Source organism: Trachurus trachurus, assembly GCF_905171665.1.
Source record: "Trachurus trachurus genome assembly, chromosome: 2".
Taxonomy (NCBI): domain Eukaryota; kingdom Metazoa; phylum Chordata; class Actinopteri; order Carangiformes; family Carangidae; genus Trachurus; species Trachurus trachurus.
Window position 1 is genome coordinate 4,326,148 of NC_139914.1, and position 72,089 is coordinate 4,398,236.

Sequence of the window (72,089 nt, forward strand, 5' to 3'; positions counted from 1 at the left end):
TAGGTTCGTTACCTTTAATTGTCGGTGCAAGCTATTTTTAGAACTGTGGAGCAGAGCCACGAGCTGCTCAGAGCTACGCTACGGAGGCTAATGGGATTTCTTGGTTTCCCTTCATCAAACTCATCAAATACACAATCCAACAACTCCAAAACGCTCTGGTGGACAAGTTGTGACCTGCACATTCACCACGCTATGAGATAATAACAGTTATTATATAACGTTACCAGATAGAGTTGTTTTAGAGGTAAATTCATGCAAAACCGCTGATGCTCGTTCTCGTCGGGGACAGTTTTTCATCAAGCAGTCTCTGCATTTACCTCTAAAACAACTCTGTCTGGTAATGTTCTGTTATTATCTCATAGCGTGGTGAATGTGCAGGTCACAACTTGTTCACCAGAGCATTTTGGAGTTGTTGGATTGTGCAGGTCGCGGCTCTGCTCCGCCGTTCTAAAAATAGCTTGCACCGACAATTAAAGGTAACGAACCTACTCCTAAAACTATAGGGATTATGGCAATGGGTCAATTTACCAAAATGTTAAACTATCCCTTTAAACAAGACGCTGGTCATTAACACAAACACTGACCTGTGTCTGAAGTTTTCTGTGCAGCTCTGAGAACAGGGCAGCATCAGCTTCTCTCCTCTGCTTCAGCACTGCAACAGTATCAAGACAGACGGTCAGTCAGTCAGCTGGGATCAAACCCCTGACTACCAGATGTGTTTGTGTGTGTGTGTGTGTGTGTGTGTGTGTGTGTGTGTGTGTGTGTGTGTGTGTGTGTGTGGTCACAGCTGCATGACAAATGGCCTTTCCATGGGCTGTTTTCTGGATTAAATCCACTCACATGAGCAAAACTCACGTGATTTAAGTTAAAACCCCCCAACTACATCTGATTTAATCACATCGGGAATCAATACATTTACTCAGTCAGCAGCTGGATTACTGTAACTCAGTAAATACTTAATCAAACTTCCAATAAGTAGGGATAAATAAAACATCGCCTCTGTACAGTAAGTGCCGCGCTATTTGTGTTTCTAGCTCAGATCAATGTTTTCCCACTAATGGTGCCACCTTGGCCACTATCAAAGTCCACTGGGATTCGCTATTATGGTGCAATAAAGATTTTTGACTTTTAAAGCGCACAAAAGGACACAACACATTTACCTTTGATGCAGTGGAATCGCCACAAAGACTAAACTAAGTGTTATACTGCAGGTTAATGATGGATAATGAGTTGTAGCAGATCTGCTTCAGTGCGACTGTGTCACATGTCACTTACATTCCTTCTTGATCTTCTCCGACACCAGGAACTCGTCCCGTTCAATAGTGGGGGCGTAGTTGCTGCCGATGACTCGCACTGCGTACTGGAACTGGTGAGCAACTTCAGCTGCAGAAACAGACCATAATAACAATCACTAAAGGTCTACAAGGCAATCAGTTATGGATCAGGGAGATTTTGCTGCTATTACTCCACATTTATTCCAGTTTCAAACTGCTGGAGATGCACAGCTTAAATCTTATTAAAACGTATTATGGTGTAAATGGGTTATTGCTTTGGGAATGATGGGAGATCATTAGTGAGGCTATAACACTCACTCGCAAAATTACAGCTATTTTTCCTGTCAACACTGCAAGATGGTTGTTGGTGCGTAGTGCCTATGTGTGTGATTTATTTTCTTTATTTATTTAGAGTTTTTAATCTATTATGAATTCTTTGTTGTGTTATTTCTGCACCAATGGGATTGCAACCAATTTCTTTGTACTTGTGCAATGACAAGTTTAAAAAGTGCAAAGTTTTGTTGTCTGGTGATGTGTGACTGATATGCATTGGCTCGTATTGATATGTGACTGATCAACCATTGCTATCTCATCCTTTTGAGATGCCTGCATCCATGCATCCAGCCCGCAGGCCTGCAGCTAGCAGGACACGAGTCAGTGCATCCACGCAACAGCAGCCACGCAAACAGTGCACTGATGAGCATCACAGCTCACTGGGCTGGCATGTTTGTGAGGAGCTCCCATGCGGATCAAAACAAAGCTAAAGGTGCATTACAACAGCAACAGCTGGTGGAGTCGCATGTAGCTGCATAGCATGCTAAGCCAAGCCCATTGGCTGACAGCTGCGCACACCTAGCATCACTCCTTCCCACTACACTACACTAAACGATAAAATAATTATTAATCAATATCAGCCTGATATGAGGCTGCCATAACAATAATATGCCCTTCTTAACATCGGGATATGTCCACCGTAACTTCAGTTTTCTGCTACATCTCTTAGCAGGATATAGCAGGTAAAGCTAGCGCCAGATGTGCCATTAAAATTTACATTATCAATAAATGTATCGATGCCCGCTCAGAGGATTATACACCGAATTGTTCAATAAATGATAAAGATTCAGTTTATGTTTCTACCTCTAGGGGTAAAAACATGTATGATTAGCAAAGTGGAGAGAAACGTCAAAGTGCCGGTTTTTATGAATGAGGTTTTAGCTTTGACGTTTCAGCTAACGTTAACGTTCACCGATGATGACGTCGGTACCTTCGCTTTTCCCCGTGACTCTGCAGCAGAGGCTCTGGAGCAGCACGTTGGGAGATTTCTGGTCCAGGGTCGCCATGACTTGATTGTTGCCCCCCGTAGATGATTAAAACACCTCAAAATAGGTAATGCGAACTATTAACTCCAGTCTCCCGCTATGAGCGACGCCATTTTGACAAGTTGGGTCAAGCTGGCGCGAGGCAGGAAGAACATGAACGCAGATGACGCCACGTTCCCTTCAAAGTAAAAGCACCGACTTTCCCACTTTTGATTAAAAAAAAAAAAAAACTTGCAAGAGGATTTCAATAGCAAATGGAAGTTATTAAATAGTTGCAAGTAATTTTATGCAAAAAGCTTCATAATGTCAGAAATAAAAGAGAAACCGTGGATGACCTTTTCAACTTCTCTTACAGATATGTCTGCCATAATACTATCAGGGGACGATAAATACTTTGACATTGATATTTAATTATTAATGTCCATAGCCAACTATGAATGGATATTAGGCCAGCGAAATAAGACAAAGTTGATTATGTATAAAAAACAAAGCCCATTTACAGTGCAATTCAAAAAGCTGAATGGCACAGAAATTGCTCTCAGAGTTCATCTTTTTTTTTTTTTTTTTGGCAATGAAATCTGTACCACTGACTTGTGCCACAAAAACGTGTGTAAAGAGGTCCTACTGGTCTGAATAATATACAAGCATCAAAATTATTCCAGAAAGCAGGACACCAAGACTTTGTCAATTTAAAAATATTATTGGTTTAAAAACAAAATACCTGAATGCCTATTATAACATTAAGTAGTGTATATAAGAGTAAAGCTTCAAAATAAAACATATTCAAATTCCTTCATGTTACTTGATATGCTTTTTGGTTAGGCTTTACTGTGAAAACCTTGACCGGATATGGTCGTTGTTAATGTTGCGACTTTGACGCGTGTGTTTCAACTGAACCCGCCGAAAAGCGTCTCCAGGAAACAGTCGTTGGACAAATGAATGAAAACATGTCCCTCCGGAAACAAAGCACCGAGGACCGTGGTTCTGACCTGAATCTGACCTCACTCAACATTTACAGGGATTGGTGCGATAATTCACTAGGCTATTATTTATTTATAAACTCTAGTCTAGACTAGATAGGCCCAAACAAAAATAATTTAAACTCTAATTTAACTTTTTTTTTCCAGAAGAGAAAAGCTATTTATTTTATTTTTTGTTTTGATTTTCTAAATCTGTTTATATAGGCTACTAGTTGCACATAATCAGATTTTAAAATAAATGTAAAACAAATATGTTTGAAATGGCATTTCCATGACTGTTATAGCTGTTGGTGTTTCTGGAATAAATTCATTCACATGAGCAAAACTCACGTGATTTGAATTAAACCCAACTACATCTGATTTAATCTCACTGGGAATCAATAAATTTAGATTTACTCAGTCAGCAGCTCTATTATTGTGAATCAGTTAGCCTAATACTTTATCAAATTTCACAGCTATTTTGTTTTCTATTTTATTTAATTTTTTGACTTTTGAATCTTTTTATATAGTTGCACACAATAATCAGACTTTACAATAAATAGGCTATAAAAATATGTTTGTAAATACAGTATGTGTGTTTCTGACAAAAGCTGTCAAAAATAAAACATGTTGGATGGTAATAATGGTAGGCCTACATTTGTGGACACACTGTTGATTTTCTCTTTGGGACACTGTGACATTCCCGCCCTGAGCAAACAAATCACTCTCCTAATTAACTGAAACATCTAATCAATTACAACCCCCCCCATTCTCCCCCTCAAATAGGCCTAAATAAATAAATAAATAAAACAGAGCACCACAACGCGCATGCGCTCCCCTCCCAGTCCCACCACCACCACCTGGCTCCTGTGACGTAGCTCAGTTGAAAGTAAAGCTCCTTTGGCTGCGGCGCGAGGCAAGGAGATTATTGGTAGGCTCCGCGCGCGAGGAGGAGGAGGAGGGGGGAGCGCGAGCGAGGCGGACAGACTAGAGAAATGAGTTTGATGTCAGTGGTGGAGGAGGAGCAGCACCTGTCCGTACCTGCAGGGACTGTCCCGAAACTGTAGTAAAAGACACGGAGACTGAGACACAGAGACTCCTCCTGTCCCCAAAGTCTCCCTGCGCATTGTTTAGTTTACCTACACGGACCAAGACGAGGCTTTTTCTTTTTCTTTTTTTTAGTTTAGTTTTGTTTTCAAATCCAGGAAGAAGAGAAGACAAGACAAGACAGGAGGAGAGAAAAGTCATGGACAGAGGAGGAGATTTAAAAAGAAGCTAGCGTCCACAGTGAACAAGAAACCCGGAGAAACACGAGTCGGAGCGAAGGAGGCAGCCGAGAAGGAGGAACAGGATGGGGATGGATTTCAGCACTCTTCGGAACCTCATCAGCAGATATGTAAGTTTGTATTATTATTATTTACATCGAGCTACTTTTCGACACCGAGAAGTCAGCTTTTTTTTGTTTTGTTTCATCCTCACTGATGGTCTCAAATTCCGCCGAAGCAGCTACTCATCCGGATTAAGTTTCACTCAGGAGAGGAAACTCACTGGGAAAGGAATTTATGACATTCAATGACAATGACTTTTAATTTGATAGGAAGTTACAGTTTAGTCTTAAAAAGTGTTATTTCTGTGAATAAATATAGGTAGTGCATACTGTAAATCAATGAAACCACACCCAACTCTGACTTTATCCACACATTTACCACTTTTTTAGTGAATTGTCCATTAATTAACTATCTTTTAGTATTTGTTTTAGTAAAAACTACTATTTTTGACTCAGTACAAATGTAGTATGGTCAAGTGGTTCTTGTAGTTGAAGTAAGTAAGCAGTGACTTTTAGATGGGCGGACAAGTTCTGTGTTAGAATATAGTTTGTTTTTAGTTTTTTAGTAAGATTTTTTTGCACATATTAATTCTCCTATGGCAACCATCTGAAGATATTATTGCTAAATGAATAAAAGTGTGTGTATTGCACATAGATGTCTAACACGGCAGCCGTCACCTTCAGTCAACAAACCACTTTGGGCGCTGTAATAGTGAAAGGTGGAGTCTCTAAAGGTTATTACCAGGCTGTATAAGTTCATGACCAAACATGCTGAGATAGAAACGTTGGATGGCAAAGTTTAAAAACAAAACAGAGCAGATGAAGTCGGTGCACTTCCTGGTTCCCAGCTCTGATCAGAATAAGAATATACAATTAAACGCTGCTGAGCTCATTGATTTCAAATGAAGCAGCTTCACTCTCATCCATTACGCTGCCTCTTCCAGTTGAACACCACTACAAATGCAGCAGCCAGTCACATGAATTATGTAATCCAGTTGTTTTCTCCTCTGCTAAGTCCGATCGATGGGATGGGCAGCAGTGGAGCAGCCGGCCTTGTATCCTATATGGCTGTGTGGCTTGCATTAGGCTCCACGGTAATGTGTTTGACAATAATCCAGCCCGGCTCACACACACGAGACCAGAGAGAGAGAGAGACGGTGGCGAGGTTTATACTCGGGCTATACACGCTCAGCTGAGGCTTAGATATGGCCTCCCAACTGTTGCAAATGGCTGATTAAATAAAATCCCTGCTGCGTGGAGGCTGAAATGGAGCCTTAAAAGTGAGGAGCCTGCAGAGACGAGCCGAGGATGTGGGATGCTGATGAGGTCTGCTGCTGTAATTGATCTGGATAACTGCTTTAGACAAATGGGTTAGGGTTAAATTGATTGTATTGCCATTGCAAGGAGAAGAAAAAAAAGAAAAAGAAGAAGAGACTGCTGAATACTTGAGATTAGGGCGAGGAGCATTTATCTGTTTGTCAATACCAGGCTTTTTCTTTTTCTTTCTGAGCCGTGTGGGACAGTCTGATGAAGGATTCGTCTTCTGACCGCGTCCGTAAAATGAAACTAATCATCAGATTTAAAAGCCTAATATATCAATTTGCTGAGCTCTAAAGAATTTCCACCATCACGTGAAATGTCAGTGATGGCTGGGTCGTCGTTAAGGAAAGGAAAGGAAATACGCCTCCCAGTCCCCGCATCTCGCAGGAGGAAGCCATCAATACAGCATCACTGTCAGTCTCCAAAGCATTTCTGTACAATGTTACATATGCAACACACTCTTTGTTGCATGATTCAATTTCCACTTTACAGCATATTTGTTTTGTGTTGCAAATCCCTTACAATGCAACGTAGTTCTCCTCTTGCAGAAGATTTCTAATGATCAGTCCTTGAGTTTTTATTAGTGTCTGTTTCCCAGGAAGCACTAGTGCGCTGCGTGGGCTGACAGTCGTGGTGCTTCAGGCGTGTTGAGATCCGTAAACTCTCCATGAGATAACGAGGTGTGATCCAAAACACAAACAGATCTTTATGGCGTGAGAAATATCCAGGTAATTTCATCACAATCCAAGAATAAACAAAACTGAATTCACACCGTTTAATCTCAAAACGCTCATTTGTAGCCTACGTCTCCACCAGACACTATATTCTCCTTTCCATTGCATTCCAGGATAATGTGTTTTCTTATCTGATTTACTAGCGTTTAAAAAAGAGACTATACAGTTCCAGTATTGAGGGCGATGTGTGGATGTTAAGCTAAATTGCCAGGTTGAAGATAGCTGAGGTCACGTTGGACACCAGTTCTTCTCTCTGTGGTCTTTGAAATCCAAGTCTCTCCAGTCGCTGCCATCCCTGATCAAGTAAAAAGGCAGAAGATGTTATATAAGCCCTATCGCTCTCTTTTTGAAAGCATAACATGAAGAGTTGTAATCTTTGCGGCTGTCACTCTCGTCCAGGCTGAATGAGAACAAAATGTAATCACAGTGACGTGCAGGGGCGCCCAGACCTAGTGTACTGGTACTGTATATATATGCAGCACTCGCCTCCCTTCCCCTCCACTTTAAAAGAACCAGTTATGGCTGTTTGAATTGTGTCGAGCTTATTAATAGCTCTGTGTAGCCAGAAGAAACAGTTTTTTTCCCCCATCTCAGCTCGTTTTTAAGAATTAATCTACCTGTATCTGTTTGATGGTGTCAGATTCACATAATCTGGTTAATAAAAATTAAAAAAAAGACTGGTTTCCTGATGGTTAGCCCACAGTTTAGTGCCTGTATCTGTGTCACAGCCATAAACATCCGTTTTTAATATAAAAAGAAGGTCGTTTAAGAACGCGTTCTGTTCTGAAGTTATTTCCAGAACCATAAAAGACTCTTTCTCTCTGCGCTGCTTGATTATTTTTAACCTGTTTCTCGAGCTGCGACTGTTGTTCGCAATCCAGGTCAGAACTGACGCATCTCTGAGCTGTTTTTTTTTTTTTTGCTGAAAACACAAAAACAGAAAATGCACTGTTTGCAATATTAGAATTAAAACAGTGGACCCTGACAATGACATATTAAAGCACGGATTAACCTTTGTGCATTGTTTGAAAAAGTGACGTTTCTATTGTAAAGTTCTTCTATCTTGAACATATAGTATATGAGCTAATTAAAAGCTGCAGCACCAGTTTGTGAACTTGAAGATTGTGTGTGTGTGTGTGTTGAGGTCTGTTGAAGAAGCCGGGCAGCATTCCTGTGCTGTGCTGACTAATCTGTGTATTCCCGGACAGGAAGTGCCTCCTCTCTCCCTCCGTCTGGCTTCCTGCCTTCCCACATAGTGGATTAAAGGGTTACTGGTGTTCACTATATGGCTTCTCCCGCTTAATCCAGTTTACTGCAATACTTTCAAATCTAAGCCAATCACTGATCCCCTTACTGCTTATGTCCCTTCTAATTGGTGCATACTGTAGGTCTGGTGCAGAGTGAGTCTGTGTAGTGTGTTACAGTGTGTAGCTGGTTCTCGCTGCAGGCTGGTGAGGTGAAGTGAGGCGGTGGAACAGAGTAGTAGCCGGGTGACGCAGGGGGCAGAGGATCACATGAACTCCTCGGCGCTGCCTGGTTGTCAATAATTCATCAGCACACACACAGGCTGACAATGTGGGCTGACGTTTATGTAGCTGCTTATGGAGCCACAGGCAACCCAAAGTACAGTGCATGCAGGATGGAGAATTACTACTACTTTAAAGGGACAGTTCAACATTTTGGCAAATTGGCCCATTGCTATAATCCCTATAGTTTTAGGAGTAGGCTTGTTACCTTTAATTGTCGGTGCAAGCTATTTTTAGAGCGGCGGAGCAGAGCCGTGAGCTGCTCAGAGCTACGCTACGGAGGCTAATGGGATTTTTTTGCTTTCCATCATCAAACTCATCAAATACACAATCCAACAACTCAAAAACGCTCTGGTGGACAAGTTGTGACCTGCACATTCACCACACTATGAGATAATAACAGAACGTTACCAGACAGAGTTGTTTTAGAGGCAAATGCAGAGACTGCTTGATGAAAAACTGCCCCCGACGGGAACGTGCATCAGTGGTTTTGCATGAATTCACCTCTAAAACAACTCTGTCTGGTAACGTTGTGTTATTATCTCATAGCGTGGTGAATGTGCAGGTCACAACTTGTCCACCAGAGCGTTTTGGAGTTGTTGGATTGTGTATTTGATGAGTTTGATGTGGGAAACCAAGAAATACCATGAGCCTCCGTAGCGTAGTGTAGCGTAGCGTTCTACAAATAGCTTGCACCGACAATTAAAGGTGACGAACCTACTGCTAAAACTATAGGGATGAAGATATTGGTCTTTGATTGTACATCGTGTGTGTATCTGCACAATGAAACATGCCCAGTGTGTGTGTGTGTGTATGTGTGTGTGTGTGTGTGTGTGCAAACAGCAGCAGGTTTCCTCATGCTAATCATTTAACACCTGCCCGTCCATTCTGTCCACAGGGTTAACCTCTTTACCTGGAGGGATTTACAGTCCTGGCTCTCTCTCTAATCCACCCAGTGTTGGGTTTGTCTGCTGTTGCTTTTAAGAAAAAAAACTAATTTAACAATATCAGTCACATTTCAGCTTCACATTTAAAAAGAACTAAACTCAAATCGAATAAATCAGATCGTTTTACTTCACTGTGACTTGATTGAGTCTTAGTTCATTTAAAAATGCGATGGAGCCGTCGTGGGCACAACAACCTTCACGGAAACGTATAAAATAACCAATTATAATGCATAAGTGGAAATAATATCATAAAAAAATCCCCCCCGTCATTGCTTTTTTTTTTTGAAACAGTCAGCTGCTGAAGAGTGCGAGCTCCATCAAGGGACGGTATCAGTGTTGTAGCGGCAGTGGCGTAGCTGGGCTGTATTCCACATGGGTTTTGAGGTCAAAGGGGCCCGCGCGACATTGCACACTCAAATAGAGGACAGAAAAAAAGCCAAAAAAGTGCATCAAGAATGAACCATGACAGTGATTAGAATTGCAATAGCCGCTTTTATTGCCAACCATTCCCCAAACCCTATATAAACAGGCAAATGAAATAAATAAATAAATGACACACATGACCACCATAACATAAATAACAACACATTTCCTAACACAATCCCAATACAAATAAATACACAAAATAAAATTACAATAAAATAACTTAAGGTGCCATTACACTCCCGTCAGGGGCATATTAACACTTTCCAGAAATACACAAAATAAAATTTGGCTCCAATAAAACAACTTAAGGTGCCATTGCACTACCAGGCATAGGAATCTTTTCAATAAGAATAACTTTGATAAACATTGGTATGTATATTTATGTACATATACGTACACTTTAAAGGGAAATATTTGATCTTATTTTAACTGTATTAATACGCCACACAGCACTTTGTTAATCTCTATCTCAGTAAGTTTGTACTACTTTAAAAATTTTCAAAATTCATGTGAAAGGCAAAATAAAATCAGGTAGTATTAGCACATTGTAAACAAGGTGGATGAAAACACCAGTCAGTTCAATTCATGTGGGAATATATTGTAAATATCAGGTCAGAATTGACCGAAATTGCCGAAATCTGTTGCATAAAGTGTTTTGCTCGACTTGATCTGATAGGTTTAGACATAAAAGTGCAGCTACATGAGAGCAAAAAGGGCTATTGAAAAAATACAAAATAAATGAGTTCACAACTTTGCATTACTGCCACTATTTGAGCTAGAATTGTGTTTTTCTGTTCTTCATTCTGGCAAATGTCTCAACAACATTGTTAAAGTTAGCCTTCTCAGAAATATCTCTCTCAATGAAAAGTAATGCCAGGTTTGAGAGACGAGACTCACTCATTGTTGAGCGCAAGTATGACTTAATTAGTTTAAGGCGACTGAAAGTGCGCTCTGCCTGTGCACTGCTTATTGGAACAGTGAGATAGATCCTATATAATTTTTCGAGGTTAGGATAAGCTCGGTGCAAGTCATTTGCGATTAGAAAGGGCAGAATCTCTGCAGTAAAAAGCCCTGCTCCATCGGGGAACATGCCTTTGAAAACGTCTCTGAAAGCACAATATTCATCAACAAGACTTTCTGCATCATTCAGATCCTCTGAATAAAACTGTCCCAATTCATTTATCCTCTCAATTGACTTTGGGTCAAAAAAGTGCTTTTCGTTAAGGACTTGAAATTTAGCAGCTGTGTTGCGAAGGTCTGCAAAACGTGTCACAAACTGTTGGTCAAATACATCTAAAATGTAATAAAATGTCTCCACTTTAAAACGTCTTCTACTGTCAGATATAGGCTCATCTGTGGCCAGTTCGCCTGCAAAACGTTTTCTCATTCGAACTCTAACCTCCTGGAACTCGGTGGATGTGTCACATTCTTTTGCTTGTTCTTTTGCAGATGCCTCAATATTATTAAAGCCCTCTTCAGATCTTAAACCTTTCAAAGCATTAGCACAGCTGTCAATTTGCTCAACTGCAGAGTTTAAATCGATTGATTCTTTCTGAAGGTAGTTTGATAGAGAATATGTTTTTCCTAAAACAATGTTCCAGAAATTGAGCATGAACATAAACTCAAATGTGTCAAGTGTGGCTAGCAGACCTTTTGCATCTGCTACAGCTTTTGGTTCTGAGCGTGTATCATCAATAATTATTTCAAGTGCCGCTATGATTGCTGGCATACTCTTAATTACGGCTTCAGTGGCTCGCTTTCGTGATGCCCACCTTGTATCACTGAGACGTTTCAATGTTAAAGCTGTATCCTGTATCATTTTGTCCTGTTGTTCTGTCAGTATTCTGTAACGAGGTAAACTCAATGTTAAAAAGCAATACAACTGTTCAAGGGTACCAAAGAAGAGTTTCCCAGCTGTGCATGATGTCGCAGAATCAAGAAGAATGAGGTTTAGATTATGGGCACAACAGTGCACATACAGAGCCTTAGAGCTACATGAGTCTTTCACTCTCTTTTGAAGGCCTGATATGTGACCAGACATAGTTTTGGCACCATCATAAGCCTGTCCTCGCATATTGGTAACGTTAAGTCCGAGTTCTTGGAGCGCTTTCATCAGTGAGTCATGAAATGATTCAGCCCTGCCGCTAGACAGCTCATCGAACTTAATGAATCGCTCAACACTTTTACCACTCTTATTGACATACCTTATTGACAATGAAAACTGATCCACTCTAGAAATATCAATTGTTGAATCAACAATGACAGAGTAAAAAACAGCATCCTTAATTTCTTTTACTATCATTTGCAGTGTCTCATTACCAAGGCATGTGATAAGCTCATTTTGAGATTCTGGACTTATGTATTTATAGCCCCTGTTGACTTCGCTGATGTGGTTATCGATGATAGTGTCATATTTTGCCAATAGCTTTAACAGTTCGAGAAAGTTGCCTTCGTTAACAGTTGGTGCTCCTAGGCCAGCATACTCTCTATGTCCCCTGAAGGGAAGGCCTTGCTTAGCTAAGAACAGAGTAACATCCACCAGCCTTTTAAGGACTCTCCTATTTTTCTCAATGGCCAGTCTTTCTGCCCGCACAAGTCCTGCGATGACAGTTTTATCCTCAGTAATGCGATATTTAGTAAGGAATAAAGTCTTCTCCGCCTTGCGGTGCGCTGCTAACGCTTCATGGTGCTTTATCCTATCCATTCCTTTGTGGAAAGCATCAAAGCCCTTGTTGGGGTCAGACCAAATGGTTTCTTCACCCTTTTCGGCAAAAAGCCAACAACAAAAACAAAACATCTTGCCAGAAAGAGGAGAATACACCAGCCAGTGTCTATCTATACTGACTTTGCCACTTGTCTTTTTGTACCAGTGTATTTTAAACTTGTCGTCACGTGAATTTGTTACAAAATCTGAAAAGTTATCTTTTAACCCAGGCTGGCATGGACCATGTTGGACAAGGGCTCTGACTTTTGCTGTGCTGAGAGTTTCATTTTTAAAAAGAAATGGATCTGAAGGATATGCTTCGGTGTTGTCCAGTACTGGCTTGCCTTGTCCATCCGTTGCCTCATCCTCACTTGCCATATCCTGTGCAAAAATATGAGGAAAAAAATGTTTTTCAATTGTTTGTTTTCGAGGTACTGTTTCAACATGTTTTTGACCCAGCAACAAAGTTAAAAAAAAAGACTTACCTCATCCTGGTGCTCGTATTGGGCATCATCCTCCTCATCCTGGTGCTCGTCTTGGGCATCATCCTCCTCATCCTGGTGCTCGTCTTGGGCATCATCCTCCTCAGAGTTATCATTGGTGGTGGTATCAGATTCGTGCTGCTCTTCCTCAATATATCCTTAATAATAATAATAATAATAATAACAAAGCCTATGAATTTTATTTTTAATTGACAAAGAAAATTAATGATTTATAATGTATGTAACTTTGCTGATAGGCTATCTTTAATGTTCTGTCTGTGCCCTGAACACACCCCAAAACACAAACACTATATGCCAAGTCTCTGGACTACACGTGTATGTGGATATTTTTTTAAGCGGATATTTTTGTCTTAGTTTTAAACAAAAACTCTGTCCACACCACAGAAATAGTGAAGTAGTTGGTGCCCGTCCGTCGGCGGAACAGCGTGTATTAAAAAAACAGCCTATTTTTTAGGCCTTTTCTCGAAAATTGCATATCCATAATAAAATGAGTATATCTCTGCAACCACAAGGTCTATTTGAATACTTTTGGTGTCATAGTAAAGGGAAAAAATGAGGAATTGCTGAGATGTGTAAATTTCAGTATATCTGTTACTGGTGAAGAGTAAATGAAGATGACACACAGAAGAAAATTAATAAAATTAATATTCGCCTAAAAAATATCATATTTTTGATGAGTGCCCTTTAGAATAATGCTGATGAAGCTCAAACTCTCTATAAAATCATTGTACAACATATGAACATTGTCTCTGCAGTGGTTGATTCTGATTAATTGAAGCAGGACAAAATTATTGAGATTTTACTACAAAATATTCAGGCGAACTTTCCAAAATGTCCATTTTTGGCACAGCTTGGAACCACCTGCTACTATAAACTATTGTTTAATCTTTATTTTCACACAATTTGGATAAACTAACTGAAAATAAATCTACTGGAACCGATTGTAAATAACTAACATAGTGGATTCAAGTGTCTCTGTGTCCTGCTGCTGCTCTGCAACTTATTTGGGTGGGTTGGGCTTTCAGCCTCTATCTCTGCAGCGCATTGGTCGATTCGAGTGATTGACGGCTCATTCTAACCATTAGAGAGAGAGAGGAATGACGCTAGACCCAGGTCGATGTGATTGGCCGCACTGGCCATGTGACAGCCATGAACCAATCAGATCAGCAGATCCACGTGCATCCACGGCCAGACTGATTCAGATGTAAACACTAGCAAAGTCTCATATTAGAACGTCTCTGACACTAGGCAGAGTTCAACTGGAAATATTGTGGATTTACCCATAACACAACCTTTTCACGGCAAAACAGCAAAGGTAAGAGCAAATGTACGACCATGTTTTGGCCACGCAGCGTCTGTTTTTGCTCGACTTTGCTCGTTGTTGGCTTGTGCTGCTGTGTTAGCCGTGGTTGCTACGTAACGCCCCAATGTTTGTAGCAGGCTCGTTCCTGATGAGCGGTGGCTGATGTGTTTTGCATAATGTACAGTAGTATTACGAGCCAGAAATGTGGCGACTGGGTCCACACAGAGGTGCTTCATGAAGTTTGATGTCTAGTTGTTTGTTTGAGTAGTGTTTGGGCTGTATTTGGGTCATATAAACATGGTTTTTACACGTTGTAGCCCAGCTTCTGCTGTTTAATTTGACATAATATGACCATATTCTTTCATAATCAGTGCAGTGGGGGCTCTGTTATTGTTCTGCATGTCTTCAAGTCCCCCAATTGGGGCACAGGAGCAAAGCACAGATGTGGACCATTGTTGTTGACAACTTTTATTTTTTTTTATATCTCCGTTTTTTTTATCCGTTTAAAAATATCTCCGTTTATGTGGGTGAAATCGGTGTGTTCGTGTGGTTGAGAGGCCACCTTGGACAGAAAAATGTGCGTTTAGGAATATATCGTATTAGTGTAGTCCAGTCTGAGATGATAGCGCCGTGTACAGTAGGCAGTGTTAACGTTAACTTACCTGCTGTGGCCGTGGCCGCACTGGCCGCCGTGCTGTTCAGACCTGTGTTGTGGCTGGCCTGGCTCCCACCACGACGGAACAGATCAGTCAATTTTGCGCATTTAGCTGCATCTTCAATTAATTTCTTTTTCTTTTTTGCCCGACGCTTTTCCGCTCCAGACAATTCTTTTTCTTTTATTTTCACCATCTTTGCTTCTTCCTTGCTTGCTTTTTTTCTTTTTTTTCCAGAAAAATAACGGTCTGACTGAGCGGCTGAGCCAATCACATTTCAATACACGCATGGATCAGCTCAAATTGGGAGGGGCCACTCGTATCCCCCCTTAATATGCAACATAATGCAGTGACCCAGTCTGATGTTGCTACCTGCCGCTGCGAGGGAAAGCAGCCGCGGTCAACCGCGTCCCGAACCTCCCTCCTCGGCAGTGTGGTGGTGCCGCAGGATTTCACCACAAGAGGGCCCCTTTTTTTTGTCACAAGAGGGCCCATGGGTTTACAAAACCCACCAACCCTACGTCATCTACGCCGCTGTGTAGCGGTAACATTGACAGTGTATTACAGCCCATTGAACAAGGAGACAGATGATGGATTGCCCCGGGTTAATGGTGCGTAGAGGCCTCTATCCAAAGAGAGAGAGAGACGTTGTTTGAACTTGGGCCATCATAATAACATTGCTCCGGGTTGCCGGTGAAAGTGCTGAGGGGGGCAGCCAGGTACACCTTAATGTTCTCCCTGTCTGAGGGAATGATCGCTGCTCGACTCGGGGCAGGAACACACCATTCCCCATGGTCCTCATGTCAGAGACTCGCACTCGCTGATGGTGCACTCTGCAGGAAGCCCCTCCCTCCCTTTCTCTCTCTCTCTCTCTGCATTATTTGCCTGAAACGTAAGTTATTGATTATTTGGATTATCGGCTACGACCTCTAACTAAATCTTCACACAGGAAGTGAAGGTACATTTCTTGCAGACTTGGCAAAAGACCGATCACTTCTGCACGATTGTTTCCTATTAAGTCCCATTAAGGTGGAAAGTTTTACTGTTAGGCTACTGCGCATCAATCCATAATAAAGCAGCTGCTTATCTTCTTCTGTCAGCAGGTTATGATGAGTTGACAGTAGTTCTTCCAGGAGCTTGTGTGGTGAATCAGCATTTTTTTTTGCGTTTTTGTTTGAATATATCCAAAGTTAATGTTAATGAGCGAGGGTTTAACTCTGTGTTTCCACTGCTTCTCTGTTGTTGTTCACTCTGGTTACGTTTACACTACGATATATCAGATAAAATCACAATATTGAAATGCTGAGGCGACAGGATAGACGTAATGTAGTCATAAACTTCTTTTGTCATTTGGTATAGATGACAATTAATGACTTAGATATTTCAAACATTTAATAATTGGTCCTACAAAATACTTCAATATTTTATATAATAAGTAATATAATTATATTTTGAAATATTTGATTATACACATTCATTGTGTTGTGAAATAGCAGATTATTTTTCTGACAATAATCATACCAAGAACATTTATAATTGTGACATTCCTAGCTACATCAGAATAGAAAATAGGTGGGATCTTCCTTTAGGCTTTTATCTCAAACGCTGACATTTGAGTGTGTTTTCCTTCCTCAATGGCTGCTTTATACTACACAATGTGGAGCTCCAGCAGAGGCGGAGTTAAAAGCTTTTCAATGACACCCAAAGGGAGCACTTTGCGAAGCCACTTGTGCAACTTCTAAAAGGTCCTGATATAAACCTTTAATCGTCATTGCCTGGAAGCACAGGCGATATCCGGCAGCGAGGTTGGTTGCACGTGAAGTTTCGGTATGAAGTCGAAACTGCTGAGCTTTTACATAGTTGAACAACTGTGCGTGCACATGAAACAACATTGATTATACTGTAACATTATCAATGCACTCCGGCAGCCACCACAACAGCGATCTCCTCTAACCGCTCTCAGGCTGTCAGTCTGCCAGAGCAGCACAGTGATATAATACCGAGCCTATACAAAGTCTCTGATGGAGCTGAGGTGGCACGCTGTCACATCCCAGCCCCGAACACACGTATTCATCTTTGAGTTGCAATGACGACAGGTTTACATGTGACTCTCTGAGGATTTGGTGGATGATGATGATGACACACAGACTGGAAACAGTAGAACAATATAAATAATGGAGCTTCGGTCACATTAAATAAATTCCTCTGAGTGCAGCATTACTCAGGGCAGAGCCCGAGTGACAGCAGCTAAACATTTAAAGGTGCCACGTGTAGCATTTTAACATGAATAAATAATAATCAGCGCATAAATATTTTAGTGTAATTGCCGCAAACAAAAGAGGCCACCGCTAAATCTGCACTTTTATTTTCATTGTGTGCAACAAGCTAGAATGTGACTTTAAACCTGCTGCCTTGATTTACAGAAACCATATATCACACACTTTACTGTACGTGGCCTCTCTTGGTTTGTTTTGTATAAGCATCAAACCAGGAGGATGTTCTGACAGAATTCAGTGCATTTTAAAGGGATAGTTCAACATTTTTTTAGAACGGCGGAGCAGAGCCGCAAGCTGCTCAGAGCTACGCTACGGAGGCTCATGGGATTTCTTGGTTTCCCTTCATCAAACTCATCAAATACACAATCCAACAACTCCAAAACGCTCTGGTGGACAAGTTGTGACCTGCACATTCACCACGCTATGAGATAATAACACAACGTTACCAGACAGAGTTGTTTTAGAGGTAAATTCATGCAAAACCGCTGATGCTCGTTCCCGTCGGGGGCAGTTTTTCATCAAGCAGACTCTGTATTTACCTCTAAAACAATTCTGAACTATTCTATTGAACTATCCCTTTAACTGCTTTCTACTCACTGAGTAATTTGACTTTGTTTCATAATCAATTCTCCACTGTGTGCATTTTTTACCAACAGTTGTTGTGTGTCTGTGTGAGGAAGCGCTGCCTGTGTTTCCTCTAGCTTCACCAGCTTCTTGGATCTCAGAAAAGAGCTCTTAATTTGTAGGAATCCACTTCCTCCATGGTTGCTCGACGCGCTGCGCTGCCTGTCAGGTGACTGGTCTCATGGGGGCCACATGATGCCATTAGACTCCCCCGCTCCACTTCCACCCCCACCCCCACCCCTCTGACTCGTCCTGTGACTTTTTACTGCCAATGAGATGTGATCATCACCACGCAAATTGCAAAAGCAGTCTCAGGAGCACGTCACGGTGCAGTAAATACGCAAACAAATGATTTAGTTGATGTTACGTCATCCCACTACAGCAAAGCTCTGAGTGTGAGACAGAAAGACAGAGAGATAACAGAGTCAGTGCAAGAAGTGAGAGCATGGAAATGGTTAATCTCATGGTTGTGGAGGAGATAATGAAGAACAAACTGAGCATATAGTCGTTTTCTCCGCCCTTGCACCTCTCACATTTGCACCGAGTGTGTTTGTCTTGATAGGAGATAGGAGAAGGGCAGCAGGATTCATGAGGACGGTCGACGGTGCAACACCATGAACAGGACAGGACGGAGAGCAGTGGAGCTCAACAGACCTGAACTCTACGACTGTGGAGTGAAGTCAAGTAGAAACAGCATCAAATCACAAGAAGACAAGATAGAGTAGAAGATGAAGAAGATAATCTACTTCTACACATATACCAGTACATTTATATAAATATTTACATACAGTACAGTACTGTATATAAACCACTAAATTGCTATCGAAGAAGACAGTCCGCTTGTAATAGACAGATATGAACCAAACCTACAAAACTAAATGGATTATTTTGGAAGTTAGAATCAGAGCTTTCAAAATAAAATGCAAGGCTTATAGATGATGATAAAGAAGATGATAATGAGATGTGGATTGGTCGTTTTTGTTGTGCGCGTGTGGTGGAGGTTTTGTTAGGAGACACTTGGTTGATCATGACTAAACTGTGTTTCAAGTTCCTTCAGACCGGGAATCTGGATGGATGGAAAGTGAAACTGAGGGAGGCTGGAATTAGGACTCGACTGCACTGCATTTCTTGATCAGTTGATCATCATGTGATCGATTTTAAATCCCTGGAGCCCCGGACCAGCTAGAGCGACCAGGAGGGTGGACGGGGGAGTCAGAGAGGCAGACTGGGGAGGAATGGAGGAGAGCGGGTAGACAGACAGACAGACGGAGCGAGGCCTCGTTAACATTAATGCAACATGGCTTCAGTGTTATGTGTGTGTGTCTGACCGGGGTTTGAATGGACTGCTGCTCAGTCAGTGAGAATGAAGAAGAGGCTGATTCAGGTAAAGCTGTTTTCATTTCCTCACATATTTCACTTCCTCCTCACTTTGTGACACTTTGTTTTTTTTTATTTGGCCTCGCTCCATTCATTGTGGCATAGTTTCACTTTGACGCAGCAGTTACCTAGACTAGAGAGCGACATGATGACACACTGTGAAAATACCTTTGTCACTGATGGCGTGAGCTGAACTTTCATACTGTCATAGAATTTATACCTTAAGTTAACCAATAAGACATTTTGCAGACAACTATTTTAACAATTTAAAGCACAAATGCCTTAAAATTCTCCAGTTTCCTCTTCTCTAATCCACATGTGATGCTTTTCTCTTTGCCACATACTGTAGATGAGCTGAATAACATGTGGTGTTGATTTGGGAGGTTTAATTAAAAAAAAAAACTTTATTTGATGGTTTTCTATTATTTTATTAACTGAGCGATAAATCATCTAATTGAATAAACCCAAAATAACTGGCATATTAATTGTGAATTTTATCCCCGAGTAGTCCCGAAGCAGTGGACACAGCTATTGAGTGTGTGTGTGTGTGTGTTTGTGTGAGTGTTTGTGTGTGTGTGTGTGTGTGTCTGTACCATTTCTTGGAATGATTACCAGCAACACAAACAGTGTAATGAACACCATTAGGCAGCTGTGTCCCTACAGGACCGACATTAGGAAGGAGAAGTGCTGCCATTAGCGACGGCGCGGGTGAAAAGTTGGGGAAATAAACCCATCGACAGAAGATCTAAAGTTTTAAAAGCATTTTTTTGGTCGTTTTTTTTTTTTTTTTTTAACTCGTGAGAGGCGAGCAGCGGTATCGCATTACGTCAGGAAGTGAAAGCACTAGTGTGAGTGAGGTGAAAACACGTCTGCACCCGACCAATAGCTAATGGCACCGCCACCCTGAGGGAGAACAGGGTTCTGTAAGTGTTTCTGATCAATCAATACCTGATTACCAGGTTCACAGGTGACGGTTGATCAGCTTTTAAAGGGATAGTTCAACATTTTGGCAAATTGGCCCATTGCCATAATCCCTATAGTCATAGCAGTAGGTTTGTTACCTTTAATTGTTGGTGCAAGCTGTTTTTAGAACGGTGGAGCAGGTAAATACAGAGACTGCTTGCTGAAAAAGGAACGCGCATCAGCGGTTTTGCATGAATTTACCTCTAAAACAACTCTGTGTGGTAACGTTGTGTTATTATCTCATAGCGTGGTGAATGTGCAGGTCACAACTTGTCCACCAGAGCGTTTTGGAGTTGTTGGATTGTGTATTTGATGAGTTTGATGAGGGAAACCAAGAAATCCCATGAGCCTCCGTAGCGTAGCTCTGAGCAGCTCGCGGCTCTGCTCTGCCATTCTAAAAACAGCTTGCACCGACAATTAAAGGTAACGAACGTACTGTTATGACTATAAGGCAATGGGCCAATTTACCAAAATGTTGAACTAACCCTTTAACACCCTCGTAGTTCACTTTTATTTTTATTTTAGGTTTCTGGAGTGTGTGGACATATATATGTATTATTTTATCATAAATGGATCAGAAAAAGCTATTGATCTGATCATGTTTCATCACCTGTGTGTGAGAAGGAGGAGGAGGAGGGGTGGGGTTTGCCTCCCCTGGTGTTACCCAGTCGTAACAGGCCGGTGCTTTTGAACGGCAGCGCTGGAGTTATTTAAAGCCAGTTGAGTGTCCACAGATCAATGCCGGCACTTTGTGTGACCACTCTCTCACAAACACCAGACACATCTATCACAGATTCGCTGAGGGAACGAAAACGGTGCAATAAAAATCACCTCTCAACACTTATGTTATGTCATTTTTCTTTTTAATCGCATAGGGAAATAAACTCTCTGCGTTTTTTTTTCCCGCCTAATTTCCATTTTGATTTAGAGCTGGATCATTGGTATTTTAGCAATAAACACTACTGTAATGCTAATTATTTTACAACAGAGAGTGTTCCACCGTGTGTATCCTGAATGCAGCTTTAGGTGAAGTCATGGGAGGAGGGTCATGTGACCATCAGCAGCTCTCCTTCTCTCACACACATGGTAGCAGTGTGTAAGTCTGTTCCCTTCTTCTCAAAGAATGACTGTGCTTATACACAGGAAATCCACAACAATGCTTCTCTATGTAGCTGTGAGGAGAAGCACAGTAGTTGGTCTATTAGCCGCTGTCCTGCATCCACTTCATTAAGAGCAATAACTAGTTAAATCAGCTTAAAACTTACATAAATCAGAGCCTTTCAATGGCAAACTGGCTGTTATTAAAGAAAATACCCTGGGAAAACAGTGAGTATTTCTAATTTTGGGTCATCAGAGCTGTAAGATTTGAGTCTAAGTGCCAGTCAGACGTCCGTACAGTAAATGGAAAAATCGGGCGTGTTTATCCCAGTTCCCTGCTGAGATCTAGTGGAAACCAGGCTAATGAATGTCTCTGTATAGCCGACAGAAGCTCTGAGGTTACACACCACCCCTGTTCTCTGAGTGCTCGTCCCATTTCACTGTCAATGCTGGTCTGTCCGTCTGTCAAAGCAGGGAAACGGTGACTCAGTGGCAAGGGTTTACTTTAGTGGCAGTGGTGTGTGTGTGTGTGTGTGTGTGAATGTGTCGGTGTGCAAAGATAAGACAACCTCTTTTAAAGAGCATGATGATCTCATGGATTCAAAAAACAGATAAGATTAAGTGGAACTCATCCTCCCAGAAGATGCGTTCTTATTCAGTCAGCAGTGGGGCTCTTATTTTGAAAGTACAGTCCCGTTCACATCGCCTCAGTTCTGCACAGATATGCAGCTGCATTTTAAAGCTTATTTATCACTGTTTTCATCTCTTTCCTTTTCCTTTATGTTTACACTTGTCAGCTCAAAGTGCATGACTCTCTTTTGTGTGGCTTAATGATAATAATCACAATTCTAAACTAGATTTCATACATAATTGCAGCTTTACAGAGGAAAATACATTAAAACAACAGAGATGACAGCAGCAGACATAGTGGATAATGTAATAAAAGGCCAATAAAATGCTATCAAAGAGCTTCTTGTGGTCAGAGACAGGTGCACTGTGATAACAGGATGATTATCTGATCTTCTCCTCTTCGTGCGTTGTATTGTATTCACCGCCTGTGCAAAAGTGTGAAAAAAAAGCTTACTCATTTCAACACCATGTATCATCCAGGTGATCGCTGCCGTCCACGGCACCTGCGGTCGTGTCGCTGTGATTTATTAATGCAGAGAAAAACCACACGAGCAACGAGTCGGTGTACTGTCGGGGATTTATAACTGCTGCATCACATTATGATTCTGTTATATTTGCATATATATGATCCGTATGTGTGTGTTTGCCTGTCACTTTGAGCGATGCCTTTCTTTGCTCATCAGTCAAAGGAAGAGGAGAATGTATGGAAGCTCAGGAGGTTCAAATCGCTGCTGAGTCTGACTGAGAGTACGAGTTGTAGTGAAGTGAAGTACAAGTGCTGAATCGTAAAGTCCGCTGGCTCTGAGTAATACCAACTGTGTGTTTGTGTGATTGTGTGATTGTGTGGATACAAAGCAGCGAGGACTAGAGGGGTCAGATCAGTAAATCCCACACTCACACACAGACACACACACTCAGAGACAGAGAGACAGACAGTGTGCTTTATAGACTGGCTTGGTTTTAACTGATTATTATTCTGCGGTCTCATCTCTGGTAATGCCACAGTGGTTTGCTGTTTTATCTCCACACAGATTTATCTAAACATGACTCATTTCTTCTCTTTTTCTATTTCTCTTGGTTTGTTCTGGCTCCTAACCCCCCCTCCTCCCCCTCGACACATCACAACATAAATCCTCAAGGCGCAACTGCTGAGGGGATTTATTCCTCTGCCCGCTCTGACATTTGACATCTGTAATCACATACACATGTGTTAAAGCTGTGCTCATCATCATCATCATCATCATCATCCTCATCATCACATGGTCACGGTTCGCTCCTCCTCAGATGTCATGGAGACGACCTGTCAGCCTCGGAACAGCGCAACATGACCGCTGCGTCGCGGTTTTAAAGGTTAAGTGTTGGCATTTGAAGGTGCATGATGAGGATTTATCATGAGCTGATTTGGGTCCGGCCTGTTGAGTCCAGGTGAGGCTGAGAGACACGGTGACAGATGGGGAGCACAGCTGGTATTTAATGGGTGTCGCACACACACACACACACACACACGTTTGTATGGCTATCTTTATGAGGACACTAACCTTAACCATTACTCTTAAAGGGATAGTTCAGCATTATGGCAAATTGGCCCATTGCCATAATCCCTATAGTCATAGCAGTAGGTTTGTTACCTTTAATTGTCGGTGCAAGCTATTTTTAGAACGGCGGAGCAGAGCCGTGAGCTGCTCAGAGCTACGCTACGGAGGCTAATGGGATTTCTTGGTTTTCCCTCAACAAACTCATCAAATACACAATCCAACAACTCCAAAACGCTCTGGTGGACAAGTTGTGGCCTGCACATTCACCACGCTATGAGACAATAACAGAACGTTACCAGACAGAGTTGTTTTAGAGGTAAATGCAGAGACTGCTTGATGAAAAACTGTCCCCGACGGGAACGCGTATCAGGTGTTTTGCAAGAATTTACCTCTAAAACAACTCTGTCTGGTAACGTTGTGTTATTATCTCATAGCGTGGTGAATGTGCAGGTCACAACTTGTCCACCAGAGCGTTTTGGAGTTGTTGGATTGTGTATTTGATGAGTTTGATGATGGAAACCAAGAAATCCCATTAGCCTCCGTAGCGGAGTTCTGAGCAGCTCGCAGCTCTGCTCCGCCGTTCTAAAAATAGCTTGCACCGACAATTAAAGGTATCGAACCTACTGCTATGACTATAGGGATTATGGCAATGGGCCAATTTGCCAAAATGTTGAACTATCCCTTTAACCTAACTTAAACTTAACCTAGTTATTATAAAGTCTTAACCCTCAAACAGCTGTTGGAAGGCCAAAATGTTCTCACTCTGACGGTTTAAACCTCAAACTGGTCCTCACATGTGTAGCTGTACCAGAACACTCTGTGTTAATGCCCAGTGATTTAGGTTATGGGATGGGATTCCTCTTATCTCCGTAGCTCAGTAGCAGCACAGAGATAACACACATACAAGAGGCACGTGTGCATGAGTTAGATCGTGTTTGCGGATACATGCCGGGGGATTTAGATGTGTTTAGTTAGAGTGTGCACGTGCATATGTATGTGTGCATGCGTAATGTGTGTGTGTGTCAGTGTGGTATCGTAGGAAACAGGTTGTCATTTGTTGAGCCTCTGTTTCAGCGCTGCCTGTTGCAGCCGGAGATAAATACTCAGCGACTGGTCATCAGAGGAAACAAAAAGCTGCAGCTTTAAAGCAACAAAAAACAAAACCAAAACAATGGTCGTGTGTGCGTTGCAGTGATTCCTCTTTTCTCCTCGTAGCGTCCCGTCATGTTATCTTCACTTCTCAGGCAGCAACAACTGTGACTGCAGAGGCTGAGCAGCACCACTGGTTGGTTTGTGCAATAAACCTCTAAAGTATCAGAGCACAGTAAAAACAGCTTTTTATGTCAATAAAACTCAAAACAACCAGTTGCATATCGGTGATTCGATGTCGAATGGAGCTCCTTTTTTCCTAGAGAGCAGCACAGTAATAATCTGGTTAACGTGTGGTTTTCTACATCCCATAGTCAGTTTTATGGTGGTTCAGTGATCGTACACTACTGTACCAACTCATCAGTTCACAGAGGGAGGCGACGGAGGAGCAGACTTAACATCTGTCCCACCAGATGTTGTTCTTGTGTGTGGAGATTTATCCGCTTGTTTCCCTGTCGTCTGGGTGTTTTCGTTTTACCACAGACTGATTTGTGCCAATAATAAATAATCATCTCCAGTGTTGTTCGTCATATCAGGAATACGTATATAGACTATATCTATAACTCTGGCCCAGTCTTCCTGCTTCGCTGTGCTGTTTCTATGAGGATGTGTGTGTGTGAGTCATGTCTCAGTCATGTGCTGTGTGGACGGAGACGATCACAGGGACAGAAATGTGTCTAATCTAATAGAAAGGGTCAAATCTGTCTCTGCAAAGTTTTTCTGTGCTGCTTTGTTGTTTGGAAAAACGGGAAGAGACGACATCATCACCATTTGTGCAACACACTTGCACAGCACCAGCTCTGGTCTTTCTTTTCCTCTGTGTTTGTAGTGGACCCGTGGGGTTGAGGGGAAAAGGGAAGTGTGGAAATGTGTGTGTGTATGAGTGGGTGGGTGCAGCTCTTCCTGTTTACAATATGGTCTTCTGTTCCTAATCACAGTGGGAGTTTTCTTTTTTTTTTTGGCTCTAATGCTGTGTTCAGGGCCATGTGGGGAATAATGTACAGTATGTGATGTCATTGATCAACAACGCAACACAACACTTTTAAATCAGCGTTCAGCCTCTACTTTTATAATTATAGTAGTCATTTTATCCTAATTATAATTTAAACGAGTCCCATTTCATCATATAGTCAAAGCGTCAGGTTGTAAATGTCACTTAAAGATACAGAGATGCAGCAAACGTCGCACTTTGACCTAGAAATAATGATGAATAAATTCAACACACACTGTACTATACATACACGCTAAAATAACTTTTCTGTGTTAGTTTCACTTCTTCACACAACTGCTCTGTTGTGTGCACCTGTGAGGAGTAGAATAGGAGAAGTGGGACTCATCTAAATACAGAACATGCTGTGAAGATTGTGCACCATTGTGTCTGTGTAGTGTAGTGTATGCCCATGCTCATGTATGTTTGATGTGGCAGGGATATGTTTTCCTCTGTGTGTAATGGGCTCCCTGTGCTTTCTAGTAGCGTATAGCTGTAAGGAAAGTGGATGTGGGCGCCGTCTGAGCCGGACAGAGACAAAGCCTCCAGCTCTCTCCATCCTCCCCTCCTGACCACAAATGTTTCCCTCCCAACTATAAATACACTCCTGAAAACCTGCCGCGTCCTGAAACATGAAACGCAGTGAAAAGTGATTATCGAGGTCCAGAATAGCCCAGAGTCTCGGGTTACATCCAGAGGCTGAAGGCCTGAAGCTAATACAGCTCAGTTTTTATTTTATAAAGATGCTTTTTTCATTCGATTAAACAACAGACAGGCTCTTCATGTAAAAAGCCTGAATCCGGATGAGAGCGAAACGTAATCGATAGGATAGAGAGAGAGCCAGAAAAAAAAAAGAAGCCAGCTTAGAGGCCATCCGGGTTGTGGTGAGAGATGGAGAGGGAAGAGGTGAGAAAACCAATAAAGCTGCATTAGATGCCAGTTAGACAGGAGGCCGACTGTGCCAGACTCATGACATAATCACAGCTTCCATGCAGATTCATTACAGGATCATTAGTTAACGTCTCTATGAACGTGTTCCGCACATAAATTTACAAACTTCAGGTAAAAGTCAATGACAATGTGTGTATTTAAAGGGGGACACTACAGGTAAATAGGGTAAAAATAGGGTAAAAAAAAACAGATATCACCATGAAACTTCCCAAGTTTATCACTTACATTAAGACAAACATTTTTTTTATTACAGGTTTTGTCAAATTTTATGTTTAAATATGTAAATGAGGCAATATCTAATGAAACATGTGCTAATTGCATATTATTTCCAGAACAGAAATCTGAACAATGGATAAAGCTTCTTTCAAAATTCTTGTTTTATTTTGTTGACATATTAGAGTCAAAAGTTTTTCCAGAGGAGGATTTTGGATATCTCTTTTTATCGCTCTGTAAATGAGAAAATACTGTTACAAGCCCTAAAAGATCAAATTTCGCCCTGTTTTTAGGAATAAAATGTTGTATAAATCAGGCTGTGAATGATATATCAACAAACCCCTCTGTAAAAACCTTCAGAATACAGACAGGAACAAAACTGGAAGGTTTGGTGTCTGTAAGTGCTGCTCTAGTGGAGATTTCTAGCTCCGAGTCTGAGGAACAACTCATTTAGAGAAAACGGCTATCCATTGACATCTTGTCATTTTACATCCTATACCGTAGCTGAAGTTGCAGCTGGACTCATGACCATTAATGAAACTCTGTGTTCATATTTCAGCCTTTATTTGTCCTAGTTACTCATTTATTTAGTGTAAAATAGAAGAGTTAGGTCAGCGATGCAGCAGAAAACCTTCAGCGATGATCATCACACCACAGCAGCATCAGCAGCTGCAGGAGACACGAACCAGCCGCTGCTTTTCATTATGAAAAAGCGATCGTCCAATCCGACGTCAGCGTTCACGAATAGATGATGGTGCCGCCGGCGGGGCCATCATGTTTGTGCGCTTGTGCTCCGTGTGTGTGCGGACTTGATGGCTCATGGGGGGAGAGTGAGTGTAAGAAATGTGTTAGGTGAGGCAGACGGAGCAGGCAGGTGGGCGCGAAGAGGAGGAGGAGGAACAGCAACACTGTGTGTGTGTGTGTGTGTGTGTGTGTGTGTGTGTGTGTGTGTGTGTGTGTGTGTGTGTGTGTGTGTGTGTGTGTGTGTGTGTGTGTGTGTGTGTGTGTGTGTGGGCGATGGAGTTGGCAAGCTGTCCTGGTCTGTGATCTGGTTTTCATCTCCTCATCAGCCTCTGATTCCAGGCTGCGTCTGTATTTATTTTACAACCGGTTATTAATAGGGAGGAGAAGAAAAGTCATTGGTGCAGCAGCAGCAGCATCATCAGCGGCCTCAGGAAGTGTAAAGGAGGGATAGAGATGCTGTCCTTCTTGGAGATATCAGCTTCTATTCGTTCACCAGTTTTTTTTTCTTCAGATGAAATTAAGTTTATTTGCCATTTGTACATTTGTTAAGCTACACAGTAATTCTTGTGCAGAGGACACTCGGAGTGCAAACATGCAACAAACATGTGAAGATAAGCAAGTGCACACAATTAAGGACCTAAGGATACTGCACATTTTTTGCCATTAGTTTCACTGTGTCAGGGAAGAAATTGTTGTAAAAGCGTGTTTTTGGTGTGATGATGCAGAGTGTGTGTACTTAAAGGCATAGTTCAACATTTTGGCAAATTGGCCCATTGCCATAATCCTTACAGTCATACAGTAGCAGTAGGTTCGTTATCTTTAATTGTCGGTGCAAGCTGTTTTTAGAACGGTGGAGCAGAGCCGTGAGCTGCTCAGAGTTACGCTACGGAGGCTGATGGGATTTCTTGGTTTCCTGAGAGAAAAAGAAGTGAAGTCCGCACTCTGTATCAAGCTCCTCTAATGTTTATTGTGGAATGATCAACGTTTCTATCCCTGTGGATCTTCGTCAGGATTTCTTGGTTTCCCTCATCAAACTCATCAAATACACAATCCAACAACTCCAAAACGCTCTGGTGGACAAGTTGTGACCTGCACATTCACCACGCTATGAGATAATAACACAACGTTACCAGACAGAGTTGTTTTAGAGGTAGATGCAGAGACTGCTTGATGAAAAACTGCTTCCTACGGGAACGCGCATCAGTGGTTTTGCATGAATTTACCTCTAAAACAACTCTGTCTGGTAACATTCTGTTATTATCTCATAGCGTGGTGAATGTGCAGGTCACAACTTGTCCACCAGAGCGTTGTGGAGTTGTTGGATTGTGTATTTGATGAGTTTGATGAGGGAAACCAAATCGAACCTACTCCTAAAACTATAGGGATTATGGCAATGGGCCAATTTGCCAAAATGTTGAACTATCTCTTTAAGGAGAGTGTATGTGTGTGTGTGTGTGTGTGTGTGTGCTGTCTCTGATGATGCTACGTGCCTCCTTTCCCTCCGTTTCCACTCCTTTTTCTCTCCTGTAGATAATTGGAGGTCACGGGATATAAATAGCTCCATTTTAAACGAGGTAATCTTAGAGCAGTGAGTTAACTGGTTACTGTGTGTGTGTGTGTGTGTGTGTGTGTGCGAGTGTGTGTGTGTGTGTGTGTGTGGGTGTGTGTGTGTGTGTGTGTGTAAAATAGACAGACAGAGAGAGAGAGTATAGAAACTGGGCCATGCTGCCTCTTGACACTCAATCTCATTGACCGGCCACAGATTACTGTCACCTCTCGTTAGCTTGTGTATGTGTGAACGTGTGTGTGTGTGTGTAAGTGTCTGTATACACACACACACACACCATATAGTGAGAGAGACTAACAGCGTGTTTATTTGTTGTGATGGCAGTGATGGACGGCCGCCAGCCCAGCGACATGTACAGGCGCAAAATGAAAGAAATCAGAGAAAGAGAGAGAGTTGGTGTGTGTTGAGAGTGAAGCTGTCTCGCCCCGGCCTGAGAGTGACCAGGTGGTTAAAGATGGCCGTGGCCCGCTGGGACATGAACGCCCTCTGGACACACGGCTGTTGATGCCTTTTTTTCTCATTTTAAAAACATTACACACACTTTAAAAAACAAAAAAACAAAGCACACACACCTTCAAAATGTTTTATGCTCAGCTGAATTGTGAAATACGACACAAACACGACACAGAAAGTTGCATTTTTGTGTTGGTTTTGTCCAGTAAAAGTTGGAGAAATGCAGTTTTCACAGGAGTAGTGGGCTGCATAGACATGATACATGATATAAATGGGATTTTATGGGAATTATTTGGGAATTTATGGGAATTAAGTGGAAATTGGGGGTAATTTAAACAAACTGTATCATATCCAAACATAAATGTAAATATTTTGTTTTGTCTTAAGCAGACATCCATGCAAAAAAAAAAAATACAATTAAAAAAACATGACATTTCAACAGATTTATTACTTTATCAAGTTTTAATTCTTGTATGAACAATCAATTCTTTTACTGAACAACAAAAACATGAATGTTGAGTAAAAAAAATGCTTAATTAAGGAATAACATATAGATATCCATGTGTACTTGCATTAAATCTGGTTGTTTAAGGGCCAAATTTCAGATTTATTCCTGGGAATTTTGCAAACCTAGTTTTGTCCAATAAAAGTTGGAGAAATGCAGTTTTCACAGGATTAGTGGGCTGCATAGACATAGCACTTATGTGTGTGTGTGTTGGTCATAAAGTGTGTGTATTCCCCTGCGAGTCCAGTCCTGCCTGAAATACTTTAAGCTGCAGCGTTTGAGCACTCTGCAAAAACTCTCCAGTCTAATGTCTGTTTGTTCTTGTTTATGTAACAGCCAGGCTGTGAGCGTCTCTCTCTCTGTGTGTGTGTTCGGATTATTAGTGCTTAGTTTGATTTAATCACAAAGTAACAGATACGCTTGATTCTTTTTTTGTGGAAGTTGTGCTGTGAGATATGAGATGGAAAAATGCCAGAACGCGACACAGGAAAGCAGGAGAAGAGGTAAATGAGGCAACAGATGAGCAGGGACACTGGAATGTGCCCACTCACTGCTTTTTTAGATTAAATCTTTTATATATCATCTGCAAGAGTTGGTGCATGTGGTGTTTTTTTTTAACACAACAGCTCTGGATTCGTTAGATTTTAAAGATTTCACACCAGTTAAATTATTATTTTCCAACCTGAAGACGAGAAAAACAAAAGAGGAGCCCTCAGGTGTCTGCTTAATCTATTTGTATATATTCAATTGTGTGTGTGTGGGAGTGTGTGTGTGTGTGTGTTCTGCATTCCAGCCTGAGTCACATGCGTGTCTGTGTATCCCTGGCAACAAAAGCGTTCATTCATTGAGGAGAAATTACTCATTCATTGTAACGCTCTGTAAACGTCTGTGACTCTGTGTGTGTCACAGTGTGTTCTGATATTAGAGTGTAGGAGGGAGAGAACTGACATTGTGAAATCGTCGTCTATTATTCAATCGTGCGACAAAATACAGTGTAAAAATGACGTGCTGCTCACTCTTCGATGTGTGTGTGTGTGTGTGTGTGTGTGTGTGTGTGTGTCCCTGCAGTGTGTTGGTGAGGAGAACTGGGTGGACAGCAGGACCATTTACATCGGACACAAGGAGCCTCCGCCCGGAACCGAGGCCTTCATACAGCAGAGGTTTCCAGACAACAGGATAGTGTCGTCCAAGGTCAGCGAACCTCCCACCAACACACACACACACACACACAGACACACACACACTGTATTATGAAGAAGACCGAACAAAAACGCAGCTCAGAGTCAGTTAGTCTCATTAAAGGTGAGAGAGCAGGGCTCAGACTAAAGGTTATTATTATTATTATTATTTAATTAGAAAGGACGTGAAGAACCATCGTTCTGTACTTGTGATGTGTTTTTGAGTTACATTTCTATGAATAATCTTTATTTAAGCTGCACTTTACTGAACAAAGTTGCAAAAATGCTGCACAAAAAGAGAAAAACAAGCAACAAAACAGCAAAATGATGACGTAATTGAAATAAAAACTCAACAGAAATAAAAGATTTTGTGAAAAAAAGAAGAAGAAGTAAGATGTGATTAGTTTTTTTATTCTAACACTGTATGAACATATTTGGTTTTTTTTTCCAGTACACATTTTGGAACTTCATCCCGAAGAATATGTTCGAGCAGTTCAGGAGAGTCGCCAACTTCTACTTTCTCATCATATTCCTGGTCCAGGTAAAAAGCTTTTCACTCAACTCGACTTTCTTATTATTATTTCCTACAGTTGCGTGTTCAGGTGTGTGTCGCAGCAGGTTTTAGTTGTGTAAGATGATCACTTAGTGCCATTTTTACAACTCTGTGTCTTGATTTATTCTTCATCCTCACTCAAACAGCACTGTGCATGTGTGTGCGTGTGTGTGTGTGTGTGTTATTGCAGCTGATCATCGACACTCCCACCAGTCCCATCACCAGCGGGCTGCCTCTCTTCTTTGTCATCACAGTCACCGCCATTAAACAGGTGAGACATACAGTATAATAAGAGTTTATTGTTATCACTGTGGCTGTCTTTACACCGCATGGTTTAGGAACTTTATTTTGTAAGGACAGACTAGATGTTCACTTTGTAAACAGTGACGTGTTGGATATAAACTCTATTTATAATATACAACTTATAATTATTATGGAATTATAACGTGACCTAATAAATCTCCCGTCTTTAAAAAAAATTTCACTGGCTTATTTCCTCTTCAGCGCGTTGTTTCACGCAGGTGTAAATGCAGATATCAGATATGGGTCACTCACTTCTGATCAAATCAAATCAAATTTAACTTTATTTGTCCCGCAGGGGAAATTCGTCTTGGGCCAAGTAGCGCAGGAAAAACAGCTGCCGTGAATACCTATACACATGGTTTATACAACAGTATCAATGACATACATACCCAAAAAGTGCGCTGAGTGCAATAAATACTGTAGGTTAAAATACAGATTATTAGATTAGATTAGGATACAGGGTTCAAATAAAACATACTAACTGTAGGTGTTTTTCTTTCTTTTATTTTCTTTTCCCTGCATAAAACAACTTACGCACCTTATGTGAAGCTTTAACTTAAACTCTTAAATGTTCCTTTGCACTGAACAACATGAGCACTTTATGTGAAGTCTTACTGTACGTACTTTTTCTTTTCTTTTCTTTCTTTAAAAAAAAAAAACCATAGTCCTATGATTGCTGGTATGCGATAAACTAAATAAACCAAAAAAAAAAAAAAAAGCAAGGAGCATCAATTATATGATAGAACATGTAAATAGACAGTCAAAAAAATTGGATATAGGCAATAAATCAGAATTGGGCATTAAGGCGTAAATGTTGCTGCTCATCCTGCACACACTTTATCATACTCTTTCTCTCTCTCTCTCTGTCTCTGTCTGTCAGGGATACGAGGACTGGTTGAGACACAAAGCAGACAACTCCGTCAACCAGTGTCCGGTCCACGTGGTGCAGCACGGGAAAGTGGTCCGCAAGCAGAGCCGCAAGCTCAGGGTAAACCACTCTCTCTCACTCTCACCCCGGCTTTGAGTGCGTTTGTTGTGTTGTGTTGGCTCATGCAGCCGGGGCCGAGGGATTTTCCTGCTGCTAAGCCGCTGCCGTCTGTTTGTGTTTGTTGTAGGTCCACGTTTAAGAGCAATTTAGCATTTAAAAAAAAAAATCTGTCACATGAAATATATGTTACAGTACGTAACATTGGTAGAGAGAGAGATATTCCAGTTCAGACGACAGATACCGAGGATCTGTCACAGTCCTGTGGGGGAACAAATGTCGGCGGTTGTTGGCTGAACTTGAGGAGGCTGCAGGTGGTGAAGCAGAAGGTTTAGCTTGTTATCCCAACTGTATTAGGAGAAAGTGCATTAGCGAATGCTGAGGAGATAAGTGCATGTTGTTGGAAAATCAGTGCATTGGTTTACGTCTCGTAATCTGAGGCCTCATCTCGAATGATGGAGGTGGAGGTGCTTTAACAAATCCAGTGGTTGGTGAACCAGAGCAGACAAAAGGCTGGAGACAGATCTGACCACATCATCTGAAAAAAAAATAGATTTGAATGTGCAAACACGTCGCAACTGGTGCTCTCATGTGACCTGAGCAGAAGGAAGTGCATTCAGTATAAGCATTTAAATGTGTGTGTGTGTGTGTGTGTGTGTGTGTGTGTGTGTGTGTGTGTGTGTGTGTGTGTGTGTGTGTGTGTGTGTGTGTGTGTGTGTGTGTGTGTGTGTTTCTCAGGTTGGCGATGTCGTCTTTGTGAAAGAGAATGAAACTTTTCCCTGCGACCTCATTCTTCTCTCCACGTCTCGAGATGACGGGACCTGCTACGTCACTACGGCCAGTCTGGATGGAGAGAGCAGCCACAAGGTGTGTGTGTGTGTTTATTGCAACCTAACATTTTAATCTATTATTTATTTATTTAAAGGGATAGTTCAACATTTTGGCAAATTGACCCATTGCCATAATCCCTATAATCATAGCAGTAGGTTTGTTACCTTTAATTGTCGGTGCAAGCGATTTTTAGAGCGGCGGAGCAGAGCCGCGAGCTGCTCAGAGCTACGCTACGGAGGCTAATGGGATTTCTTGGTTTCCCTCATCAAACTCATCAAATACACAATCCAACAACTCCAAAACGCTCTGGTGGACAAGTTGTGACCTGCACATTCACCACGCTATGAGATAATAACACAATGTTACCAGACAGAGTTGTTTTAGAGGGAAATACAGAGACTGCTTGATGAAAAACTGCCCCTGACGGGAACGCGCATCAGCTGTTCTGCATGAATTTGCCTCTAAAACAAATCTGTCTTGTAACGTTACATTATTATCTCATAGCGTGGTGAATGTGCAGGTCACAACTTGTCCACCAGAGCGTTTTGGAGTTGTTGGATTAAAGGTAATGAACCTACTCCTAGGACTATAGGCGTTATGGCAATGGGCCAATTTGCCAAAATGTTGAACTATCCCTTTAACTCAGGTGAAGGTCACCAGTGCTTCATGTTTTTATGTCTCTTCCTCTGCTCCTGCTTCCTACTCTCAGACCTTGTATGCAGTTCAGGACACCAAAGCCTACAACACAGAGGAGGAGGTCGACTCCATTCACGCTACTATAGAGTGTGAACAACCACAGCCGGACCTGTACAAGTCAGTGCAACACACAAACACACACGCACACATGCACACACACAGACACACACATGCAGGTTTTAAAGACGAATATCTTGACACTGTCTCCCCTGTCTGACACAGGTTTGTGGGTCGTGTCAACATCTACATGGACAACGAGCCAGTGGCCAGGTAAAGATTAAGATTCTTTTTACTTAATTTTTTACAGTTGTGACCTGGGTTTTTGTGTATTGTGTGTGGTAGTAGTACTGTACACATACAAACAATTAAAAAAACAAATAACCTCTCTTGTTTTTGTTTTATTTTGCGTGTAGACCGTTAGGTTCTGAGAACCTGCTGCTCCGAGGGGCCACACTCAAAAACACACCGTACATCTATGGTAAATATCACCTGCAATAAAGAAATAAAACACTATTGTTTGATAATAAATTATATGATATTAACTCAGAGCTTTAAAGCTTTCAAACTCCTCTGATGAATACAGCAAGGAGGAAAAAAACGCTAATAAATGGACCATGTGTTAAGATTTCTGTCTCCTCCTCCCTGCAGCTGTTGCCATCTACACGGGCATGGAAACCAAGATGGCTCTCAACTACCAGTCCAAGTCTCAGAAGCGCTCTGCAGTGGAAAAGTAAGATCTCCCTCCCTCCATTGTTGAAATATATCGCCTTAAACTGTTTCTGGATAATCTTTGAGCATCAGTTCACTTCATCATCTTCATTCTCATTTTTTCTTTTTTTTTTTTATCAATCATCACCAGCTTAGATGATCGTTTATTTATATATTTATTTTTACCCGTCCCTCCATCCATCTGTTCACTTCTCGATTCTTCATCTATTCTCCGACTGAGTCCTTGTGTGTCTCTGGCTCAGACTGGATCCCTTATCTTTCCATCTGGCGCTGACATGCATCTTGTATCCAGATGGCTTGTAGATATGACCGTCTGTAGGTGGATTACATTTACACTTGGTTACAGTGTGTGTGTGTGCCTGATAAATGCATAGGAGGTGTGCTTGTTTATATGCATACAGCATGCAGCAGTTGGATGTAGTCTGCAGGAACATCATGCAAATCTTTCACAGAGCAACTATTGAGCCCATGTTCAGGTACGGCATCTGCAGCCGGTTCGGGAATCTAAAAGTCAAATCTAAATCGCAAATTCTCAGCAGGCGAGATCATGGGTCGCCCTGTTCACAATCCTCAGGAACTCTTTGACCAGGCAGTTATCATGTTCTCAAACTATTTTTACATCAAGGACCCCTAAACTGACACAATTTAGACCACGGACATCTCGCCATTGGACTAAATTTTGAAACAAACACCAGAAAGAGACTGAATAAAGTTACTTTTTTTAGTCAATATATGTTCAAATTAGGGCAAATGCTGTGAAATTTTGGAAAAATGTAGAGAAATTTCTGTAAAAAAATGTGGTAAAATTTTGAGAACCACTTGTTTTCCATGATGAATACCAACTAATGCACTCAGGGAGAAGATATAGAGTTCCCCTATGTAAGACCAACCGGTACAAACACTGATTTATCCCTCTTTCAGTCAAGCTCATCAGCGAGCAAACATAAACAACCAATGTTTTTTGCGCATTTCCGTATGTTTTTGTTGTGTTTGCACTGATTTTTTTGCACTGTTTCACTGTCTCATGTGTATTTATTGTCTTGTGGCTGTTTTTTTATGGTCTATGCAGCAGCACTCTGCACCCAAATCAAATTTCATCTTGATGCTGTGGATCATTTAACATATTTCACACATCATGCATCATTCATTTCTCCTGTTGTTGCGTGGTCTGCAGGTCGATGAACGCCTACCTGGTGGTCTACCTGTGCATCCTCATCAGCAAGGCCTTCATCAACACCGTGCTGAAGTACGTGTGGCAGGCGGATCCCAACAGAGACGAGCCGTGGTACAACGACAGGACGGACACGGAGAAACAGAGACACATCGTGAGTGTGATGATTTTTCACTCTCCGAACACTTCTTTTTCTTCTTGTTCTTCTTCTCACACTCCACACTTCCTCCTCCTCCTCAGTTGATCAGGGCGTTCACCGACTTCCTGGCCTTCATGGTTCTCTTCAACTACATCATCCCCGTCTCCATGTACGTCACCGTGGAGATGCAGAAGTTCCTGGGCTCCTACTTCATCATGTGGGACGACGAGATGTTCGACGAGGAGCTCGGGGAGCGAGCCGTGGTCAACACGTCGGACCTGAACGAGGAGCTCGGACAGGTCGTCCACGCTCTATTGAATACGAGTCCTCGGGAAATTATGGTATGGATTTTAAACCCTAACTCTTATCCTGCTCTTCTTCCAGGTGGAGTATGTGTTCACAGACAAGACCGGGACTCTGACCGAGAACAACATGGAGTTCATCGAGTGCTGTGTGGACGGACATGTTTACGTGCCTCATGCCATCTGTAACGGACAGGTAACGACCTGGTCGACATGCTTGATTAAATTACTTCTTATTCAACATTTTGGCAAATTGGCCCATTGCCATAATCCCTATAGTCATAGCAGTAGGTTTGTTACCTTTAATTGTCGGTGCAAGCTATTTTTAGAACGGCAGAGCAGAGCCATGAGCTGCTCAGAGCTATGCTACGGAGGATTTCTTGGTTTCCCTCATCAAACTCATCAAATACACAATCCAACAACACTACGTTACCAGACAGAGTTGTTTTAGAGGGAAATTCATGCAAAACCGCTGATGCACGTTGCCTTCAGGGACAGTTTTTCATCAAGCAGTCTCTGAATTTCCCTCTAAAACAACTCTGTCTGGTAACGTTGTGTTATTATCTCATAGCGTGGTGAATGTGCAGGTCACAACTTGTCCACCAGAGCGTTGTGGAGTTGTTGGATTGTGTATTTGATAAGTTTGATGAGGGAAAACAAGAAATCCCATGAGCCTCCATAGCGTAGCTCTGAGCAGCTTGCGGCTCTGCTCCGCAGTTCTAAAAACAGCTTGCACCAACAATTAAAGGTAACAAACCTACTGCTATGACTATTGGGATTATGGCAATGGTCCAATTTGCCAAAAATGTTGAACTATCCCTTTAACTCATATATTTATGTTGCTAGATGATGCCTGGAGCGGGCAGTATGGACATGATTGACACATCGCCAGGCCCTGAAGCCAGAGTGAGCACGGCCACAGCTTGTCTTGTGTTTGTGTGTGTGTGTGTGTGTGTCTTTATATATGTGTGTGTGTGTGTGTGTGTGTGAGGGAGAGAGGGGGGAGTAACACAGTGTGTGTCGTCCGTCCGCCACAGGAGCACCAGGAGCTGTTCTTCCGTGCGTTGTGTCTGTGCCACACGGTGCAGGTGAAGGAGGAGGAGACGGTGGACGGGATCAAACACGGCATCCACCAGGGAAAGTCCACGTCCTTCTACATCTCCTCCTCGCCGGACGAGGTGGCGCTGGTGGAGGGAATGAAGAGGTGGAGCACACACATTGCCACTGATAATCAGACAGTTGCATTGTGATTTAAGCCATCTGCACACACACACACACACAGCGCAGTAATGGTGTTGTGCTCTTTGCCGCAGGCTCGGTTTCACCTACCTGAGACTGAAGGACAGTCACATGGAGATCCTGAACAGAGAGGATGAGATTGAGAGGTGAGTCTGTTTTTCTTCACACCGCTGCAACAACTCTCTTATCAGCTCATTTTATATATATATTTTATAGCCATTTATTGCCTTTCTTTTCATTGCTTTGGTCTAAGGACTGGATTATCCCATTGGTTATTAGGGCTGTCCGATCGAACTTTGTTATTCAGAACAGAATTCAAATTATTTTAAAATGAGAACATTCGAAGGTGGAAACTGACGTCGGAAAATGTGCACCTTCAAGTTTTTTTTTTTAATTGCCCGTTTATTTGGCTGGGGCGGTGGCCTGCGTGTTCCCACTCTACACACACACCTTTTTTCTTTTTTACTTTTTATCGATCGATCCATGGACCATTTTGCGTGCCGATCACGGATCAACTGTGAACCGTTGCACCACTACTTATAATATTTCGATTTCCCTTCTTGAAGTTTTATATTGAGTTGGTAAAACTTAAGTGTATTGCAAATGTTACATAACAGATTTAGTTGGATGCAGGACATAATAACAAGCTGTTATAGGTGGATATAATCAGCTAAAAAAAAAAAAAAACACATAAAAAATTTGAATATAATTCTCATATTTGACATAAGAAGCGTTTTTTGGGGAAGATTGACAGCCCTATTATGTCCTATTATGTCCCCAAAAAATAAAAAACAGGATCATTTATAGGTTTGTTTGACATTTTGGATTCAGTTTACAGTCCCAGCGTGTCACCATCCTGCGTGTGTGTAACATTACGTCAGTGGTGCAACAAGTGTGAGTCACCCTGGACGCAGCTGAAACCTGCAGCTCTCCAGAACGAGAGCATTTTTCTTATGTGTAATATGTGATTTATTTGTTTTATGATCAGGTTTGAGCTGCTGGAGGTTTTGACGTTCGACTCAGTCCGGCGGAGGATGAGCGTCATTGTCAGATCCAGCACTGGTAATAATAATAATAATAATAATACACACCAAACATGTACAGTACTGTTGTTGTGCATTTATGGTTGTCGTTCTGTTCTGCGCACTGGTTTTTCTCTCTGACACACTTTCTCCTCCTAGGCGAGTACTTTCTTTTCTGCAAAGGCGCAGACTCCTCCATCTTCCCCCGGGTCGTTTCAGGCAAGGTGGACCAGGTCCGAGCCCGGGTGGAGCACAACGCAGTGGTGAGAGCAAACACACACACACACACAGATAGATCCAGTACACAAAGTCATTTTCTTTGGGAATAAAACATTTCCACGGCAGGTTGCTGCAGCACATGACCACAGTTGTTTCTATGGTTACCACAGGAAGTAGATCAGTGGAGCATGGCACACTTCCACCCACCAGTTGCTCGGCTCCAGTGTGACTTTTAATAGACGATCCACACCGCTCCGCTCCTTATGTAACTCATGCTACACTTACTGCTGACCTACTTTCTAGTCGCCTGCATCCACTGAAGCTCTTTTAGATAAACAGTAAAAAATCTTCTCACTCCCACAACAACTCACCTCTGGTTATCACAGCAGCAGAGGATCTGTGGGCAGGGTTTGCGGTGGAGCTCGGTGCGGCGGCTGGAAGCTGCAGTGGAAACCAGGTCACCCGTCGAGGTTGCAGCTGCAGAGAGACTGTACTGTAGTTTTTTGGGTGAAAGCAGAACGATGAGTGGTGGTGGTTGTTGCCCACACACTGACATTCACAGAGCCGACTCTGACTTTGCTCTTTTGTTAAAGGGATAGTTCACCCAAAACTGAAATTTCACTCATTATCTACTCACCCTCATGTGGACTAAGGGCTGGGAGAAGTTTCAGAGTCCTCCGTGGCTTCTCTGAGTTACAGGGGGTCTCGGCGTAGCAGTGCATGTCCATATAACAGTTGCAAATGGATACCAACGTCTTCGTAACAAAAAGACACCAAAAAAACATCCAAATACCTCCATGCTGCTCGTATGTAATGTCCGTCTTGTATTGAAGCCCCAAAATGTGAAATTGTCCTGAAAAAAATGAAATAAGTCTATATTTCAAACTTGTTTTGTAGCGGAAGCTTCTTGAAGCTTCTCTTCCCGGTTCGTCAAATTTGGACGAACTGGGAAGAGGACAGACCCTGGTTCATCCAAATTTGATGAACCGGGAAGAGAAGCTTCCGCTACAAACAAGCTTGAAATATAGACTTATTTAATTTTTTTCAGGACAATTTCGCATTTCGGGGCTTCAATACAAGACGGACATTACATACGAGCAGCATGGAGGTATTTGGATGTTTTTTGGTGTGTCTTTTTGTTACGAAGACGTTGGTATCCATTTGCAACCGTTATATGGACATGCACTGCTACGCCGAGACCCCCTGTAACTCAGAGAAGCCACGAGGGACTCTGAAACTTCTCCCAGCCCTTAGTCGACATGAGGGTGAGTAGATAATGAGAAATTTAAATTTTGGGTGAACTATCCCTTTACGTGAAAAATGCACATGTTCTTTCACTCAAACTGTTTGAATCTGAACTGTCTCCTGCTGCAGGAGGGTCTGAGGACGCTCTGTGTGGCCTACCGGGCTCTGAGCCCAGACCAGTACCAGGAGGTTTGCCACCTGCTGAGCGGAGCCAAACTGGCCCTGCAGGACCGGGACAAGCGCCTGGCGGAGGCCTACGACCTCATCGAGACGGACCTGATACTGCTGGGAGCCACGGCTGTGGAGGACAGGTGGGGGGACACTTCTCAAGATTGATTTTATTGTTATGTAACTATTATATCTGCAGTTTAAAATGCTACTGTAGGAGTCGATGCACGCTGCAGTGAGACAAACTGTGTGGCAGTTCAACCCTGCAGTTATGATGGTGCAGGCTTCAGAGGGATCTGTAGCTCAGAGGAGGAGCAAAATGTTGAAAATGTCTCTGTTGTTTGAGTCTAGTGTTGTTTTTGGCATCCTGTTTTAATTTTAGTTTTAGTCACATTCATGCTCTTTTTTGTCTAGTCAAGTGACTAAAACTCTGAGTATTTTAGTCAGAATAACCCACAACTATTTTCGTCTAGTTTTAGTCAATGATTTTAATCTCTTTCTAGTAGCCTAATGTAATTCTATTTAACCCAGTTAATATAGTATAATTACCTAATATAGTAAAGACCAAACCAAATTTTTCTTTTAGTCAAACCCATTTCACAATTCAAACATGATTGTCTTATTATTATTCTATTATTGTTACCTGATAGAAACATCCATTACAGACATGGAAGATGCTGCTCAACATATTTATTTTCAGAGACATTTTAGCAGAGTTTTTGTTTTGTAAACCACATTTAGTCTTGTTTTTATTCGTCAACATTATTGCGTTATATATTTCATTATAGTTCAGTCATAATTTTCATTGACGAAAGCAACACTATTTGAGTCTTGAATTATTTCTTCTCCCTCGACGACAGGCTCCAGGAAAAAGCAGCAGACACCATCGAGTCCCTGCACAAGGCCGGCATGAAGGTGTGGGTGCTGACCGGAGACAAGATGGAGACGGCGGCGGCGACGTGCTACGCCAGCAAGCTCTTCCGCCGCAACACCCAGATCCTGGAGCTGACCACCAAGCGCACCGAGGAGCAGAGCCTCCACGACGTCCTGTTCGATCTGAGCCGGACCGTCCTGAGGCAGCACGGGAACATGACCAGGGACTCCTTCTCTGGGTGTGTGAGCTGAGCTGCGAGACACTAATTGAGATTTTGGGCTATTTTTCTTCCTTAACATGTATTCTTTCAGAAAAGTCAAAAGAAATGGTAGACAATCCACATTAAGGTGGTTAATTAACTTAATTTTGTCTCTTTTGTTGGTAGATTTCTAGTTATTCTGACCTATGTCATGTCAGGTATCATTGTAAAGCTCTCTCTCTCCTGAACAATTATGTAGGCTTCAAAATTTGTCATTTCCTCCGTATCCGCAACCAATCGTAAAAGTACGATTTACATATGGAGTTTTACAGTACATCTTTAAAGGCCGTTTTCTCAAAAAGAGTTTTTCCTTAGACTCTGAGCTAGAAATCTCCACTTCAGCAGCACTTAGAGACACCAAACCTTCCAGTTTTATTCCTGTCTATACACGTTTTTACAGAGGGGATTGTTAATATATCATTCAAAGCCTGATTTATACAACATTTTATTCTTGAAAACATGGTGAAATTAGATTTAAAATCCCCTCTGTAAAAACTTCTAACTCTAATAAGTAGCTTTATCCATCAGATTTCGGTTCTGGAAATATATGCAAATTAGCGCATATTTCATCAACACTTGTAATACAAAAGATATTTGTCTTAATGTGAGTGATAAACTTGGGAAGTTTCATGGTGATATCTGTTGGTTAAATGTTTTACCCTATTCACCTGCAGTGTCTCCCCTTAACACATACAGTATATGACAGCCAGTCCTACTCTTGTCCAGTTTATCCACAGACTGCACCGACTACGGTCTGATCATCGATGGAGCCACCCTCTCCGCGGTGCTGAGGCCCACCGAGGAGGATTCCAACTCAGGGAACTACAAAGAGATCTTCCTAGAAATCTGCCGCAACTGCAGCGCGGTGCTCTGCTGTCGGATGGCGCCGCTGCAGAAAGCTCAGGTACAGTACGGAAACTCCCGATAGTAGCAGCTGTATTGTTTTTAAAAAGGGGTTTAACAAAAAAAATTTGAGGTGAGATTTGACTCTTGTGTTTTAGATTGTGAAGCTGATCAAAGCCTCCAAGGAGCATCCGATCACGCTGGCGATTGGAGACGGAGCGAACGATGTCAGCATGATCCTGGAGGCGCACGTTGGCATCGGTTAGACCTCAGATACACAGAAGAACCAAATACAAGATGATGAAGTTTTAATCTGAAATACCAGGAAGTGACACAGCTCTGTCTGCCTCCTCCAGGTATTATGGGTAAAGAGGGTCGCCAGGCGGTGAGGAACAGCGACTACGCCATCCCAAAGTTCAAACACCTCAAGAAGATGCTGCTCGTCCACGGACACTATTACTACATACGCATCTCAGAACTTGTGCAATACTTCTTCTATAAGGTGGAGGCAGCGTTTGTGTATAATATTTTTAAAAAAGAAAGTATTTTAAAGGGATAGTTCAACATTTTGGCAAATTTGGCAAACTAATTGTCGGTGCAAGCTATTTTTAGAACGGCGGAGCAGAGCCGCAAGCTGCTCAGAGCTACGCTACAGAGGCTAATGGGATTTCTTGGTTTCCTTCATCAAACTCATCAAATACACAATCCAACAACTCCAAAACGCTCTGGTGGACAAGTTGTGACCTGCACATTCACCACACTATGAGATAATAACAGAACGTTACCAGACAGAGTTGTTTTAGAGGCAAATACAGAGACTGCTTGCCGAAAAACTGCCCCCGACAGGAACACGCATCAGCGGTTTTGCATGAATTCACCTCTAAAACAACTCTGTCTGGTAACGTTGTGTTATTATCTCATAGCGTGGTGAATGTGCAGGTCACAACTTGTCCACCAGAGCGTTTTGGAATTGTTGGATTGTGTATTTGATGAGTTTGATGAGGGAAACCAAGAAATCCCATGAGCCTCCGTAGCATAGCTCTGAGCAGCTCGCGGCTCTGCTCCGCCGTTCTAAAAATAGCTTGCACCGACAATTAAAGGTAACGAACCTACTGCTATGACTATAGGGATTATGGTAATGGGCCAATTTGCCAGGGTGTTGAACTATCCATTTAACTCTTTAATCCCCAGTTTAAAATCCTGACCTGCTTTCTGCTTCTTCTCTCATTCACGTTGTGTTTTTGCAGAATGTCTGTTTCATCTTCCCTCAGTTCCTCTACCAGTTCTTCTGTGGCTTCTCACAACAGGTACACACACACACATTAGCGCCCATAATACACAAACAATCAGTGTTTGCATGAAAGGAATAATGCCTCTCTCTCTCTCTCTCTCTCTCTCTCTCTCTCCCTACAGCCTCTGTATGACACAGCCTACCTGACTCTGTACAACATCAGCTTCACCTCGCTGCCCATCCTGCTCTACAGCCTCATAGAGCAGCACATCAACATGGACATCCTGAAGAAGGACCCGACTCTCTACAGGTTCGTGTTTCAAAACCACGGCTGGATAAAAGGAGAAACAGCTGCAGATGCACGGCAGAAGTCGGAGTATTTATCACGCAAAGGAGACAAATAAGAAAACAAGGCTTCACATGAGTCCAATACGAAACATCAAAACAAATCAAAATGAATATAATTAGAAAGAGCTTATACAATAAGAGCTTTTGTCTGGGCTGTTTGCTAAACACTTTTCAGCTTCACTTGGTTTCCTTGGATTCAGTTTTGGTCACAGCTCAAACTTTTTCCGAAAGTGAAAACCCGAGGTCTCACATGATGAGATGAAGAATTCCTTCCTCCCTTTCTCATCCTGTGACCCTCGCTCTCCTCTTGTTCGTCACAAACAATGAGACTTGTGCAGACAAATGCGTCCATCCATCAGTGCATATGAAGCACTATGCTAAATCAAATTAAGATATCTCTTTACATCGGTTTCAGAGGCAGCCACTGTAATGCAGCACACTGGTCAATAACTGTGTCGTTCATGCTGTTTACTGTTTATGTTTCCAGAGATATCGCGAAGAACTCTCTGCTGCGATGGCCCATCTTCATCTACTGGACCATCCTGGGCGTGTACGACGCCATCGTCATGTTCTTCGGTGCTTACTTCCTGTTTGACAACACCACCTTCACCAGCAACGGACAGGTACAGTAACACACCAGGCCGCTGCTGCTGCGTGAAGACAGAACATTTATATATAAAAATAAAACAATAGGCTGCACCAATATTTTTTGCATTTTCAAACAAGCGCAGCCGCATCGAGTCGTATAATTTGCTTTGCTTGTCATTTGTCATAAACCAAAGATATTTTTTCTGTCTTTTTTATCTCGCAGGTTTAAAGCCTATTAACTGTAGCCTTCATGACAGACACAGAGTTGCTTTGATAGTGGATTTCTTACTACGAAGCATCAGAGAGATTTATTTTTAGCTTTGTATTTTTTACTCTGATTTAAAAAAAACCTCTCCCTTACAACTTATTGCTGAAGATTATGCAATGAAACTTCATTTTATTAACATTCTGGCCAGCGTGCGAATTATGTCACAAGGTCATAAGCAGAAGAAAACAACAGGGAGTTAAATCTTAATTATTAGGGTTTTTCTTTGTCAACAGATAATTAGTTTGTGCCGGTGTCTGAGATACCGACGCCTCAGCCCTGCAGCTGTCACAACACCCGGCCTCCTCCTCTTCCTCTTCCTCGGAGGAGGAGGAGGTGAGGAGGCGTCGACCATGTTCCTCCTGCGTAAAGGATTATTTTATTTTAGTGGACTTTTTGGACAGTTTTCTGTAGCAGAGATGACAGACATTCTTCCATCCACATCCAGACGCGACAGCATGGCGGGTTTTCCACCATCTTCCTCTGTGTTTTATTATTATTATTTTCAAGAAGTGTTACTCTTCCCAGAATCCTCTTGGACTGCTTTGAGTTGCTTGGTTTCACTTATAGTTTTGCATCCAGTTTTTATTTAGCTTTTTTTTTCTTTTCTTTTTTTTACTCCTCCAGCCACAAAACTGTTGTTAATTTTATTATGATTTCTTTTCTTCTTCTTCTTCTTCTTCTTTCTGGCCTTCTCCTCTTCTTCCTCCTCTTCTCTTACCTTTGTGTTGCTTTTTCTTTTTGCTTCTCTTTCCTCCTCCTTCCAGCTAATGACAACCAACACACAGATGGTAAGCCTGTCCCTGTCTCTCTGTCATCTCTCCCTATAGTTTCACTTTTCAGTTTTCCTGTTTTTCGTCCCCCGTCAGTCACACATCCTCGACACCGACCCACTCGTCATCCATCACGTTCCCTTAGCCCTTAGTGCTTGCCGTAGATGCAACAGCTGTAGTTCTTCTCCTAGAATCAAACGCCTCAGCTATGCACCGTGTGTGTGTGTGTGTGTGTGTTCAGTGGAAAGCTCCGGATGCATTAATACAGAATACGATTTGCACTCCTCCCTCCATTACATGACACTGGAGCCATCGCTCTAATCTAATTCTCCTTCAGACGACTGTTCTCCTTTTAGATCGGAGGAGCAGCGGTGTCACATCTGTCGTCACGCTCCGTCCGAACCGTCACAACAACTATTTATTGGATGCATTTGTAGGAAAAAGAAAGTGCAAGTGCGGATGCAATGAAGTTAGCGCTGACGTTTTCCTCCATCAGAAGCTTTAGATGTTCCACATAGTAAAAAAAAAAAGGGAATTCCCAAATATTGATTATGATGGATTATTGTGTTGCTGTGTCTCTATTCACACAATTTATTCATTTTTAAAAATATATATATAAAATCAGAAAGAACGAGTATTTTTTTTGATATCCTATGAGTTCATACTGCTAAACATTATCATTATTTATTCATATATCACATATTTTCAAACTTTTTCAACATGTTTGAGGAAACCTACAGTAAGCAAAAGAAAAAACATTAAAAAAGTGTAGTTTCATAATATCTAGATAGTTTTTATGACTACCGTGATAGGAAAAGAGCACATTTCATATAAAAGTCATGTCTTCCAGTAACATTTAAAGCGCCATCGCACATCTTTCCCATTCATCAGTCATGGATAATCTCTGCTCTCTGACCTCCCTGCCATCTGTTTGATTGATTGACTCCTCACTGAGAATGTGCACTTGAGTTAATCACAGTGTAACACGCTGACACCAGACAGACCTGCAGACACTTCTTGAATGAGCTCAGTGCAGCTATTTGTGAAGATGATGATGATGCATGTACAGTAAACGGAGTAAAGAGGGTTTTTAACGCTGCTGATTGGGTGACATTACACAACAGGACATGATGGCATCCTCACAGTTGAAGTGTGTCACTAACAGCAGCTGTTGTTCCTTCTTGCTTCTCCAGATGTTTGGAAACTGGACCTTTGGGACTCTGGTCTTCACTGTGCTCGTCTTCACTGTTACATTCAAGGTAAAGCAGCTCAAAAACAAGAAAGACCACAGGAATGATGTGGTCTGTGGTGTCATATTATGGAAATATCACTTTCTGAAGGCTCTTTATTCATATATTTGGGTGTTTGTCTTGCCTTCTGGTCCTCAAAATGTGAGAATTGACAAAAAAATCTGCAATTTTGGAGGATGAAAAGAGATGTGATGTTTGATCCTTGGGGTATTTTGACCGAAGCATGTCACAGATATGTCTTTAAAGTGAGCTGCTGTACACATGACACTGTCTCCTGCCCTGTCTGCCTTGCAGTTGGCTCTAGATACTCATTACTGGACGTGGATCAACCATTTTGTCATCTGGGGCTCGCTCATCTTCTTCGTGGTCTTCTCTCTGCTGTGGGGAGGAATCATCTGGTCAGTTTGGAAAACACCTCCATCTTTTTATCGTTTTAAAACATTAAGGATATTCCGTTTTGAATGAACTCTTTCCTCTCTTCTCCTCTCCAGGCCCTTCCTCAACTACCAGAGGATGTACTACGTGTTCATGCAGATGTTGTCCAGCGGTCCGGCCTGGCTCAGTATAATCCTTCTGATCACCGCCAGTTTGTTGCCAGATGTGGTAAAGAAGGTGATCTGGAGGGCGCTGTGGCCGACGACTACTGAACGCATACAGGTGGGCAAAGCATGCATAATGTCCACTACAGTACATATAAAATACATAAAAACTTCAATTAACTATGTAAATAATGTAATTTTTACCCGTGGGTCAGCAGGTGTACACTGGCTTTGGTTATGTCCCTGCTCTGCTGGATGTGAGTCAGTATACGCTCTGTATCTGTGTGCAGTGCTCCTTTATTTCAAAGACAATAGACATATTTTTAGAAACTACATATATGTTTTAATGGAGAGCTAGTATTGCTGCAGAACCGGGGAGTGGGTGTTCTCCTGTGTAATGTACAGTAGAGTGTTATTAAATGTCTGCAGGTTGCAGAGTAGGAAATATGCACGACACGTATGAGTATGGAGCGATGAAGATGCCCAGTGTAGTTTTTTGTCCTTATTAAACGCAGCGGAGCTTCAACAACTCTCGGACTGGGACTTTCCCCACTACTTCCTTGTGGTTTAAATGATCAGCTCAAGTTTGTGTTAGTTTATAGTGATACTATTTCAAAGACCGATGATGAACCACACCTCTTCAAGTGAGGAATCCAGTCCGAGGAGCTTGTGACAACCACAGTTAGGGACTTTCCTGCAGGCTTATGTGATTATTCTAACAGAGAGTGTGGAGACTAGTGTTTTCTTTCTGTTTGCGGTGAGTGAGGTTTGACCTTCTGCCTCCTAATGACCTGAAAACCCTTTTCTATGTCTCCTCCTTTTCCCATAACGAGATATTTCTGATGTTATCTCTGATCTCTGGTGTAGAGTATATGAACTTTTTGCTGACTCCCCCTTCTCCCTGTGTCCCTAACTTCCTCCTCCTCTTCTCCTCCTCTTCTCCTCCTGGCGTCTCCCTCTCTCCCTCCGTGGCAGACTAAGCGTCGGTGCCTTGCCTCCGAGCCCTCCACCATCTTTATGCTGTCTCAGACCTCCAGCAGAATCAGTTTCTAACCCAGCCCTCCTGGAGGTGACCCTCTGCCTTTCCTCCCCGTCTCTAACTCTCTTTTAGCCTCCCTCTTTTTTCTACCTCCTCCGACTTCCTCCTTCCTCCTCCTATCCTCTTTTGCATGAAGACAGTTTTGATTCTCACGTCAACCAGTCTGATTGCATGCCACTGCATCGTCTCTGTGTTAGAAATCAGTCTCCTGTTCACACCAAAGTTAGAATATGTGTATGTTTATGTGCAAGTGGTGGAACTTATATGTCTCTGAATGTGTGTGTGTGTGTGCGTGTGTGTGTGTGTGTGCGTGTGTCCACAGTGTGTGAGAGATAAAGGGTTTGAGAGAGCGCTGGCCTCCCAGAGCTCTGACTCGTTACTAGATGGAGTAGCTGTCACAGAAACCTAGAGGGCTTCAGCACGGTAAAAGACACACAGCCTACCAGTGTGTGTGTGATGGTTGGACTGGATAATGGTGGATTCTGGGTAATGGATTAACATCCTGCAGCGATGGCGGGGGTTAACTTTTGCCGTGGTGGTGTGTGGTTGCACGGGTTGGACTTCTGGACACTAACACAAGAGCTGTGGTGTGCGTTTGTGTGCGTTTGTGTGTGTTTGTGGGTGTGCGTTTGTGGAAGTCCAACAACCTGCAGTTCTTCATCCAGGTATTGTATCTACATTATATCGAGCTTTTTGCATCCTGATGGGTAACTCTTTACACGGAGCTCTGGCGCCCTCTAGTGACAGAGTTCAGCGTTTACTCACAGTGGGACTGGACATTGGTGCATGTTTGTCATGTTTTTCTCATTTGCATGGTTTTGGTTTTGGTTTTTATAAAAGCACAAGGCTCATGCTGTCACAAAGTGCTACAGTGTTTTATATATATGTTTTTAATGTGTTATGTGCTCGTGACGCCATCATCACAGCTGGCCAATCAGATTAAAGCCAGTGCAATACTTAATTTTAATCATCAACTGAATTGGGAATGCAGTGTTGCATTCAGGGTCAAGTTACTAACACAGGAAATTTCCCTTTAGGCCTCTAATCTTTTTTTTTTCCACAGAAATCAAAATCATTGATAAAAATTCATAATTGTAAATTTAAAAAATACGATCAACAAGCAAAATTAAACCAAAAAGGAAGGACAAAAACACAATAAAAGTGAAAATTGTGTATAGAGAATAAAAAATAATACTAAAAGAAATAAGACGGCCCTCCATTACAATCATTTACAGTACCATTTCAGGTTAAAGGTGTTAAGACCTCAAAATTTCCCACCCACATTCAAAAATTATATTCTGTTCTTTATTTCCATTAATTCATTAAGTGTCCACTGAGATTTCAAGAACATTTTGAAACTTTCTAGATTTAATCGTTGTCTTTTCGGCCTCTAATCATCAGAGCTAGAAAGTAATCGCATGGTGTAGCTGAGATTCTGGCCAGCTGAGATGACGGCGTCTCACAGCTTCCCGTCTGTATATTCACTGTTTCCTCCTCGATGTCTCTCCCCCTGTTTTCCCAGAACGCTGATAAACTCTACAAGGGCCAGCTCTCCGAGTTCACCCCCCTGGCGTCTCTCCATGCCCCGTCCAACAAGGCCGGCGGCCACCACCGGCGAGGCTCGGGCCACCAGAGGAACGCCCCCAACCCTCGAAGGTCTGAACCCTTTACCAAGAAAGTCATGTTCACACGCTGGCAGAGAGCGCCAGACTACTGCACCTTCACCCCCCTCCTCCGATTCTCAGACAACTCCCGCCACCAGGGACAGGCGGCCTACAGCGGGGCGGGGCCTGAGACCTCGGTTTAATTTATTTTATTCCTGTTTAGTGTTTTTTTTTTCTTTTTTTCTATTCTTCTAACCTGGTAATCAGACACAGTGACGCACAGTGCAGACAGAGTGGATAATGTCGCTGCTGCTTCTGTCTGGGATTACAATGAGAGTATCACCTTCGCAGCTGCTCCCAGGTCAGCTGCCAAGTGCGGCACAAAGCACATACTGTATGGGACAGCGGCTCGACGCCACGGCGTGCAAAGGGCTCAGTGTACTGATGTCACAACAACAACAACAACAAGAAGTTTTGATTTCATAAAGCACATTGTGTTGCGCTGAACAAAACGTGCGCTGGCCCTTTAAGTCCATCTGAAGTGTACTTTTCTCCAGTTATTTGGATTTCTATGACTTTTTACAGACTGATCGTGATGTGTTCTGGTGATGATGAGGCTTTCTCTGACCAAACATTAATCTTTTCTTCAATTCCTCTCTTTCTTTCTTTCCCTCTTTCCCTCTTCCCGCCTGCTCTGCCTCTCCGTAGGACCAACTGGTGTTGCCTGTGTGCAAACCTGTTGTCCAGAAACACTCCGTAGGACTCTGGGGTCAGATCCTACTGCACTGTAAGAGAAGGTGGAGAAGTGTAGTGGAGAGGTGAAGCCTTAGTGTTTGAGGAGTGGAGCTGAGTTGGCATTTTCTTTTCCTGCTGGTTTTTTTTTATCATTAATCTTCATTATGTCTTAAAGGGATAGTTCAACATTTTGGCGAATTGGCCCATTGCCATAATCCCTATAGTCATAGCAGTACAGTAGGTTCGTTACCTTTAATTGTCGGTGCAAGATATTTTTAGAAAGGCGCTTTTACGGAGGCTCATGGAATTTCTCAAACTCATCAAATACACAATCCAACAACTCCAAAACGCTCTGGTGGACAAGTTGTGACCTGCACATTCACCACACTATGAGATAATAACACAACGTTACCAGACAGAGTTGTTTTAGAGGGAAATTCATGCAAAACCGCTGATGCACGTTCCCATCGGGTACAGTTTTTCATCAAGCAAATCTCTGCATTTCCCTCTAAAACAACTCTGTCTGGTAACGTTCTGTTATGTTTGCGTTTTGGAGTTGTTGGATTGTGTATTTGATGAGTTTGATGAGGGGAAACCAAGAAATCCCATGAGCCGCCGTAGCGTAGCTCTGAGCAGCTCACGGCTCTGCTCCGCCGTTCTAAAAACAGCTTGCACTGACAATTAAAGGTAACAAACCTACTGCTAAAACTATAGGGATTATGGCAATGGGCCAATTTGCCAAAATGTTGAACTATCCCTTTAAAAAAAAAAGGCCAACTTAACTCCACGTCCAACGCTGCTGCTTTTAAACCCACACACAGTAGTACAGTATAGTGTAGAGTGTTTGATGAGGTAGATGTGTGTGTATCGATGTGCTGATAGCTTGTGGTAACTGTATTAGTGTGTGTGTGTGTGTGTGTGTGTGTGCTGAGGATTTCCCTTCTCTCATATTGTCTTTAAAGCACTTTAACTATAGACATTCATCCTCTATTTATCTCCAATGCTGAGAGGCTAATCCAAGTTTTTTTTAATGCCTTATTGATTTAGTGATGAGTCTGTGTGACGGCTTGCTGGCTGTTTCTTAATGCCTTAATGTCACCGTGTAAATACGACCGCAGAGATTATGAACCAAAGAACCTAAAGAGAGAAAAACTTGACGTCCTCCAGGCAACAACTGCAAGTTAATTAATCACGTAGTTACAGTATCTGTGTTTGATTTTATGTTACATAATATTTAAAAGCAAACATGCAAACATACCAATCATAACGCAAGGATTATTATCAAGTGCTCCAAACTACTTGATGCCTTAAATTAGTAATAGTTACTATCTCTGAGATTTGCATTTTGATCATATAGACACACATAATCATTACTCTAACACTGTAATATAGAAAAAAAATAGAAAAGTATAACACGAAACACAGAGCAGACTCAAACAAAAACCATAGAATCGATTTTATTTATTTATTTATTTCCATTGTATGTATTCTATTGATTTTTAAATACAGTGTCATGCAAGTGCAACAATCAGTGCAGTTAACTTAAAACTTTCTAATGCCAAGGTCTTGATTTAAATATATCGCACCTCCAAACCTCTTGTAAATCATTTATTGGTCACTATAAGAGGTCGGTGCATGTGTTTTAGCTGGAGAGCAGCTCTACTGTACAAACAAGAGCACAGTATTAATTTTCTCCTCTGACACTGCAAGAAAGCGACTAAAAATATCAAAATCATATACAAATTCATCTTTTTTTAATTAAACTGAGCATTAAAATAAATGGGAGCCAAAACATCTGTTACAGTAAAAGCAGAGGGAAAAGCTTGTGTGCTGTTCACATGCTGTACAAAAGCTGAATATTTAAAAAATAATAATAACAGGCACCTCATTCAGATCTGAGTGGGAAAACCGAGTCATTGAACTCTCTCATGTTTTTGTCTTTGAGCCTTTAATCAGTCTGCTCATCATCATCATCGTTGTTGCTCAGCTTGTAGTTTTTCTTATGAGCTTTAGGAAATTCAGGTATCAAGACATTCATACTTGCTCAGACGTGGCTGTGTGTAATTCTTTTTTTGTTTCATTGCGAGCTGCTTTAGTTTGCGTGTTAGATCGATTGCAGCGCCTCACTGCTCTGCTCGCTCGGTGCTCACGCTCTTCAAAGCCTTACGATGGTGTGAGGAGAGTAAAAAAAAGAAAAAAAGAGATTATCTACAGTACAGTACAGTACCGTCACTGTGCAGCCTCTGAATTCTGTCTCACACTTTGTGCTGTCTCAACTCTTTGTCCTCTCTCTTTCTTTCTTTCTCTGTAGCTATCTGTCTCTCTTTATCTCTCCATCTGTCTCTGAAGTGATGTGGAAGTTTTCCTACCTCTGTGACAGCCGCCTGCATCCGTCCTCATCATCACAGCTCCATCCATACGTCCACACATGCATCCACCTACAATACGCATCCATATGTGAGACAAGAGTAGAAATAAAGTTTTATACTCTACTTTGAATAATAGTTTTATGAACCAAAGCCTTGTTGCTGCTAGAGATACTTGTAGCTGCTTTACATTAGGTGCCTTGTGGTAGCTTCTCTGTCCGTGCTGAACTGTCTTCGCTCGCTTTTTATGGTGAACTTACAACTAATAATATTTGGCATTTGGATGGAAAAGCACTGCGGATGATGGATGTGAATGTAAAAGTTAATTTTATGCAGATTCCTCTCTCGTCTGGAACAAAAAACAGCACTGAAATATTACAATTTAATACCCAAGCGATGAACAAATTAATTTCCACATTCAAAACATTGGAGAACTCATGTTAAATGTCTGTTTTTTATTTTATTTTATTTTTTTTATATTATATATGTCCGGGTATTTGTCTATAAAATGTGTTTTCATTTCTGTATAAATTTCCCACTCACCACAGTGAGAGTGAGTGAAGGTCAGAGCACACTGGAAAGATCAACTTGCAGTCGATCAATATTGTAAACTGGGATTTATTTTTTTAGACAATATTCTGTGTAAATTTCCTTTAAAGTTTGACTTGAGATTCTGGTTTTCTACGTTAATATTTATATTAAAAACAAAACAAAAACAGTAATGCTGTTGGATTCAGAGGTAAAAAAAAAAAAATCCACTTGTTAAAGGGTCAGTCCGACCAAATTACAAAAGAAAGCGTAACACAAATCCTAGAGGTACATATCTCCAAAAAAGAAAAAACAAAATCAGTAATGAAATACTGTATGTTTTTATTCTTTGTGTAATTTGGCTGAACTGGCCCTTTAGTTCTCAGGCTCTTGAATGTAAACATGTAACCAAGGATCCTGTTCTTCCTCCTCCTGACGATGTGTCTGGGCCTCGACAGATGTGACATGTTTGTCGTCGACCACAGCTGTTTGTTAGGATCCTTAAATCTAATTTCTAATTCTCCCACCTGAATCAATCGCTCATTAGATAGAAATCAATATAATTATTGACTCAAATCCTCCCCGGTAACAGCTGATGGCGACTTTTATTCTTTATAATTGGACTTATCCTGATCTGGGATCCATATAAATGATTGAAAACGTTACATCAAAGCTTTTTCTATGTATGTTAGAGATCATGTGAGGCTTTGTTACTTTTCTTTCTCTTTTTTTTTTACTTTCTGTTAATGTAATGTGTGTCTTATTTGTGACAGAACAACACTGGACACGTATGTATGTTCTGTACGTATGAACGAGCACGTAGCTTTTAAGAGATTCCTGTGGTGTTAGTCGGGACACACCCCTGCACTGAACTGAACTGAACTCTGTCTCATCTGATGATGATCGACACTTTGCTGTAGAAATTTTCAAAGCCATTAACTAACAACAGATTTAAGGTCTTAACTGTACCGATCACTCTTGTCCTCACTGTCCTGATCTCTCAAGACCACCTTAACTGACAGCCTTCAAACCGAATGTTATCTTTTACTGAATAGTCTCATAACCAACCGTATCTATCATCGCTGTAGACTCGGATACAGTATATATAACTATACCATATTTAAATGTAGTTATGTTAATTATTGTACAGTTTTGGGGTCTTTTGTATACAGTTTTTAACAGAGTCATATCAAGATTTACTTGTGGATTTTTTGCCAACCTTTCTGTAGCTATCAACAGCAAACAACTGTATATTTGCTTGAGAATAAAAAAAAGCCAGAAGTGGAAATGTTAATGGTGGTTTCAGCCTGTTCTTCCTGTTTCAGCCACAGGGCGGCAGCAGAGTATTTCTGTGGAGCCGTAAAGATCAGACTAGACAAAACCAAACGCACCTGAAGAGTCTCTAAACACCTGAAGCTGCTGACGACAGGATGTTTGGTGAGAAGTTATGAGTGTGTGTGTGTGACAGGTGTTCACATCTGTGCTGCGTTTCCCCCCCTACCAATTAAAATGGTTTTAATTTAAAGAAAAGACAATTTTTAGATTTAACCGTCTTCCCCAAAAGTTGCTTCAGGGGCCGCTGTCTGCACCATCTGAGGATGTCAACAAGATTAGGATGGAGGTTTTTTTTTTTTTTTGGATCGATTGGATTCCCTTCATCCTTTTCACTTCTCATCTGCGCTGATCTCCACGTCCTCTTCCTCCACAGCTGGCAGCCGCAGAGACCTGCTACTGTGTCTGACAGGGATGGAGAAATATCTAGGGCACGACTGTCAGAGGTGAAATCACAGGAAGAGAGAGTTGTGGGGGGGGTATTTAGGGGGGTAGATGCTGAAAAGTGGCAGTGCATTTTCATTGCATGGTCTCTGCCCTCGTCTCCACACCGGCTGTTCTCACCAAGTTAAAGCGTAGTGACTCATTCAGAGCGATTTAACAAACTCTTAATGTTTTGCCGCCTATTTCATCAACTCCTCTAAAAAACTTCAACTATAAATATATAGTATGTCTTACCTTTGATTTCATTTCAATGGTGCATTACCTAAAATATACAGCAAGGTGGGAGGTGTAATTTAAGGTGCAGTAAGTCTTTTTCAACCTGTTTAGACCTCCTTCATGTCGAACTGCCTGAGGCTGAATCCCTTGCAGCACATTAGTGAGACATAATAACACACTTTTTTCAGGTAGGTGTTATGTGTGTGTCAAGAGCGTTTTTAGATTAAGATGAATTCACACCCACCAGCCAGCCAGCCAGGCGGATGCAGCTAGGCCCACACTCGGAGGGGCTGCGGTGAATATCTGTCTGGAGCTGCAGCAACAGGTGTCTCAGAAATACCTGCAAGGTGCTGCACTGCACACAAAGCCAACAACACAACACAACACACACAGAGAAACACAAACACACAAACATGACATGTGCTGCTGCAGAAATAAGCAAATAAGTCATCAGTTGTTCTTGCAAGAACAAGAGATTATAATTATTGACGTGTCATGTGAGTGAATTAAGAATTCGATTTGTTAATTTGATTATTAATTATCAGTCACAGTCGTTTTGACACCTGTAGTAACAACAGAGTGTTATTGTTGCTGAGCCCAGCGGTAGGTCTGACACTCAAAGTAGCCCACCACACACACACACACACACACACACACACACACACACACACACTGTGTCTGGTGTCATGGTTGTAATGTCAGTGTGTCTCTATTCACAGTATTAAATGGAGGGAGGTGATGGAGGCAGCCACACGTGAAATCTACGAATTAGCTGTGAAATTGCTGTTATTTGCCGCCGATTGTTTATGAGTCAGTACACAGTGTTTTTTTTTTTTTCTTTCTTTTTTGGGGGGTGGGGTGGGGGGTTTCTCTTTTGTCTGTACAAAGGGTTTTCTCATTATTATGTCCTGGCTTTTAAGAGAGTTGTTTGAGGATGGACGCACACACACACATGCACACACACACGCTCACCAAGAGAGAAGTTTACAAATTGAGCTTGTGTTTGATGACTTTTAACACAATCTTGAAGAAATGTGCTAAGTCTAATATAATAAATAACTAATACATTTTAATAATCCGACTTAATGTGCTGGTTGTTTCTAAAAAATGAAGCTGTGATTGGCTCCTTTCTCCACCTTCATCTTCTCTTTAGCCTATATCTGAGACTTTCCCATCACCTTCAGCCTCTGCATTTTCCTCTAAATGGGGGAAATTGTGCAGAAACTTTGTTCCATCTGTCTTCTGTCCTCTCATCTTGTCACGTCTTTGTCACTCTCGTCAAAGTCCTGACACACAATAAAGTCTAATACAATACGAGACAAATGAGCCTTAAAGACTCAGAGTTATAGCTGAACACTGAGGGGGCTGCAGATGTCATCTGATGCTGTATGCACACACAGTTGCATGACAGTTATATATGTATATATAGCCTATGTGTGTGTGTGCAGGCCATTTATATTATGATTTATAGAATAAATGTATGAAGAGTTCATTTGCAAATGCAGATAGGCTAACTCCGTTTTTTCAATTAAAAAAAAATATATATATATATAGGCCCCTATATGTTATTTACACCAGGTGATATCAGTCAAATCAAAGTTGAGTAGCTTTGACTTAGGAGATGAGACGTAACAAAACAGACATATCTCCAATGAAATAAAGCTTTATTGAAAACAACACTATGCAAAGAATAATTCAAAGCCATCAGCTCTTTTTTTTTCTTCAAAATGGCGTTTATCTGTTATTTGTAAATGAACTCTTCCTATGAAAAAACGTATAATAATAACAACAATAATAATAATATTGTGGTTAATAAAAAATAAATAAATAAACTGTTATTTTATGAAAAAAAAGGTCATTACCTCATTCTTCTTCTGTCACGAGGCTCTACTCGTTTTCCATTCAGTCTGTGGGAAACAGCGCCACCAGGTCTGTGTGGTCAGAAGTGGCGTTGCAGCCAGGTGAATGTCGGTCGCTTTAATTAGCTACCGGTAGATACAGTTATTAAAAAAAAGGAAAATAAACAATTGAAGTTGAACGGACAGGTAAATGTGAAATGCGACAACTTCGGTGTAAAAAGACATGTGAAGCCCGTCAAGCAACGGAAATGCAACAAATTTTAAGAAATGTTGACACAACACAAAGAAAACAACGAGTGAATGTTAGCTTGTTGCATCCACAGAGGGAAGAGAGGACTTCCTGCAACAAACACAACAAAACTACAACTTCTTCTTCAAGAGAAGTGACACAAGACCTCGCTCTCTAATGTGAGTAAATCACGGCCTCTGTGTGTATTTCTGTGCATTTATGTGTGCATTTGACACTTTTCTGCTATGCTAGGTAGCTCTGAAACACTGAAGCTAATGTGTTGATGTGTAGGCTACAGCAAGGGCGTAATTTCGGGGGGCGCGGGGGGCACTGTGGCAAGTGGTGTTATGATAAATTAGTAAAAAGCATTCGTCCAGTTAGAATAAACGTGTTAATCACTGCAACTGATTAAAAACAAAATAAAATGCATTAAAAATGAATATGGGAGTGCCAAAATAAAGAGGCCAATTTATAGCCTTGTCAGTTAGTTAATTGTTTTGCACTCTTTCCTGCATTGGGACACATACATACACACTGACTTTTTTGGCTTAAATAAAATCCTTATAATGGCAGAGATCTTAACCAGGCTTTGCAATAATATGTAATTTCTCCAGTTTGGTGTGTGTTGACTGTACATAGGTTTTAACCTGTGTTGTGTGTGGAGTATTGATCGTTATAGTTCTGCAGGCCTGGTGGTTATTATACTGTGTGTAAGCAGAAAGTTATTGATAGTTTGAATACTTACTGTGTTACTTAGACTAGCCTATGGCTTCTGGCATTATGTATTTTTGTATGTGTTTTTCCCTTTTTCTTTAAAGTTAGTTGATGTAGCTGGCCACCGTCTTGACGGAGGCTAAATCTGGGAAGCAGACTGCATCATGCTGATGACTGTCTCCTCATACAAGGGCAGAAACAAACTAATCTGATTAGTGTGCATCCCTGTTATCAATGCCGAACGGATTCCAAGTGCCAGAGGCAGAAAGATGACATTTTTCTGCAATGAACTCATTTCCTTTTCCTTCTTCACCCAGTGACTAAATCACAAGTAGAAGTGAATCAGACATTGAATTAAATTGCCAAGTGTTAAGTATCTCCTCTTCTCTCCTCTCTTCTCCATCTTCTCCATCCCAGATATCAAACCTCCCATCTCCTCCTTTATTGTTTATATTCAGCCCCACGACTTCCTCTCCTGCCTTCTGTTCTCTCCTCCTCCCTCACCGTTCTCTACCAATCAGGTCGATCGATTTTTATGCCTTTTCTTATCGAGCGGAGCAGCTGTCGTCAATAAACGTCGCCCGTCCCGTCCCAACACACACACACAGACACACACACATCCTGACACATGGCAATGGGAGCAGCAGGACTCTTGGTTTCCTCTTTATCATACTTTATTAATCCTGAACTGGGTGTTTCTGTCAGGAGATCAATCGGTCACTTTACTGTATCGTAGGAGTAACTGTAAATTATTCTGTTATAATGTTGTGTGCCTATAAGACCTTGGTGGTTAACTGTGGAAAGGAAAAATGGCGTTTTCAAGAGAAAGAGAGTCACCCACCAACCAAACTGCAGAATATAATCAAAGAACGACCTTGTTTGTGATCTAACGTCTTTAAATACTCTTTGTCTGTTTATGAAAAGTTGGTAATCGATTTAAAATGTGCGACTTTATTTCACCTTGAGCGCTTTAAAGAAACTTCATTTGAGCTGCGGTCGGTGTCTACTCTCTCCACACAGTTACTGTCAAACACACCAGTGATAAATGGACCAGGACACTTGAGATGCACCAGTGTATCTGTGTCCATGAGGACTCTGTCTGTCTCTCTCTGGTGTGTTGTAGTGTTGTTGCTGTTATCAATCTCCTGAGCTGTGTCATTGCTGCTGATGGATGGATGTGTGGGTTGAACTCTACATATGACACTCTTTTGAGGGATAGAAAACTAAACAACACCTGTATATCCTGTCTGCTTAGAGTATTATGCAAAAAAGTACAACTGTTTCTTGTCTATTAAAGGACAATTCTGGGCAAATTCAACCTGGAGCTGTAGTTTCCTACTGTAATATTTTAGGTCTAAAAGAAGGATTCTGAAGATTTGGTTCAGACTTTAGGTGTGAAAATGCTCTTAGACCCAAAATATTAGAAAACTAGGGCCCAGGTTGAATTTGCCCGGAATTGTCCTTTAATAGACAAGAAACACGTTTTTGCATATACTCTATGCAGACAGGATATACAGGTGTTGTTTAGTTCACACATCCATCCATCAGCAGCAGTAACTAAACAACACCTGTATATCCTGTCTGCATAGAGTATATGCAAAAAAGTACAACTGTTTCTTGTCTATTAAAGGACAATTCCAGGCAAATTCAACCTGGGGCTCTAGTTTTCTAATATTTTAGGTCTAAGGGCGTTTTCACACCTGAAGTCTGAACCAAATCTTCAGAATCCTTCTTTTAGACCTAAAATATTACAGCTCCAGGTTGAATTTGCTCGGAATTGTCCTTTAATAGTGAAGCAACAGTTGTACTTCCTGCATATACTCTATGCAGACAGGATATACAGGTGTTGTATGGAGAGCAAACAGACGGTCCACGATGAAGCAGCGCAGACAGAAATCCTACCTCTGCTTTCAAGATGCAGGATTCATTAATCTGTTTCATTGTGGGAACGGTTCACGTGGAAACAGATGTGCATGAGCCGCTTTTGTTTGGACGGACTGTACCTTTTCTATTCTGTGATATTCCTGTTTTGTTCTCACGGGCCGGGTCGTTTCTATGCGGTGAATACAAGGCGGGGTCCGCTTTAATTAGCGGGCTGAAATTCGTCCCCCTGTCCCGGCGCCGCGCTCTTTTCAGCGCGAGGCTTTCTGCTCCTCTGTGGGAATAGCCAGGCTCGGCCCATTCGTGTGTTTGGTGTGTGTGTGTGTGCGTGCGTGTATGTGTGTGTGCGTGCGTGGCAGAGACAGAGGGAGATCCCCTTTCCCCCCAGGGTTGTATCATTACATGGATAATTAGGCTGGGTCGGCCGGGGAAAGAAAGAAAGCAACACAGCAATTCCAGTGGATTCAAGAGGAGCTCTGTCTGAATCATGAAACTTCTGCTGCACACACACACACAGACACACACACACAGACACACACATGCAAGAGAATAACCTTGGTTTTAAGTAAGTAAAAGAGATGAGCTGAAGAGATGCTGCCCTTCCTCCTCCTCCTCCTCCTCCTCCTCTCTGTGTTTCTGTGAAAATACAAAATAATTATATAAAATGTGACAACCATCTTGTTGAATGATGATTCTGAACAGAAAACACTTGTGTCCTTCAGGTGCCTTCACCTTGTGAGGATGCTGCAGCCGGTGAAGCCGTGTGTCTCTTGGAGGGAGGGGAGGGGTCAGCGGTGCACGTCGTCCATCCCCACGCTCATCAAGTCCCAGTCTGGAGGTGAGTGAAGGCCAGTGAGGTTTATTGTCGTCTTTTAGTGGATAAAATCATGTAATATTGTGGAAACACCGCCTCTGTGGTTCATATAATGATGTTAATCGACTCATAATGAAATGAAACGGCTGCTGCTGGTGTCGGTTGAACTGATTATTGATATTTTTACTGTATGTATAATGAGTTTGAGTCTAAAGTGCATAAAAGGTTTATCAGGCTGTATTAAACCAAGTCAGACAGGAGCCAGAGTAGCAGAAACAATGGCTTTATCTGACCAAGATGAAGGGATGGAGTCAAGAGAGAAGTTTCTAGACTTATTATCTTGTGCTGTAAAGGCGACTAATTGATTGATAAAATTGGTTTTGAGAAGGGAAAGAACATCCAGTGAATACCAGCGGGATTTCTCAACCTCTTTATTCACAATGATCTGACAAGGAAATAAAACATGTAGAAGGGAGGACGAGGAGGAGCAAGGACGTATACGTACGGGACAGATAATGGGGGATTGTTGTCTCGTCACAGTTTGCATGAAATCAATTGTTTTGGTCTGAGGATTCATAATTTTCTCCTCCGTCCTCCCATTTAACTCTGACACAAACCTCCACCGAGTGGATTCAAACTCCTACACCATCGCCCATACAACTTAACTCCATCCACACACACACAAACACACTCTCTCTCTTCACATTCCCCCGTTGAATTGCTCAAATCTGAGCAGCCTTGGAAAAACTGCATTCGCTTTTGTTCGCATTCATTCTCGCCTTCCATCGTCATTTCTCTCCTTTCTCCGCTCTCAACCTCTCCAACCGCGCTTCTTTCTCTCTCCAGCCTTGGATGCCTCCCGAGAGTCGCCGTTATCGAGGTGGATCTGCCCACAATAGCTCGTGTATCTGCCGCCGCGGTACTTGGTTACATTATTTTAACCTTCGGTGGGTTTGCAGGAGTTGAATACAGCGTCGGGAACAGGCTGCGGGCTGGAAATCGGTATCATTCGAATCCTAATCTCAGAGCTTCATCACTGACCATGAGCGTGTAATGTAAAGTTAAATGCATTGGCCATAAATCACAACTCATGTAGCCTCCCGTTCATTTTTTTTTTTTTTTTTTTTTTTTTTTTTTATGTATATATATTTTAATGACTAACAGTTTATTTTGGGCGGAGAACATATACATTTAGGGATTTTCAATTCTATTGATGTCTATTTTCTTTTTTTTTTAATTAACATTTTTTTATTGATTCCACATATCAATATTTAACATTTCACATATACAATTTTCAAACAGTATACAACAACTTCTCCGCCAGGGAGCAGAGACATATATAAACATACATTCTCAAAGAAAGTTACCGTAGAGTAAATCTGAAGAAATAAAAGAAACACTTTTTCTCCCGTTCATTTTTACAGATGTTTGAGGAAGGCGGAAAACTTTATGGACTTTTTTATTTATTTTTTTTCCCCCAAGGCCCAATAATGTGACACGATTGGACACTTGGTGGTTGAGTTCAGCAGTACTTCACTGAGCCAATGGGGATCAATAGGCTGCAGCGAAACAGTGAATAACGAGTCGTCTTTCCTTCTGTCTCTCTCCTCTCTCTCTGCTCCAGAAGAGAGTTTTGCTTTCATTTCAGTCCACTTCTCTGTTGCAAGGACAGCCGGCTGCTGTCGGAGGCACAGAACCAAGTCGCCTCCATCGGAGCTCAAACCTCTTTCATTTCAGTCTGGTTTCTGATAAATAGGACTTTATTATGATGGACAATGTCGATCAATGTAAAGCGAGAACATCGGGCCTCATTCACCAATATCTCTGTTACGTCAGATTCATCAGCGTGTTCTTGCACACAGAACCCACCGACACTGAGCAGAGAAGGTGAAGTGAGAAAGAAAGTTAAAATGCCCAAATGAAAATCTGAGAAGGAGCACCGGACTCCAAACGTAATAATAACTTTAGTAGTGAAGTGGAAGAGGAGCTGCTGCGGCAGGAATGAAACGAAGAAACAAACAAAAAGCTTATATTTAGTTTGAAGTTTTCATATTTATATTTAGTTATATTTAGTTGTGTCATTGTGGATGCAGCACATCGGGTTGTTATCAGAGAGACCACCATCATAAATATCATCCCTGGTGTAACTTATTGTTGTCAATCCGTGATTCGTTCGGCATGCAGGTTGTCAGCAGATTGGTTTATGAAAAAACAACCACTCAGTTTGTATCGGCATAAGAAAATTGTTCTAATTCAAATTATATATCATACACCTGCAGAACAGAAGAAAACACAATAATCAGTGTCAGCTCTCAAATGTGCGTAAGTAAGTTTGCTCCTGACTGTTCGTAGATTTTGTTCTTGGCTAAGAACAAATCCTGGATAAGAAAACATTCATGAATGCCACAATCTTCGTAAAAACTTCCTACAGTAAGTAAGTAATAGTAGTAATAGTAAAAGTAAGTCATTTTCCGACATATCTGCATTTTAACAAAGTCTGTGATTACATTTCTTTTCTGTCCTTGATTATGTGGTTGAACTATAGGAACTATTCAGACTGTGAGTTCAGACCTTTTGTGAACTGAAACACAACAATAAAGTGTAATGGAGCTGTTACTGTAGCGATGTATCTGTGGCTGCTGAGACAGATGTTACATGTAGGTTAAAAGCCGACTTGTGTGTGTGTGCGCGTGTGTGTTTATGAGGTGGTTTCTCTCCATAGTAGTTAAAGGATTAGCGGTGTCCATGTGTTCCCATGGTCTGTGTCACACACACACACACACACACACACACATACACACACACTTGGTGGTTTTATCAGCCCATCGACTTCTAGTCAACCTGAGCTGCTTGAAGTCAGAACTTAGCAGTGTCGCTGGTTGATTTCACACACACACACACACACACACACACACACACACACACACACACACACACACACACACACACACACACACACACACACACACGGATCCCCAAGGGACTGAACTTGATCCCCGGCTCTACTTGGCTTGTCATTCACCTGTGGGATTGACTTACGGATAACTGACAGTAGTTGGAGCCGGTCCCGGCCGCAGGTAAAGACGGCTGGACGGGCTGGACAGGTGAGCGCTGCGGTTAGTGGGTGTGTTTGTGTGGACGGGACAATGCAGGGCGGTGTTGTCAGATAATCAATCTTAGAGGTTAAGAGCGCCTTTGTTTTGTTTTGTAGTAGTGTTTCTATGAATGAATAGAAACCAGTTTAGTCCAAATGTCTCAATGAACACTGAAGGAATCATAGAGACTCACAGTTAAAGGAGAAGAATCCTCATGTTCATTTATACACAGGACGACAGGAAAGAGACTGAAGCAGCAAAGATGGTTTGATCTGCTGATCATTTTTTAATTAATAATTTATACATTTTAGTAGAATCTTTAAAGGAATACTTCACCCAAAATCAATAATTCACCAATTTTCTACATCAAAACGCTTTGGGAGTTCCAGGGGGGGTCCGGCTGGCAACGCATTTTCATATAATGGCGGCGGATAGAGTTCACTTTTGAATCGTCCAAAACACACACTATGAAACATCCAGATACCTCCATACTGCTCGTCTGTACTGACCCAAGTGTCCTGAAGCCGCCACATGGAAAAGTTGTTGGGAAAAAATGTATTTTTGATTTCTCTTCGTCGTTGTAAACACGGAAGAACATCTTGCAGCAAATCTCTTGCAGCCACTGGGAGCTACTGCTACAACAAGGATAAAAACAGAGATCACATTAATTCTTTCCCAACAACTTTTCCATGTGGCGGCTTCAGGACACTTGGGTCAGTACAGACGAGCAGTATGGAGGTATCTGGATGTTTCATAGTGTGTGTTTTGGATCATCTATCCGCCGCCATTATATGAAAATCCGACGTTATAAGTCGTCAGGATCTCCACCTCCACCTCATTCGGAGCCAAGACAAACCCTGTGCATGTGCACGTGTGCACTTCAAGGACGTCTAGTCCTTTTTAAAAATTGTATTTCTTTCTTCTCGAAAAACCTACAACAACCCCTCAGAAATGTTTAATTCTTTTGGAAACAGTGCTTCCACTTCTACGTAAAGCTGTGACCTACACTTCACTGTCATTGTCTAGGTTTAAATAAATACAGGTCGACTCTTTAATCCTTTATGACTTTGGAGGCCAGTGCAAAATGTTAATTTTTTACCTCTTGAAAACATGCAGAGCAAATATTGTTTACTTGCACTCTGTGTGGGCTCGGGGAACAAAAATATGACAAAAAGAAGACATGTGCGATCCAGCAGTTTATCCTTTTCATTGTGAAAAGATTTTTAAGCAACTGCTGAACAAAAAGAAAAAAGGAGGACACACTGCTTTACCTCGAGATAATTCAATGATACTTGAAGTTTTACACAAAGATGCCTCATAACTTTAATATATTCAAAGTTTGCCTTGTCTGTATGGAGAGAAAGTTCAGCTATACAACAACATTAATACCAAATCTCTCTATAACCACAGACACAAGTTCAATAGGCTTGTCAGAGGTAACTGATGGTACAAAAATGAAATAAAACAAACCCTCTGGAGTTAAATAACGATAGAAATGCAATTGTTTTAGAAAATCATCCCAAAAGAGGGTGTTTGGTTAAGCGTTCAACTCAACAAATCCTGAGTTTGCTGAATGTTGACTTTGAGTTGTCTGGAGCATCGAAGTGCAGCTGAACATGTCACTTTGTGTTATTGATTGCTAGAAAGCTCCACTCACCAATTTCCTTTCTATTCCTCCGTCTCTCCCTCCCTCCCCACTCCCACTCCCACTCCCACTCTCTCACGCAGCTATCTTCAAAGCAGCAGCATACATTAGTGTCAGTGTGTGAATGTTTCCAGCAGCTTTTGGAGGAAACACCGTGTGTGTGTATGCATGTATGAGTCAGTCCCAGAGAGAAGACAGGAAACATCTTCATCAACAGATCAGGGCTAAGTGTTGTTTTTGTGTTTGCTGCTCAAGACACAATACTGTATTTGTCATTTAACTGGTGGATATTCAGGAAGTAAACACTTTGCATGTAGACAACGAATGTGTCCAGTTTAGCTTCTCAGTAATCACATTAAAAAAACAAAAGCACAACACAAGTCAGGAGTCAGTAATGGTATCAGCAGGTATCAGCTTTTGCAATGCTGCATTATTTGGTCTATGCAGGTTTAAGCTTAAAGGGATAGTTCAACATTTTGGCATATAGGCCCATTGCCATAATCCCTATAGTCATAGCAGTAGGTTTGTTACCTTTAATTGTCGGTGCAAGCTGTTTTTAGAACGGCGGAGCAGAGCCGTGAGCTGCTCAGAGCTACGCTACGGAGGCTCATGGGATTTCTTGGTTTCCCTCATTAAACTCATCAAATAAACAATCCAACAACTCCAAAACGCTCTGGTGGACAAGTTGTGACCTGCACATTCACCACGCTATGAGATAATAACACAACGTTACCACACAGAGTTGTTTTAGAGGGAAATGCAGAGACTGCTTGCTGAAAAACTGCCCCCGACGGGAACGTGCATCAGCGGTTTTGCATGAATTTGCCTCTAAAACAACTCTGTCTGGTAACGTTGTGTTATTATCTCATAGCGTGGTGAATGTGCAGGTCACAACTTGTCCACCAGAGCGTTGTGGAGTTGTTGGATTGTGTATTTGATGAGTTTGATGAAGGAAACCAAGAAATCCCATGAGCCTCCGTAGCGTAGCTCTGAGCAGCTCACCGCTCTGCTCCGCCGTTCTAAAAACAGCTTGCACCGACAATTATAACAATCTTTCATGGTTCCTCCTCTTTAAAACTGCTCTCCAGTCAGTGTTGGCTGGGTGTAGGTGGGCAGGATGAAAAAGAAAAGCCAAGGCAGAGAAGCTCTTTAAAAAAAGTTCACTTTCTGATCTTCAAACTTTCTTTAAAATCCAAAAATGCGAGCGACCCCTTGAACTTGAACTAGTTTTCTTTTAATCTGTTGGAGGTGAACTTTGGGCCGGTACCTGCACAGCTGCTGCAGCTGCTGCTCCTCCGCGGCGTTTTCTAAGAATACAGGAGCTGCAAACCCAACAGTTGGAGGCTCTTTGTTACTGTACAATGGATGTTACAGTATAGACGACCGGTGGATTCTCTGAGCTTAAAGAAATGTTTTCTTACACAGTATAGAAACTGTGCCGTCTGTCTTTTCCCCCCGAACGTTGCCCCCCCCTCTATTCATCCTCCTCTAATCTTCCCTCTCTCCCTCTCATTGTCCACCTCGCTCCGTCTCACCCCTCCATCTCTCTCCTCTCCTCCTTCAGTGACAGTAAACAGCCCTCCTGCTGTGTATCTCCTATTACAGCCTCCTTCCCGATTCCCCGTCTTTCTTCCATCCTCTCTCCTTCTCTTTTCTTTTTGATCCCCTTTTCTCTCTCTAACCATCAGCGCCGCTCAGCCTAAAAGCTAAAGGCCCTCTCCAGACGCCGCCTAAAAAGATACAAGAGGTCCTGGGCAATCAACGGCCCCCGAAAGAGGAAAGTGATGATGACGAGGCGAGGATGATGAAGAGACGGTCGATAAAGGCTCTGGTGATGAGAGGCGGAGTGAAACCACACGATTAGCATGGCAAATGTGCAATAATGTAAAGATTAGTGCAACGATTTTGAAGTAAACGAAGCTCTTGACACCTGCAGGAACAAACCAGAAGGGCCTGAGCTGGGATGAACATCTTCTATACGTTTCCATTTCGCTGCATCGCAAACTGATTAGTTTGTTACAGTCGAACTAAAACGGCTTAAAGTTCAGATGAAGGGAAAAAAAACCGACGTGCTAGGCTAAGTCTTCCAGGATTAGCTCGTTTAAAACGGAAGAAGAGCAAAAATAAACCGATCATCATCCTTCATTCATTCTCTAGCACACAGCAGCAGCAGCAGTATGGGATCCGTCTGCCTGCCTGCCTGCTTGGCGAACATAAACACAGATCCTCCTCCGTGTGGTTCGGCGAGGGAAGCCATATGCCAACCTCATCTGGCTGTGGCGCTTAGATTAGGCCGCTGTAATTGGTGCTGCCTGGAAATTTACTGCGGCAAAAGCCGGTGGTGTACATCACTCTTCGTGACATGTGTGTAGAAGTGCTCACCTTGGATTACTGCGCCATGATTTCCACGTCAGACTCCGAGTATTAAGAGCTGATTGATGGTCAACGCTCCCTGTTAATTGTGCGCTGACTGGGCTTCACACTGGAAATGAAACGAAGAAGAAAAGAAGTTTTTTTTCGTCTTCTTTCTCATTCTTCTATAGAGCAGAGAGAGTAGGTTTGACCCGGCGAACCTCGTGTGCTTTTGAACTAAAACATACTATCAGGATGTTTCCATTCTCTCCTCATCAAAGCTTCCTCAATCCCATCTTATCTTTGCTTTCAAGACTTGTCGCCATCGCACAAATGACGTGTAAAGCTCGGGATCAAGCGGGTCAAGAGCGCCCATCAATTCAAACGTCAAAATCTGGTTCAAAACAAACTGAATAATAAAAAAAGAAAAGCAGTGGTCCCGAAGAAGACGTCTTCAAAGGCTGTATAGCAGAGCGTCCTCTTATTGAAGGAGCAGCAGCAGCATTGAACTCAGAGTCAGTCAGAGTCGGGGTTAGAAATGAAGCAAAAGCACCTTGTCAAAATAAAAGTATAGCTAGACGGAGGTTTATTAAGAAGAAAGAGAATAAAAGTGGGACGGATGGCGTTTTTTTTGTAGAAAACCAGACGTGCTGATGTTAACCTGCAAGGACTGAAGGAATCAATCTGTTCTCTGATTGATTAAAGGTCTAGTGTGTAATATTTGTCAAGGTTTATTGGCAAAATCTGAATATACTACCCATGAATATAGTATAAGTGTATAATCGCTATAAAATAAAATCTGTTTGGTTTTCGTATAGCCTCATAATTATTCTTTTACACATATATTAAAGGTCTTGCTTTAGAGAGCGTCGCCATCTTGCACCGCCATGTTTGTACGGCAGCCCGAACGGAAAATCCTCCCGTTGACCTCCTGAGTCAAGGAAGGAAGGAAGGCAGGAAGGACAAAGGGAAAGAAGGATGGAAGGAAGGAAGGACAAAGGGAAAGATGGGAGGAAAGAAGGAAGGGAAAAAGGAAGGAAAGATATATGGAGGGAGGAAACAGATTGGGTCAATTGGGGCAAAAAAGAAGGAAGAAGTAAGGAGGAAGGAAGGAAGGAAGGAAGGAAGGAAGGAAGGAAGGAAGGAAGGAAGGAAGGAAGGAAGGAAGGAAGGAAGGAAGGAAGGAAGGAAGGAAGGAAGGAAGGAAGGAAGGAAGGAAGGAAGGAAGGAAGGAAGGAAGGAAGGGAGGGAGGGAGGGAAGGAGGGAGGGAGGGAGGCAAAAAGGATTGTGGAAAGAAGGAAGGGAAAAGGGATGGAAAGAAAGATGGAGGCAGGGAACAGAACAGGTCAATTGGATCAAAAGAAGAAGGAAGAAGTAAGGACGAAGGGAAGGAAGGGAAAAAGGATTGTGGAAAGAAGGAAGGGAAAAGGGAAGGAAAGAAAGATGGAGGCAGGGAACAGACCAGGTCAATTGGATCAAAAGAAGAAGGAAGAAGGAAGAAGTAAGGACGAAGGGAAGGAAGGGAAAAAGGATTGTGGAAAGAAGGAAGGATGGAGGAAGGGAACAGATTTGACCCAGAAGGACAACAGGAGGGTTAAATCAACAGTTAGTAAATCCTGAATGATTATTATTATTAACTCCAATGATCATTATTATGCACAATTTATCTCAAAATAAGACGGCGTGTAGCGATACTAGTGTGGCGTTTTTCATTAGTTCTTTGATTTCGTCTTTTAATTTGCACACACGTAGACACACGCACACACACACGCTCTCCTGGTGTGAGGTAACTTCATCACAGGTGCAACGTAAAGTGTGAAGTGTACCCAGCAGCAGCAGCAAACTGTGAAGTGTGTGACATCGCTCCTCAGTGGGGGAAAATAGTCCAGACTGTGTGAGGGAAAAAAAATTACTTTTAATTCTCCTCATCTCACACTCAGTAGGGCTGGTGGGCGTCCTGCAGCGCTCATGCACACGCACACACACACATATACACACACCAGGTCAGAGCCCTGAAGTTTCTGCAGCAGCAACTTTGAGGGCCAGAAGAATAATGACTTCTTTAATGTCTCCCCACGGCGAAGGGGAGCGAGAGAGCGTCGGAGAGCGAGAGGCAGAGGGAGGAGAGAGAGCACTCTCCTTCCCCCGGCTGTAGGAGTCCTATTGTCGCTCGCCCCGCGGGAGCTTTTAGTCCTCAGCTCCAACTTATCGGTCCGTCCAACCGTGTGGGGTGGGTGGCTGAGAGGGCACCGCAGCAGAGGGAGGGGAGGGGAGGGGGGGGGATTGATACAGTAAAATCCCCCCGCTGTGGACGGCTCTGGGGATTTTTTTTTCTTATTTTGAGGGAGGAGGAGGAGGAGGAGGAGGAGGAGGAGGAGGAGGAGAGGTCAAAGCTACAGCCGATCGACCTCCTTCTCTCTCTCCCATCGCTGCCATTGATCTATTTTTCTGTTCTCTTGCTGTCGCGTGGTTACCGCCGTTCAATGTGTCAATGTGTTTTTTTTTATGTTATTTTTTTTAAATACACCATACTGCCAGTTGAGCATCATGCTGCAGAGACAATCGCGCCTTTTTAAGTCGCTGAGAATGAAATTAGACGAATCACTTCCTTTTTTTTTTTTCTTATGTGGTAATTAATCTATCGAGCAGCGAGGTGAAGGATGAAGGACGCAGCAAGACGTCTTTATTTACTCCAGACACTTAAATGAGTAAAACTCTACTTTATATATTATTCTTTATCCTCCTCTGCTGCATCTCATTTCTCATCCATGCCCTTTCACCCACCGCTCCACTGGGCGTGAATAAGATAGTCATTATACATGCATGTACAATGATATTAAGATTGGCTATATCATTCAAATCTTGATTTATACAACATTTTATTCCTAAAAACATGGCGAAATTAGATTTTTTTTAGGGCTGATTACAGTATTTTCTCATTTACAGAGTGATAAAAAGAGATATCCAAAATCTCCTCTGTAAAAACTTCTGACTTTAATATGTCGACAAAATAAAACAAGAATTTTGAAAGAAGCTTTATCCATTGTTCAGATTTCTGTTCTGGAAATGTATGCAAATTATCACATATTTCATTAGATGTTGCCTCATTTACATATTTAAACATAACATTTGGCAAAACTTGTAATACGAAAAATATTCGTCTTAATGTGAGTGATAAACTTGGGAAGTTTCATGGTGATATCTGTTAGTTAAAATTTTGACATGTGTCTTCACTGTGTTCGGAGCTGTGCTTACTGTATATACATAGAGTACAGTATATTTCATCTTAATGTATGTGTGTGTGTGTGTGTGTGTGTGTGCTCAGCCTGATTAGATGATTATTTCTAGACGAGATAAGTGGTTGAAATAGAGACTCCGTTGACTGTTGTTCAGGTAATCAACACACACACACACACA

General features: G+C 41.9%; 2 protein-coding genes across 2 annotated transcripts in view; one reads left to right on the forward strand and one right to left on the reverse strand.

Annotated features, from left to right (window-relative positions):
* The window catches only part of tubgcp3 (tubulin gamma complex component 3), a 16,861-nt gene extending 14,138 nt beyond the window's left edge, over positions 1 to 2,723 (reverse strand). The window contains exons 1-3 of the mRNA XM_083984669.1: positions 2,539 to 2,723; positions 1,276 to 1,383; positions 585 to 652 (exon numbers count right to left, since the gene is read on the reverse strand). Coding sequence (XP_083840795.1) covers positions 585 to 652; positions 1,276 to 1,383; positions 2,539 to 2,614 — 252 coding nt within the window. The 5' untranslated portion in view covers positions 2,615 to 2,723. The remainder of the gene's footprint in view (positions 1 to 584; positions 653 to 1,275; positions 1,384 to 2,538) is intronic.
* Positions 2,724 to 4,775: 2,052 nt separating this feature from the next.
* atp11a (ATPase phospholipid transporting 11A) lies at positions 4,776 to 48,871 on the forward strand (the record flags this gene model as incomplete). The annotated part of the gene is made up of 30 exons (XM_083987740.1): positions 4,776 to 4,948; positions 31,137 to 31,259; positions 31,698 to 31,787; positions 31,990 to 32,070; positions 32,983 to 33,090; positions 33,826 to 33,954; positions 34,628 to 34,731; positions 34,837 to 34,884; positions 35,028 to 35,092; positions 35,263 to 35,344; positions 36,518 to 36,668; positions 36,755 to 36,952; positions 37,038 to 37,151; positions 37,802 to 37,861; positions 37,993 to 38,159; positions 38,269 to 38,340; positions 39,183 to 39,256; positions 39,376 to 39,479; positions 40,810 to 40,991; positions 41,709 to 41,960; positions 42,708 to 42,885; positions 42,983 to 43,085; positions 43,181 to 43,326; positions 44,072 to 44,131; positions 44,238 to 44,365; positions 44,891 to 45,026; positions 47,223 to 47,288; positions 47,574 to 47,677; positions 47,771 to 47,936; positions 48,794 to 48,871. Exons 1-30 carry the CDS (start codon positions 4,904 to 4,906, stop codon positions 48,869 to 48,871), a joined length of 3,414 nt encoding a protein of 1,137 aa, XP_083843866.1. The 5' UTR covers positions 4,776 to 4,903.
* Between the last annotated feature and the right edge of the window lie 23,218 nt (positions 48,872 to 72,089).